General features: G+C 41.8%; 2 protein-coding genes across 2 annotated transcripts; both read left to right on the forward strand.

The window, feature by feature from the left end:
- The first annotated feature begins 28,434 nt into the window (after window positions 1-28,434).
- LOC112089204 lies at window positions 28,435-29,400 on the forward strand. Its single transcript, XM_024160186.1, has 2 exons — window positions 28,435-28,536; window positions 28,591-29,400. The coding sequence occupies exons 1-2, from the start codon at window positions 28,435-28,437 to the stop codon at window positions 29,398-29,400; spliced, it is 912 nt and encodes a 303-aa protein (XP_024015954.1).
- Window positions 29,401-30,658: 1,258 nt separating this feature from the next.
- Window positions 30,659-32,392, forward strand: LOC112089205. Its single transcript, XM_024160187.1, has 5 exons — window positions 30,659-30,810; window positions 31,006-31,291; window positions 31,530-31,666; window positions 31,765-32,050; window positions 32,093-32,392. Exons 1-5 carry the CDS (start codon window positions 30,659-30,661, stop codon window positions 32,390-32,392), a joined length of 1,161 nt encoding a protein of 386 aa, XP_024015955.1.
- Window positions 32,393-55,844: the final 23,452 nt, after the last annotated feature.

The following is a 55,844-nucleotide window of genomic DNA, read 5'->3' on the forward strand; positions in this document are numbered from 1 at the left end:
CCACGGTCTGGGACTTGACCGTGGCAAACAAATACTTGGCTGGGAAGGACTTTACAAGCATGCGGGTTTTGACACGGTCGGAATGCCACAGTCTGGGCACTTGACCGTGGCAACTTTTACACATATTCGGCGTTTGACACGACCACTTGCCACGGGTTTTGGACGAGGCTTGTTAGACCGTGGCATCAAAATGCAGCCAAGAACACGCGAGAAAGCTTTGACACGGTCAGGTTGCCACGGCCACACCAAGAACACACTTGACCGTGGCAAACCCATCTTCACCCACCAAGACCGGGTCAGTCTCCGGTTTGTTCCGGGTTGACCCGGTTCGCCCAAGACACCTATATATTGTTTTTAAACCTAATTTGGAGAACACCTTTTATCCACTTTTAGTTTCTTTTCCCTTTTTGTGAAAGACAACTTGATACACCTTGTTTTTAGAGTTTAATATCGATTTGAAGTTTCTTTTCATCTTGTTCTTTTATTTCTTATCATCAAATCACACTTCTGATCATGATTAACAACACATCTTGCAAAGGATCTAATGTGTTGATCATGATTAGTGAGTAATCCCATATTAAGGTCTTAGATATGTAGATTAGGGTGCTTAAGTGGTAGATTAGTGAGCTTAGGGATTAGATCATGCATATTCCATTCTCTACAACTTGTTCTCTATGCTAGATCCATACAAATCATATGTGGTCTAGATTCTGGGCATTTCATGCACCAAAAGTGTTTGATGAAATGCCTGAACCAAAGTTGTTAGAGGTTCAAGTGTTATTCATCATGGGAATGATTGTTTATATGCTTAAATGACAGATTAAACTGATTCTTAATGCTTGTTAACTCATGTTTCACTGATGATGACTGGGTTAAAAACTGTTTTAGCATAGGAGTTAATACCTTCATGAGAGGATTAACTTAATTAAAGATGTTTATGTTGAATGGTTTGCTTGATCATATGATTCAATAGCTCATTAGTTTATCATTGAAGGCACCCTAATCCACTATCATGTCTAAGACCTTTCTCATCATCATTCATACATTCTCATCATTTGTCATTGTTTAGTTCTTGTTTAATCATTTCATTAGTCTTTAATCCTGTTTAAGTTTGTAGTTGTCTCTAGATAATCAAAACCCACTCTTGTTTGCTTGAATTAAGAACCTGATCACATAGTTGATAACACCGTATTTTGACCACTTTTGTGGATCGATTTTAAATGCTTTTCAAATGCTTTTTATTTCTTTTAAGTGTTTTACTATTATTTTCTAGTATTTGTAGTTCCAAGACTCTTTTCAGGTAATAAAGGCAAAAGGTGTGCATTTTGAAGCAAAAGACCATTTTGGATAAATTCGGATCCTCAGAAATTTCACATCCGATGAAGACCTTCCCACAGTCAGATCATCCCCAAACTCGGACATAATATAGAAGAGACAACTAGCTTTCAAATGCAATTGGTTTGAAGACAATCCAATGGTTAGATCTCCAGATATCATTGATGCACTGAAGACATGTTCTGCAGTCTCGCGAAGGAAGCAAGCACAGAATGAAGATTCAACCTCAAAGACCAATCCCCGCGGGTCCAGGAGCCACGACCGCAGAGAACACACTCTCGACCGTGGTTACGAGTCTCTGGCCGCGGCAAAACCCCAATTCACCGCGGTCAGAAGCCTCGCGACCGGTGCCGACTAAAAGGCTGGCCCTTGACCCTGTTTCAAGCCCAATTCGTCTTTTCTTCATTGGAAACCCTAAGGACGACTGGAGAGAGTTCAAGACCTATAAATATGTGTCTAAGGAGACCTATTTTCGTGTGCCTCAGAAGAATCCCTTTTGGGAGCCACCAAATTTAGTTTTTTAGGGTTTTTATGTTCTTATGTTCTTAGTTCTTAGTTTAGGGAGATAGAGATTTCTCTTGAACCCTCTTTATGTTCTACCTTTATCTTAATTCGGTTTTTACTGTTATGCATCTTTCAATTTCGTTTTTATCTTCTTCATATTAGATTAGTTGTTTGAAGGATTTTAAGAGAAGTTTTCTCCGAGCTTAGATCTCGAAATCGAGATGCTTCTTCTTCATCTCCTTGTCTGTTTTTCTCTATTTCTTTCTTCTTATTAATCTATGCACGTCTTTTCTATTTACTTTATGCACGTTTTGGAATGATGAGGTATGAGTTTAAAGGCTCGATCGAAGGTAATCGACTATGTTCGATAAGGATCTTCGCGAGATAAACCAAAGCCGAATTCTAGAAATCTTTCTTCTAAACTTATACTTAAAGCATGGATCTAGCGTCGCGAACTAGAGACTGATCTAGGTCCTTGGTGTTGCGAAAGTATTCATCCGGGGCTGGATCTAGTTTGAAAAGAGCAGATCAACCATAGGAGTGGAAACCTACCTATGGGCGAGTTGTGAATGTTGACGAGTCTTAAACATAATGCATCTTTTCCCTTCCAGGGCCAGAGTGGAAACCTACTGGTCAGGGTTGCGAGAGATAGTTGTCTATGATCACGATAGTGGCGTATTCATACGTCCGTGACTCGAGTTCTAAGAATTTACTAGGATCAATATTAAGAGCTTTGTTCATCCTTTAGATTTATTATCGATTTATTCACTTCTAGTTTTCAAATCCCTTTTTAAAATACATATATAGAAATCGCACAACCTATCCAAAACACGCATTTTGTCTTAGACTTCGTTTACTAATTCTGGTTCTAAGGTTCTGCAGGTAAAGCGTGGATTCTCTGTGGATCGACACCCTAAGTACTACAACGCACTGCTGTGCACTTGCAGATATCTAGGGTTATAAATTTAAAACATGAAGCCGCAAAGTAAACCCTAGCAGCATCAATAGTTTAGTGTCTAACACCACATCTGGATTGATAAACCTCTTTGTGCTACTTTGACAAGGGGATTGATAGCCCCGAGACCCTAAAAAGTCTTGTCTATCAATGAAGTACATTGAGTGTCATGCTATGGATTTGCCATTTCCTCCGCAACTTTGTGATAAAAACATCAGAGCAATCAGGGAAAAAATAGCTGCAGAGATATTTGATGAAACATGCTTTAGAGGGAAAGATAATTTAGATGCTACCGCGCTGGATCTCTATGATAAAAAATGTTAGGGTATGTGTATTTAAAAACTAGTTTGTTTTTTATGGTAACTTTTGGTTTACTTGCATAAATAATCTGCAATGTGGCTGCAGGTCATGTTAGCAATTGGTAGATGATAGGTGTGAAATTTTTTTGGTCACCTATCATAATTAACATGCCAAATTTATTGTATTTTCGTTTCAGATGTACTATGTAAACAAATATATGTGGTTTTTGTATATTGTTAACATATGAAGTCTACGACTGAAGTCTACAAATGAAGTCTACGAATGTCAATTATAATATTCCATATGATATAAACAAGTCTACAAATGAAGTCTACTAATGTCAATCAAACATAGAATATATAAGTCGACACAAAAATAAGAACATGATTCAACACAGCCTTTCATTTTCAAATCCAGGTATTGTTTTACAGAATATGGCACTATCTAACTTGCAGAAGCATGGCCTGCAGAGTTGGTCGCCAAATGCATCGACAAGGTTTTCATCATCCATCCAGCGCATGTTTGGCAAATTCATACAATCACAATTCCTTGATTGTGCTTTCTCAAAAATCTGGAGCACCAGTTCGTGGAACACATCAGGGTTCTTAAAATTTCACGGAGACTTGTTGATGTGCTGCATAGTATTCCTTATCATTGTTGCCTCTGTCGGGGTTAGACCATGAATGGAGTTGAATACATCATAGCTGCCATCTATGTTTAAAGAGAACATAACCATGCAGTAAGTAGCCATGAGGCATCCTCCGTTTGCTGACACCCTGATTAAATCCAACCCTGCTTGGATGCATATGAAGATTAGAGAAACACCTCTCAGGAATTGCGATGTAGGATTTCTACACTCTAAACAGCGCCTAAAGAATGCATCAACCCTCCCATGTTGATCCCAGACCCATGGAATTTTCAAGGATATTAGATCAACATCTCTTGAAAACCTCTTCATTAGAAATCTCATTTAGAGTTTTGGAAAAAATCCTTGCTTTACAGAGAGCACTGTACGATTGAGATGTGAATTTTAGAAGGATATCCCACAGAATGTCGGAAGGGAGAGAGTTGAAGTTTATCAAGTTGAACATCTTCTTCGGTCTGGAATAAAACAAAACTTCATGGTCATCGAGAATTTATAAGCACAAATAACAGAGACAAACTGATACAACGGTCGGGCATATACACCGTTAAAGTCGTGAAAGCCGTTAAAGTATTTGAAGTCGTTTCAAAAATAACCATTTGAAACGTACCCCGTTAATAAAAAAACACAGAGACTTCTAGCATAGACATAATTAGTAGACTTCCAGCATAGACTTCCATACAACAAATGCAGCCTACTGCTTCTATTCCGGAGAATTCTTCTTATTGTCCTGGTGAATCTTCGATGTCTAAGTGAGACGCACAATAGTTTAGTAAATAATTCTTTGAATTGGATTGGACATTATTAGATGAGTAGCTGAATTCAACTTACACAATTTGGTAGGGTATGACTAGGTTGGTTGCATTATGAGCAGCTGTATTGTTTGTGCAGCTTCCTTGGGTTCTTGCTTTTCCTCCTATCAATTTTTAGCCATGATTGCCAGCGAGACTTCTTCCGTCTGCTTGGTTTGTGGCGAATGTCTAGCGGCAGACATTGTGATAGTTGGACTCCTTCGACCACTGATATTTGGGGATATATGTTGTGGGAGTATAAAGAAAGCAAGTAGTTTTTCGAGTAAATAGGATATACAAGAGAATCCACAGCTATCCCACCGTCTAATGCAGCTGCAATAGCATGTGAACAAGAGATTTTCTCGATATAAAACACACCACATTCACACATTCCATGTTCCAAATCAACAAGACAATTCCTGTTTCCTCATTTCACATAGTATCTCCAAGTGTCAATGTGTTCCACCTCCGTTGCATCCGCATAATGTCCATGAATCGCCAGCAAATACTTTACTCCCCGAGTATTATGTGTTTTGAGACTCAAAGCATCCTCTCTGCATTTAAAAAACCACCTACTGAGCTTCTCTCGTATAAACTCCAAGAGGAATGATATGGGATAACCACAGGCTTTCTTAAGTGCATAATTTATAGACTCTGCGATATTGGTAGTCTTAATATTGTATATGTCTCCAACAAAATTAACTCGGGACCAAAGCGAGACATTGGCTTCTTCCAAATAGTCAGCAAGATCAGACTTGATCTGCCGGAACTCTGCCATGTACCAGTTGTAGTCATAGAGGTTGTAAGCATAAGCAATACGTTTGACCAAGTATAGCAACTGTTTTCCCTTAAACTTTGTTACTATGTTATGCTGTAGATAATAGTAGCATATCCCTCGTTTTGCCCATGAGAAAACAGTTTGACAGGCATTATTAATAGTAGTATGCCTACCAGAAACTATCACCAAATGATAACCATCTGAGACACATTCACTCAGTTTAGAAAAAAACCATTCCCATGAAGCATCATCTTCACCATCAACAATTACAAAGGTCAAAGGAAATTTTTGCCAATATTTTTAAAAATCAAAATAATAGATTTATAATGGCATTTTTGTTCATAGCTTGAGTTGGAGGGATATAATTGTGACAAAATGGCAAAAGTTGGAGAGAGAAAAAATGTTATTTTGGTGTTTGACTTTTTTTTTGATGAGGTTAAAAGTGAAACTCTCCCGTAAATTTATTTCATTATTTGTATACTTTTAAAAGTAAATGCACTAGATAACCTTGTTCCTGTTCCTAATTTGCAAAATAGGAAGAAGCACTATTTTGTCTCAGTACACATTTCAATATGGCTCTTTTACCCCTATTTTCCCTCTCGCCCCTGTACACATTTGTTGTTGTCTCTTAAAAATGCCAAATTTATAGAAGAAGAGAAGAGATAGAGTGAGTGAGAGTGAGCTTCTTAGACAAAGGGTCAAAAGTGAAGACGAGTAAAGTCGGCATATCCTCCTTCCAATAAACCATCCCCATCCTCTGAAATCCTAGGCTTGACAATCGCTGCCTTCTCCAGAAACATCTCTCTCTACTTTTCTAGATTTCAAGGTTTGAATCCGCCGACTTTATAATCTGCATCCTCATCTACGAATCTTCCATTTCCTGTCTTCTCGTTGAATCTTGTGCGGGATTTATATCATCAGAGGTTTTTAAGATCTTTGCTGATTTCTTTCCTTTTGAATCGTTTGCACAGATACGATGAAACCGAATCGAATCTTCCTATAGATCTGTCCAGATTCATCACAAATCATGACAATGTTTCCAGAGGATGACTCGATACGAATCCGCGAGGTGTGGAACAAGAATCTTGAATCAGAGATGGCACTGATTCGAGAAGTCGTCGACGATTTCCCTTTCGTCGCCATGGAATCAGAGATGGCACTTGGTTTTCTTTCTGAAATAAAATATTTTTGTACGCAGATGTTTTAGTGTAATATATAAGTTGTTAATTAATTATTTAGTGTAATATATAAGCTGTTAACATGTTAAATTTATTTTTATCGCGTTAAACAAATTAATATCATACATTTAGATTAATCTAGATAGCTGCCAATGTTTTTGCTCTAAAATGTAGATAGCTGCCAATGTCTTAGCTCTAACTAAGTTTCAACGTATTTAAAATATATAACATATTAGCGAATAGAAATATTATGTTAGAGATGATAAAATAAATTGTTAGCGGATAAAAATAGTATATTAAAAATGATAAATAAATTATTAGCGAATACAAATTTATTGTTAGCAACGTAACATATCTTTTACTGATGTAAGCTTAGTGTTAGCAAGATAACATAACATTTATCATGCTAATAAAGTATGTAGTATGATAATAAGTTATGTAGTTGTATAACTTAAATGCTAACGAAAGAAAGATGATAAAAGAGAAACTCCATACGGGAAAGAGAGACTCGTAACAAAAGAACGAGGGGTTAAAGAATAATAATACCTTCAAAGTGTCAGACAAATGTCACACCAATTTACTGCTTTTCCCATTTACTTAATTTTGAACAGATAATAGATTTTCTAGCAAATTGTCTCTTTTAACTTGAGAATATTTGATTTACAGAGGGAAAATCAGTTTCTTTTTATTTGTTATTTATTTTTTTGGTTTTAGGGAAACGAGTTTCTTGGATCATGTGTTTTCTCTCCTAAGAGTTAGCCTACCTTGTACTGTATGTAGATGTTGGTTTAGGATAATAGTTTTTTTCTTTAATGTCACAAACTCTTGGATAAAGGTGGTTTTGGAGTAATAGATTAGTCTGTTTCATATTCATTCCAGTCCATGTTTGTTTCTTTTCAAATATGACATATCTAATAATGATTATTTTCTTCGAGATTGAATCATACAGTTGGTACGCCTGTGATTCTTCACTTACCTCAACCAGAATACACAAGATCATATAGGATGTCTAAATCTTTCATCAATATCGATAAACGAGTCATGTGGTTTAAACAATCATAACCAAGAACCATGCTCCTTTCTTGCCAACCTCTTCGAGCCACCAAGATCAGATCTTCACCTTAATCAAAATCAGCGTGCTTTGCTGCATTTTCAAAGCTGGGATGTGTCACCCGAAACATTCCAGGGTGGCTTTGTTGAGGTCAGGTATGTATCTTCCTCTTCCCCCTAAAAAAACTGTTGTTTCCTCTTGTATGGTGATACAAGATCCAGTATCACATACAACCGACGTAGACACAAAGAATCCAATTAAGTTGATGTGTTTTCCTTTTTTGCACATTAGAATGATGGTTGTTGACCTTTTAATTTGTATCCTGGCCTATATAGAGCCCTCTATACAATGAATAAGAAAGCAACGTTCAACAATTCCTTATTCTCGGAGAAAGACTAAGGTTAAAAATGAAGCTTAGCTAGATATATTTCGCGCTGACCAAAAAAAAAAAGCTAGATATATTTCGCTCACGTAAAACAATGGGGTTCATTACAAGACAATTATTCAGTGGCGGTGCAATTAGCAAAGCTAATGGAGGCAATACAAGAGAAGAAGACAAAGTTGGATCCAATGCAATCAACGCTCGAGGTGCTACAGTAGAAGATGAGAGCTCAATATGATGTGTTGGAGGCAACTGCCGCTGGTCAAGAGGATATGTACGAGCAGACCATGACCATGACAAAGAGAGAAGAGAATGTTGTATCTTCTTATTCCATCAATCAACGTTTATATACATACAAGACTCTAGGGTATACTAGATATGATTCTATCTAAAATGAATTTTAACATAACGGAATATATTATATGATATTTACATAAGACTTCCAAATAGTCCCCCTCAAGTTGGAACATGCAGATCACGTAAGCCCAACTTGCATCTGAGATAAGTAAATTGCTTCAAGCCCAATGCCTTAGTGAATGTCTGCCAGTTGCTCTGTAGTATGGATATGGGCACTAGCGAGTGAGCCATCGAGAATTTCATCTTGCACAAAGTAACAATTCGTTTCGAGGTGTTTTTGTCCTTTCATGAAAATATGGATTAGCCGCTATCTGTAGAGCCGATTTACTATCACAATGAAGACGCATAGGTTGTTTATGAGGGACTCCAAAGCATGAAAGAAGTTCACGGTTCCATTTCAATTCCCTCACAGTGAACCCCATCGCTCGATACTTTGCTTCCGTCGAAGAACATGGAATTGTTTCCTGCTTTTTCGTCTTCCATGCAACAGGTGAGTTCCCTAACATGACAATGAACCCTTTCAATGATCTACGAGTCATAGGACATGTAGCCTAGTTGGAGTTGCTATACGCTGTTATTTGTGAGTCAGAGTTCGAGTTTAAGAAAATTCCCTGACCTGGACAGCCTTTTAAGATATTTAACAACTCGTGTTGCTGCTTCCCAATGCTTAGTGCAAGGTTTCTGCATAAACTTAGCAAGCATATGGACAGCATAAGACAGTTCTGGGTGCGTTTACGTAAGATATACCAATCGACTGACCAACCGACGATACCTATCTGGATCATGAAAAAACTGTCCTTCGTCGATAGCTAGTTTTTGATTATGTTCCATTGGAGTAGAAACAGACTGCTGCCGAACAAACCACACTCTTTAACGAAATCTAATGCATACTTCCTCTGCGACAAGTAAAACCCCTCAGGAGACCTTGAAACCTCAATACCAAGAAAGTATTTCAATAGTCCCAAATCTTTTATATGAACACATTAGCTGAGATATCCTTTAAACTTCTTGATGGCCTCAGGATAATTAACCCCAATGAATAACTCATCAACATATATCAGTACATAGAGTCTCATCGAGCCACGCGCCAACACAAACAATGATTGATCAGGTATTTTTTGAACGAAACCGTACCCTTCCAGCGCAGTCGTTATCTTTGCGAACCAACATCTTGGTGCTTGTTGAAGACCATATAGCGATTTCCTGACGCTATGCACTTTTGTTTTATCATTGTATTGAAAGCCAGTTGGTAACTTCATATAAACCTCTTCATGTAAATCTCCATGCAAGAATGCATTATGCACATCCATTTGATGAACCTCTCATCCTTTAACCGCAGAAACCTTAAGAAACATGCTAACAGTGGTGATTTTTATGACCGAAGCAAAAGTATCATCATAATCCAATCCTTCAACTTGTCGATTTCCATAGGCAACTAACCGAGCTTTATACCGTTCGACCTCACCATTCGACTTGTACTTAATCGTGAAAACCCACCAGCACCCAATAGTTTTCTTATTCGGTGAGAGATCAGTAAAATCCCATGTTCTGTTTGCGTCCAAAGCTTTAACCTCCATAGAAGCTCGTTGAAAGAAGTAGGTTCATGACCATAATACCTGCAAGAAAAAATCTGTGCGAAGAAGAAAATCTGTCACAATTCATGTAATTTGAAATGGGATATGGGACCGTACCTGACTTTGATGACACTGATGGTGTCGGGTGAGAAGAGAGAGATACAGGGTCATTACGGCACTGTGTCGTATAGACAATAAAACCATCAAGATGAGTGGATTATGTACGTTCACGTGGACTCCATCGTAATGGAGCAACCGTCGTGTCTGGTATGTGTGTATGTTCCTCTATCACTAAAGCGATTTCTTCCACTACATCATCATGTGAAACCTCACTCCCCCTATCTTCATCTCTCCCCTGTCTTCGATCACTGGTTGATTTGTGTTTGCATTCAAATCAACAAGCTCATCATCACACAAGACTCCTTGTTCTTGTAAACGTATCAGAGGCACAGCCTGGTCCTTAGTCGGAGATGACTATGGGAAAACATTTTCTTCAAACACCACATCTCATACTCGCCACCCTTACTGTCCAAAAGTATAACCCATAATTGCACATCGTCGACTTCTTTCCCCAAATTTATCTTTGTCTTGCAATATGTTTGTGCAAAACATAAGCTTCTTTCCAAACACTCTAAGAGAATCATAGCTCGGTGCGACCCCATATAGTATGTCAGAAGGAGTTCTCCAATCTAGCAAACTGGTTGGAGTGCGATTAATAAGGTGACATGCCATTACAACACACTCTCCCCAAAAACATATTGGGACACTAATTTGGAACATCAACGATCTGGCCACATTGAGAATGTGTCTATGCTTCCTCTCGACACGTCCATTTTGTTGTGGCGTGTATACATAACTGGTTTGGTGAATGATCCCTTCTGCTGCAAAATATGACCTCATGCCCATAAGTTCTCCTCCATTATCGCTCCGGACCACTCACACCTTTTTGTTAAATTGTCGTTCTACCATCTTGAAAAAAGTCTTTAGATTCTCGCCCACTTTCTCTTTGCTTTCAACAAATAACCCCAAACCTCTCTCGAGTGATCGTCGACAATAGTTAGAAAATACGCAACACTACAAGTAGAGAGGGTGCGATAAGCTCCTCAAACATCACAATGCGTTAAATCAAAAAACTGCAATAGCTTTATTTGAACTTTCTTGAAAACAGTCCTGGGTTTGTTTTGCCCTTAGAAAAATCTCACGAGCAGTTTTCAACTCAATTTTCCAAAATCTACAAGTACTAGATAAGTGAGATAAAACACGACATAAAGGATGACCCATACGACGATGCCACAAGTTAGATGAACCCATCTTCACCACCTTATTGACTTGTGTACCAATCACTCCTTGAAAGACATACACTCCCACTCTCTCTCTTCACTCGCTCCAATCAGCGTCTTTGTGGTACGGTCCCGTAAAACACAAAGATCTTCAGTAAAAGTGATGGATCCTTTAACAGTTTTAAGAAGCTTAGCAACATATATCAAATAACACGTGAATTCTTTGGAGTATAACACTCCTTTCAGCCACAGATCTCCACCGAGACATAAGCCTCCTTGCTTTGTCGCCACAGCAGTATCACCATCTTGTAGATCGATGGCGCATGGGTGAATGTTTACAACATTCCTCAAGTAATCAAGATCACATGTCATATGGTGTGAGGCCCCTGTATCAATAGTCAACTCGCCACACTTTGTCTTACCATTCAATTTCTCATTGGTTTCTGTTTTCTTTGAGGAGAGAAAACTCATAAGAGCTGTCCATTGATTATCATTCGGCTGAGGAAGTGTTGCATTGTCGTAGTCTCCTTCATTCCTAGTCATGTTTTCTTGCATTGCTCCTGCATGCAGCACATGTGCTGCTTTTCCCCTCGCATAAGACCCTCGACCTCTGCCTGACTGTCCCACAACACCACCTCCACGACCAGTTCGACCCCGAGTTCCTCCGTCTCGTCCTTGTTCACCAAGGTTGGGTTTTTAAAAGAAAGCAATGGTGAAAACTTCTTGTACACCTTCAAGCTCTTGAAAATGAAAAGGTTCATGTTCTGTTGCCACACCCAGCCATCACCACTATCACAGAAAGGCACAATGTCTCCTTTATTGTCCTAAAAGATCAGCTCTACAACCCAGCCATTCACCCTCCAATTCCCAAATGCAAGAGAACCGCTAGTTCTAAGGGTAAAGAGCCAGTTGAAGAGGAGGACACAACTAGGACTGCTGGTTGTGAGAATGAGGAGCCAAGAGATTTTGAAAGAAGGATGGGAGCAGGGAGGTATCACTTTGATCCTTACTCTTTGGGTGAGCCTGACTATCACACAAGGAAGCTGTATTCCAGAGTTAACACCCTTCAGAAATGGTGCAAATGGCAAGAAAAACGATCAACAAGCTAGTTGACTGTGTTAGGCAGCTAAAAAAGAAGGTGAAGAAACTCACAGCTCCAGCCGCCTCACCCAAACAAGACGCAAGAGAAGATGTGGGAGAAAGCTCAGCTGCTCATGACCTTGTGCTACCACCAGGAAAAGAAGATTGGGTGAACCCGGCCACAGTGTTCCAACCAGACTCACCTGAGAGCAGCCCACCTAGATACTCAACTCCATCATGTTCCACCTCCAACCCATCCCACTACCTGGGATCAGACCTCAGTGATTGAGGTAAACACTCAAAACTCTGTATATATGCATGTAGTTCTTCTTTTCCATTTTGCATTTTACTTGTTTGACTTGTTTTTAACTCCTTTCTCATGCTTTTATAACACAAGGGACTGTGTTATTTAAGTGTGGGGGAGGAGTTTCATCCTTTACTAATCATGTTTTCTCTTTTCTTATTTTACACTTTGAGTCTTGAGTCACATTCTAGTTGCATATTCATGTAGTCTCATCTAAGTGAATATAAAAACCAAAAAAATGGAAAAATCTGAAAAATTTACACAAAAAATGATCATGTAGTTGCATTCTCATTTTTAGGATTGAGTCTAGATTGCATATGCATGTAGGTTGCATCTTGCAGGGAGTAATGATAGGTTTTCTAGAGAGTACATCACTTTGAGAACTTGAACTGAATATGCTTGTGAATCTTTTTCTGTGCTTGCAAAGTCTGAAATGATCTGAATCTGAGAAGCAAGTTTGAATTGAACTCAACTCTAATTAAGTGAAAACCCTGAACTTGACTTGAAATTATCATTTGGTGCATTGTTTGAACAATCTTGTGGATACCAATATACATATTTGAGCTAAAAATCCTGTTTTTACCATCCTCTTCCTTAGCTCAAATAGCTGAATCTGCATAATAGATCAGTTTTCCTCACCCTGAACCCATCCTTCTTTCAAGCCAATTGTTTGTGTGTGATTGAGAGGCCACCTTGGACCAAACTTAGCAGAAAGTGTTAGGTTTAGGGCGACAAGGGCAAGTCTCATTGAGTGCTAAGCTCCATCATCAAGGAGCTGAGAGATTCGGCAAGAACTAAGTGTGGGGGAATACATGTTGGTGAGTGGAAAAAGGAGAGATGACTGGAAATAAAAGGATAATGGTGAGAACTAGGGGATAGAAAAAGAAAAGAAATCAGTCTTGGAGCTTTGAGTCAAAGAAAGTGAGCTCTAGTGTTTTGAAAAGAAAGAGTCTAGCCTCTAAGTGAAAAGAAAAGAAGCCAAAGAGCTCAAATGTTTTAAAAAGAAAAAAAAAAAAAAGAGGTTAGAGGTTACAAAAGAAAGTGAAAAAGAGCTATGGAAAGTTTGAACCCCAAGACTTGTGTATGAAAAAGAAAACAGAGTCCCCTAATGAGAGAAGAATGAGTGTGAAAAGTAAGCAAGTGAGGAAACTTTTAGTAGAGTGTGGGGTGGGATGAGTCTTTGCCCTTGTATGCATAGGTTGCCTTTTACCTTTAGCATTCTGCGAAAGTGTGGTCATTTATAGAGAGATCCTTTTGCTGCATTGAACCCACTCAGGCATTGATGAGATCATTTTAGTCTCATAACCTCACCCTAGCCAAACTATGTTTGTTTAAACAGTGCATCATTTGATCCACTTGGTAAAAAGCTGAATGAATGTGAAAGAGTTGAGAGAGAGAAGAACTTGTGGAGATTCCTTGTTGAGTTGATATATATCTGAGTATGGCTTTGCATTGCATAATTGAGCATGAACTTGAATTCTCATTGTGATCACTTCTCTCAAAAAGGAAATGTGAACTCCCATGCATTCAACCTGTTTCTCTCATTTGTTCTTGTTTGCTTGAGGACAAGCAAAGGACAAGTGTGGGGGAGTTGATATGTTCATAATTTGCATCATTTAGGTTGCATAATTCATTCTAAATCATGTTTTATTCCATGCATTTTAGGTCCTTAGGGTTTGTTTTAGAACTTAGAAGATGCATTAGGTCCCAATGAGTCTTTGCATGTTTTGAGTGTTTATCAGGTGTATTTGGAGCTGAAAAGATGAATCCAGGAGGTGGAATGGTGATCAAAGCTTGAAAAGTGGTAAAATTGGGGTCTTGGAGGTTATCGGCCATTCTCGCGCACCAGGAAGGTTTTTACCGGCCATTTTCATGTACCGCGGGTAGACCTTATCGGCCAAAACGCGTACCGCGAGTGGATTGTATCGGCCAAAATCTCCGGGTGTAGACACGTTCCGAAATCGCCTGTCCGGGGAACCTTCCGGTCCGATTCAGTTGGCGGGTGCTTCATTAAAGTTGGAGAAGATTGGATCACGGTTCCATAGCAAGTAGAATCATGGAATTCGGACGAGTGAGCAGAGAGTTAAGCTCGTCGGAAGAAACCCCTGTCTCGCTGCTGTTTTGGACCAAGCCGATGAGCTCTGAAGAATGCGAAGGACGGTGACTTTCCAGGCCGATTCAGTTTCCGGGGCCTTCATAAGAATCAGAGACATTTGAGTCCTCTTTACAGAACATCCGAGAGCATTCAATTCGGAGCTATGACCAGGAAGATACGGTCTCCGGAACGGACACATGTATAGACGTCTCTCTCTGATCGTGTAAATGCACTGCAAAGATGAGCCCTCCAGGAAGCCTTCCACTTCCCAAGCACCGAAGCTTCCTTCACCAAATTTGGAGATATATGAGGAGTCCTCTGTCCTCTGCAACCGGAATAACTAAATTTGGACAAGTATCGCATGAGTTACACTCTCCGTAATGCGAAGTGGTCCAGACAGTCCTGAATGACTAAGTTAAACATGCCGCGATGGAATGGCACGGTCCACACTTGGCCGTGGCAACTTTTGCAAATCTTCGGTGATTGGCACGATCTTCATGCCACGGTCTACACTTGACCGTGGCAAACAGACAATTGGCTGGGAAGGACTTTACAAATTCGGGTTTTGACACGGTTTGAATGCCACGGTCTGGGACTTGACCGTGGCAAACAAATACTTGGCTGGGAAGGACTTTACAAGCATGTGGGTTTTGACACGGTCTGAATGCCACGGTCTGGGACTTGACCGTGGCAAACAAATACTTGGCTGGGAAGGACTTTACAAGCATGCGGGTTTTGACACGGTCGGAATGCCACAGTCTGGGCACTTGACCGTGGCAACTTTTACACATATTCGGCGTTTGACACGACCACTTGCCACGGGTTTTGGACGAGGCTTGTTAGACCGTGGCATCAAAATGCAGCCAAGAACACGCGAGAAAGCTTTGACACGGTCAGGTTGCCACGGCCACACCAAGAACACACTTGACCGTGGCAAACCCATCTTCACCCACCAAGACCGGGTCAGTCTCCGGTTTGTTCCGGGTTGACCCGGTTCGCCCAAGACACCTATATATTGTTTTTAAACCTAATTTGGAGAACACCTTTTATCCACTTTTAGTTTCTTTTCCCTTTTTGTGAAAGACAACTTGATACACCTTGTTTTTAGAGTTTAATATCGATTTGAAGTTTCTTTTCATCTTGTTCTTTTATTTCTTATCATCAAATCACACTTCTGATCATGATTAACAACACATCTTGCAAAGGATCTAGTGTGTTGATCATGATTAGTGAGTAATCCCATATTAAGGTCTTAGATATGTAGATTAGGGTGCTTAAGTGGTAGATTAGTGAGCTTAGGGATTAGATCATGCATATTCCATTCTCTACAACTTGTTCTCTATGCTAGATCCATACAAATCATATGTGGTCTAGATTCTGGGCATTTCATGCACCAAAAGTGTTTGATGAAATGCCTGAACCAAAGTTGTTAGAGGTTCAAGTGTTATTCATCATGGGAATAATTGTTTATATGCTTAAATGACAGATTAAACTGATTCTTAATGCTTGTTAACTCATGTTTCACTGATGATGACTGGGTTAAAAACTGTTTTAGCATAGGAGTTAATACCTTCATGAGAGGATTAACTTAATTAAAGATGTTTATGTTGAATGGTTTGCTTGATCATATGATTCAATAGCTCATTAGTTTATCATTGAAGGCACCCTAATCCACTATCATGTCTAAGACCTTTCTCATCATCATTCATACATTCTCATCATTTGTCATTGTTTAGTTCTTGTTTAATCATTTCATTAGTCTTTAATCCTGTTTAAGTTTGTAGTTGTCTCTAGATAATCAAAACCCACTCTTGTTTGCTTGAATTAAGAACCTGATCACATAGTTGATAACACCGTATTTTGACCACTTTTGTGGATCGATTTTAAATGCTTTTCAAATGCTTTTTATTTCTTTTAAGTGTTTTACTATTATTTTCTAGTATTTGTAGTTCCAAGACTCTTTTCAGGTAATAAAGGCAAAAGGTGTGCATTTTGAAGCAAAAGACCATTTTGGATAAATTCGGATCCTCAGAAATTTCACATCCGATGAAGACCTTCCCACAGTCAGATCATCCCCAAACTCGGACATAATATAGAAGAGACAACTAGCTTTCAAATGCAATTGGTTTGAAGACAATCCAATGGTTAGATCTCCAGATATCATTGATGCACTGAAGACATGTTCTGCAGTCTCGCGAAGGAAGCAAGCACAGAATGAAGATTCAACCTCAAAGACCAATCCCCGCGGGTCCAGGAGCCACGACCGCAGAGAACACACTCTCGACCGTGGTTACGAGTCTCTGGCCGCGGCAAAACCCCAATTCACCGCGGTCAGAAGCCTCGCGACCGGTGCCGACTAAAAGGCTGGCCCTTGACCCTGTTTCAAGCCCAATTCGTCTTTTCTTCATTGGAAACCCTAAGGACGACTGGAGAGAGTTCAAGACCTATAAATATGTGTCTAAGGAGACCTATTTTCGTGTTCCTCAGAAGAATCCCTTTTGGGAGCCACCAAATTTAGTTTTTTAGGGTTTTTATGTTCTTATGTTCTTAGTTCTTAGTTTAGGGAGATAGAGATTTCTCTTGAACCCTCTTTATGTTCTACCTTTATCTTAATTCGGTTTTTACTGTTATGCATCTTTCAATTTCGTTTTTATCTTCTTCATATTAGATTAGTTGTTTGAAGGATTTTAAGAGAAGTTTTCTCCGAGCTTAGATCTCGAAATCGAGATGCTTCTTCTTCATCTCCTTGTCTGTTTTTCTCTATTTCTTTCTTCTTATTAATCTATGCACGTCTTTTCTATTTACTTTATGCACGTTTTGGAATGATGAGGTATGAGTTTAAAGGCTCGATCGAAGGTAATCGACTATGTTCGATAAGGATCTTCGCGAGATAAACCAAAGCCGAATTCTAGAAATCTTTCTTCTAAACTTATACTTAAAGCATGGATCTAGCGTCGCGAACTAGAGACTGATCTAGGTCCTTGGTGTTGCGAAAGTATTCATCCGGGGCTGGATCTAGTTTGAAAAGAGCAGATCAACCATAGGAGTGGAAACCTACCTATGGGCGAGTTGTGAATGTTGACGAGTCTTAAACATAATGCATCTTTTCCCTTCCAGGGCCAGAGTGGAAACCTACTGGTCAGGGTTGCGAGAGATAGTTGTCTATGATCACGATAGTGGCGTATTCATACGTCCGTGACTCGAGTTCTAAGAATTTACTAGGATCAATATTAAGAGCTTTGTTCATCCTTTAGATTTATTATCGATTTATTCACTTCTAGTTTTCAAATCCCTTTTTAAAATACATATATAGAAATCGCACAACCTATCCAAAACACGCATTTCGTCTTAGACTTCGTTTACTAATTCTGGTTCTAAGGTTCTGCAGGTAAAGCGTGGATTCTCTGTGGATCGACACCCTAAGTACTACAACGCACTGCTGTGCACTTGCAGATATCTAGGGTTATAAATTTAAAACATGAAGCCGCGAAGTCAACCCTAGCAGCATCAATAGTTTAGTGTCTAACACCACATCTGGATTGATAAACCTCTTTGTGCTACTTTGACAAGGGGATTGATAGCCCCGAGACCCTAAAAAGTCTTGTCTATCAATGAAGTACATTGAGTGTCATGCTATGGATTTGCCATTTCCTCCGCAACTTTGTGATAAAAACATCAGAGCAATCAGGGAAAAAATAGCTGCAGAGATATTTGATGAAACATGCTTTAGAGGGAAAGATAATTTAGATGCTACCGCGCTGGATCTCTATGATAAAAAATGTTAGGGTATGTGTATTTAAAAACTAGTTTGTTTTTTATGGTAACTTTTGGTTTACTTGCATAAATAATCTGCAATGTGGCTGCAGGTCATGTTAGCAATTGGTAGATGATAGGTGTGAAATTTTTTTGGTCACCTATCATAATTAACATGCCAAATTTATTGTATTTTCGTTTCAGATGTACTATGTAAACAAATATATGTGGTTTTTGTATATTGTTAACATATGAAGTCTACGACTGAAGTCTACAAATGAAGTCTACGAATGTCAATTATAATATTCCATATGATATAAACAAGTCTACAAATGAAGTCTACTAATGTCAATCAAACATAGAATATATAAGTCGACACAAAAATAAGAACATGATTCAACACAGCCTTTCATTTTCAAATCCAGGTATTGTTTTACAGAATATGGCACTATCTAACTTGCAGAAGCATGGCCTGCAGAGTTGGTCGCCAAATGCATCGACAAGGTTTTCATCATCCATCCAGCGCATGTTTGGCAAATTCATACAATCACAATTCCTTGATTGTGCTTTCTCAAAAATCTGGAGCACCAGTTCGTGGAACACGTCAGGGTTCTTAAAATTTCACGGAGACTTGTTGATGTGCTGCATAGTATTCCTTATCATTGTTGCCTCTGTCGGGGTTAGACCATGAATGGAGTTGAATACATCATAGCTGCCATCTATGTTTAAAGAGAACATAACCATGCAGTAAGTAGCCATGAGGCATCCTCCGTTTGCTGACACCCTGATTAAATCCAACCCTGCTTGGATGCATATGAAGATTAGAGAAACACCTCTCAGGAATTGCGATGTAGGATTTCTACACTCTAAACAGCGCCTAAAGAATGCATCAACCCTCCCATGTTGATCCCAGACCCATGGAATTTTCAAGGATATTAGATCAACATCTCTTGAAAACCTCTTCATTAGAAATCTCATTTAGAGTTTTGGAAAAAATCCTTGCTTTACAGAGAGCACTGTACGATTGAGATGTGATTTTTAGAAGGATATCCCACAGAATGTCGGAAGGGAGAGAGTTGAAGTTTATCAAGTTGAACATCTTCTTCGGTCTGGAATAAAACAAAACTTCATGGTCATCGAGAATTTATAAGCACAAATAACAGAGACAAACTGATACAACGGTCGGGCATATACACCGTTAAAGTCGTGAAAGCCGTTAAAGTATTTGAAGTCGTTTCAAAAATAACCATTTGAAACGTAACCCGTTAATCAAAAAACACAGAGACTTCTAGCATAGACATAATTAGTAGACTTCCAGCGTAGACTTCCATACAACAAATGCAGCCTACTGCTTCTATTCCGGAGAATTCTTCTTATTGTCCTGGTGAATCTTCGATGTCTAAGTGAGACGCACAATAGTTTAGTAAATAATTCTTTGAATTGGATTGGACATTATTAGATGAGTAGCTGAATTCAACTTACACAATTTGGTAGGGTATGACTAGGTTGGTTGCATTATGAGCAGCTGTATTGTTTGTGCAGCTTCCTTGGGTTCTTGCTTTTCCTCCTATCAATATTTAGCCATGATTGCCAGCGAGACTTCTTCCGTCTGCTTGGTTTGTGGCGAATGTCTAGCGGCAGACATTGTGATAGTTGGACTCCTTCGACCACTGATATTTGGGGATATATGTTGTGGGAGTATAAAGAAAGCAAGTAGTTTTTCGAGTAAATAGGATATACAAGAGAATCCACAGCTATCCCACCGTCTAATGCAGCTGCAATAGCATGTGAACAAGAGATTTTCTCGATATAAAACACACCACATTCACACATTCCATGTTCCAAATCAACAAGACAATTCCTGTTTCCTCATTTCACATAGTATCTCCAAGTGTCAATGTGTTCCACCTCCGTTGCATCCGCATAATGTCCATGAATCGCCAGCAAATACTTTACTCCCCGAGTATTATGTGTTTTGAGACTCAAAGCATCCTCTCTGCATTTAAAAAACCACCTACTGAGCTTCTCTCGTATAAACTCCAAGAGGAATGATATGGGATAACCACAGGCTTTCTTAAGTGCATAATTTATAGACTCTGCGATATTGGTAGTCTTAATATTGTATATGTCTCCAACAAAATTAACTCGGGACCAAAGCGAGACATTGGCTTCTTCCAAATAGTCAGCAAGATCAGACTTGATCTGCCGGAACTCTGCCATGTACCAGTTGTAGTCATAGAGGTTGTAAGCATAAGCAATACGTTTGACCAAGTATAGCAACTGTTTTCCCTTAAACTTTGTTACTATGTTATGCTGTAGATAATAGTAGCATATCCCTCGTTTTGCCCATGAGAAAACAGTTTGACAGGCATTATTAATAGTAGTATGCCTACCAGAAACTATCACCAAATGATAACCATCTGAGACACATTCACTCAGTTTAGAAAAAAACCATTCCCATGAAGCATCATCTTCACCATCAACAATTACAAAGGTCAAAGGAAATTTTTGCCAATATTTTTAAAAATCAAAATAATAGATTTATAATGGCATTTTTGTTCATAGCTTGAGTTGGAGGGATATAATTGTGACAAAATGGCAACAGTTGGAGAGAGAAAAAATGTTATTTTGGTGTTTGACTTTTTTTTTGATGAGGTTAAAAGTGAAACTCTCCCGTAAATTTATTTCATTATTTGTATACTTTTAAAAGTAAATGCACTAGATAACCTTGTTCCTGTTCCTAATTTGCAAAATAGGAAGAAGCACTATTTTGTCTCAGTACACATTTCAATATGGCTCTTTTACCCCTATTTTCCCTCTCGCCCCTGTACACATTTGTTGTTGTCTCTTAAAAAGGCCAAATTTATAGAAGAAGAGAAGAGATAGAGTGAGTGAGAGTGAGCTTCTTAGACAAAGGGTCAAAAGTGAAGATGAGTAAAGTCGGCATATCCTCCTTCCAATAAACCATCCCCATCCTCTGAAATCCTAGGCTTGACAATCGCTGCCTTCTCCAGAAACATCTCTCTCTACTTTTCTAGATTTCAAGGTTTGAATCCACCGACTTTATAATCTGCATCCTCATCTACGAATCTTCCATTTCCTGTCTTCTCGTTGAATCTTGTGCGGGATTTATATCATCAGAGGTTTTTAAGATCTTTGCTGATTTCTTTCCTTTTGAATCGTTTGCACAGATACGATGAAACCGAATCGAATCTTCCTATAGATCTGTCCAGATTCATCACAAATCATGACAATGTTTCCAGAGGATGACTCGATACGAATCCGCGAGGTGTGGAACAAGAATCTTGAATCAGAGATGGCACTGATTCGAGAAGTCGTCGACGATTTCCCTTTCGTCGCCATGGAATCAGAGATGGCACTTGGTTTTCTTTCTGAAATAAAATATTTTTGTACGCAGATGTTTTAGTGTAATATATAAGTTGTTAATTAATTATTTAGTGTAATATATAAACTGTTAACATGTTAAATTTATTTTTATCGCGTTAAACAAATTAATATCATACATTTAGATTAATCTAGATAGCTGCCAATGTTTTTGCTCTAAAATGTAGATAGCTGCCAATGTCTTAGCTCTAACTAAGTTTCAACGTATTTAAAATATATAACATATTAGCGAATAGAAATATTATGTTAGAGATGATAAAATAAATTGTTAGCGGATAAAAATAGTATATTAAAAACGATAAATAAATTATTAGCGAATACAAATTTATTGTTAGCAACGTAACATATCTTTTACTGATGTAAGCTTAGTGTTAGCAAGATAACATAACATTTATCATGCTAATAAAGTATGTAGTATGATAATAAGTTATGTAGTTGTATAACTTAAATGCTAACGAAAGAAAGATGATAAAAGAGAAACTCCATACGGGAAAGAGAGACTCGTAACAAAAGAACGAGGGGTTAAAGAATAATAATACCTTCAAAGTGTCAGACAAATGTCACACCAATTTACTGCTTTTCCCATTTACTTAATTTTGAACAGATAATAGATTTTCTAGCAAATTGTCTCTTTTAACTTGAGAATATTTGATTTACAGAGGGAAAATCAGTTTCTTTTTATTTGTTATTTATTTTTTTGGTTTTAGGGAAACGAGTTTCTTGGATCATGTGTTTTCTCTCCTAAGAGTTAGCCTACCTTGTACTGTATGTAGATGTTGGTTTAGGATAATAGTTTTTTTCTTTAATGTCACAAACTCTTGGATAAAGGTGGTTTTGGAGTAATAGATTAGTCTGTTTCATATTCATTCCAGTCCATGTTTGTTTCTTTTCAAATATGACATATCTAATAATGATTATTTTCTTCGAGATTGAATCATATAGTTGGTACGCCTGTGATTCTTCACTTACCTCAACCAGAATACACAAGATCATATAGGATGTCTAAATCTTTCATCAATATCGATAAACGAGTCATGTGGTTTAAACAATCATAACCAAGAACCATGCTCCTTTCTTGCCAACCTCTTCGAGCCACCAAGATCAGATCTTCACCTTAATCAAAATCAGCGTGCTTTGCTGCATTTTCAAAGCTGGGATGTGTCACCCGAAACATTCCAGGGTGGCTTTGTTGAGGTCAGGTATGTATCTTCCTCTTCCCCCTAAAAAAACTGTTGTTTCCTCTTGTATGGTGATACAAGATCCAGTATCACATACAACCGACGTAGACACAAAGAATCCAATTAAGTTGATGTGTTTTCCTTTTTTGCACATTAGAATGATGGTTGTTGACCTTTTAATTTGTATCCTGGCCTATATAGAGCCCTCTATACAATGAATAAGAAAGCAACGTTCAACAATTCCTTATTCTCGGAGAAAGACTAAGGTTAAAAATGAAGCTTAGCTAGATATATTTCGCGCTGACCAAAAAAAAAAAGCTAGATATATTTCGCTCACGTAAAACAATGGGGTTCATTACAAGACAATTATTCAGTGGCGGTGCAATTAGCAAAGCTAATGGAGGCAATACAAGAGAAGAAGACAAAGTTGGATCCAATGCAATCAACGCTCGAGGTGCTACAGTAGAAGATGAGAGCTCAATATGATGTGTTGGAGGCAACTGCCGCTGGTCAAGAGGATATGTACGAGCAGACCATGACCATGACAAAGAGAGAAGAGAATGTTGTATCTTCTTATTCCATCAATCAACGTTTATATACATACAAGACTCTAGGGTATACTAGATATGATTCTATCTAAAATGAATTTTAACATAACGGAATATATTATATGATATTTACATAAGACTTCCAAATAGTCCCCCTCAAGTTGGAACATGCAGATCACGTAAGCCCAACTTGCATCTGAGATAAGTAAATTGCTTCAAGCCCAATGCCTTAGTGAATGTCTGCCAGTTGCTCTGTAGTATGGATATGGGCACTAGCGAGTGAGCCATCGAGAATTTCATCTTGCACAAAGTAACAATTCGTTTCGAGGTGTTTTTGTCCTTTCATGAAAATATGGATTAGCCGCTATCTGTAGAGCCGATTTACTATCACAATGAAGACGCATATGTTGTTTATGAGGGACTCCAAAGCATGAAAGAAGTTCACGGTTCCATTTCAATTCCCTCACAGTGAACCCCATCGCTCGATACTTTGCTTCCGTCGAAGAACATGGAATTGTTTCCTGCTTTTTCGTCTTCCATGCAACAGGTGAGTTCCCTAACATGACAATGAACCCTGTCAATGATCTACGAGTCATAGGACATGTAGCCTAGTTGGAGTTGCTATACGCTGTTATTTGTGAGTCAGAGTTCGAGTTTAAGAAAATTCCCTGACCTGGACAGCCTTTTAAGATATTTAACAACTCGTGTTGCTGCTTCCCAATGCTTAGTGCAAGGTTTCTGCATAAACTTAGCAAGCATATGGACAGCATAAGACAGTTCTGGGTGCGTTTACGTAAGATATACCAATCGACCGACCAACCGACGATACCTATCTGGATCATGAAAAAACTGTCCTTCGTCGATAGCTAGTTTTTGATTATGTTCCATTGGAGTAGAAACAGACTGCTGCCGAACAAACCACACTCTTTAACGAAATCTAATGCATACTTCCTCTGCGACAAGTAAAACCCCTCAGGAGACCTTGAAACCTCAATACCAAGAAAGTATTTCAATAGTCCCAAATCTTTTATATGAACACATTAGCTGATATATCCTTTAAACTTCTTGATGGCCTCAGGATAATTAACCCCAATGAATAACTCATCAACATATATCAGTACATAGAGTCTCATCGAGCCACGCGCCAACACAAACAATGATTGATCAGGTATTTTTTGAACGAAACCGTACCCTTCCAGCGCAGTCGTTATCTTTGCGAACCAACATCTTGGTGCTTGTTGAAGACCATATAGCGATTTCCTGACGCTATGCACTTTTGTTTTATCATTGTATTGAAAGCCAGTTGGTAACTTCATATAAACCTCTTCATGTAAATCTCCATGCAAGAATGCATTATGCACATCCATTTGATGAACCTCTCATCCTTTAACCGCAGAAACCTTAAGAAACATGCTAACAGTGGTGATTTTTATGACCGAAGCAAAAGTATCATCATAATCCAATCCTTCAACTTGTCGATTGCCATAGGCAACTAACCGAGCTTTATACCGTTCGACCTCACCATTCGACTTGTACTTAATCGTGAAAACCCACCAGCACCCAATAGTTTTCTTATTCGGTGAGAGATCAGTAAAATCCCATGTTCTGTTTGCGTCCAAAGCTTTAACCTCCATAGAAGCTCGTTGAAAGAAGTAGGTTCATGACCATAATACCTGCAAGAAAAAATCTGTGCGAAGAAGAAAATCTGTCACAATTCATGTAATTTGAAATGGGATATGGGACCGTACCTGACTTTGATGACACTGATGGTGTCGGGTGAGAAGAGAGAGATACAGGGTCATTACGGCACTGTGTCGTATAGACAATAAAACCATCAAGATGAGTGGATTATGTACGTTCACGTGGACTCCATCGTAATGGAGCAACCGTCGTGTCTGGTATGTGTGTATGTTCCTCTATCACTAAAGCAATTTCTTCCACTACATCATCATGTGAAACCTCACTCCCCCTATCTTCATCTCTCCCCTGTCTTCGATCACTGGTTGATTTGTGTTTGCATTCAAATCAACAAGCTCATCATCACACAAGACTCCTTGTTCTTGTAAACGTATCAGAGGCACAGCCTGGTCCTTAGTCGGAGATGACTATGGGAAAACATTTTCTTCAAACACCACATCTCATACTCGCCACCCTTACTGTCCAAAAGTATAACCCATAATTGCACATCGTCGACTTCTTTCCCCAAATTTATCTTTGTCTTGCAATATGTTTGTGCAAAACATAAGCTTCTTTCCAAACACTCTAAGAGAATCATAGCTCGGTGCGACCCCATATAGTATGTCAGAAGGTGTTCTCCAATCTAGCAAACTGGTTGGAGTGCGATTAATAAGGTGACATGCCATTACAACACACTCTCCCCAAAAACATATTGGGACACTAATTTGGAACATCAACGATCTGGCCACATTGAGAATGTGTCTATGCTTCCTCTCGACACGTCCATTTTGTTGTGGCGTGTATACATAACTGGTTTGGTGAATGATCCCTTCTGCTGCAAAATATGACCTCATGCCCATAAGTTCTCCTCCATTATCGCTCCGGACCACTCACACCTTTTTGTTAAATTGTCGTTCTACCATCTTGAAAAAAGTCTTTAGATTCTCGCCCACTTTCTCTTTGCTTTCAACAAATAACCCCAAACCTCTCTCGAGTGATCGTCGACAATAGTTAGAAAATACGCAACACTACAAGTAGAGAGGGTGCGATAAGCTCCTCAAACATCACAATGCGTTAAATAAAAAAACTGCAATAGCTTTATTTGAACTTTCTTGAAAACAGTCCTGGGTTTGTTTTGCCCTTAGAAAAATCTCACGAGCAGTTTTCAACTCAATTTTCCAAAATCTACAAGTACTAGATAAGTGAGATAAAACACGACATAAAGGATGACCCATACGACGATGCCACAAGTTAGATGAACCCATCTTAACCACCTTATTGACTTGTGTACCAATCACTCCTTGAAAGACATACACTCCCACTCTCTCTCTTCACTCGCTCCAATCAGCGTCTTTGTGGTACGGTCCCGTAAAACACAAAGATCTTCAGTAAAAGTGATGGATCCTTTAACAGTTTTAAGAAGCTTAGCAACATATATCAAATAACACGTGAATTCTTTGGAGTATAACACTCCTTTCAGCCACAGATCTCCACCGAGACATAAGCCTCCTTGCTTTGTCGCCACAGCAGTATCACCATCTTGTAGATCGATGGCGCATGGGTGAATGTTTACAACATTCCTCAAGTAATCAAGATCACATGTCATATGGTGTGAGGCCCCTGTATCAATAGTCAACTCGCCACACTTTGTCTTACCATTCAATTTCTCATCGGTTTCTGTTTTCTTTGAGGAGAGAAAACTCATAAGAGCTGTCCATTGATTATCATTCGGCTGAGGAAGTGTTGCATTGTCGTAGTCTCCTTCATTCCTAGTCATGTTTTCTTGCATTGCTCCTGCATGCAGCACTTGTGCTGCTTTTCCCCTCGCATAAGACCCTCGACCTCTGCCTGACTGTCCCACAACACCACCTCCACGACCAGTTCGACCCCGAGTTCCTCCGTCTCGTCCTTGTTCACCAAAATCATGCCCTCTTTTACCCCACCAATCCTCAGTCAACTGAAAGCAATCTGCCTGTGCATGTCCATACTTCCCACAATGAGTACATGTAACGTCTTTCTCACGGTAGTGAGCCTGAGAGGAATTTCCTCTGTTCCCAGCCGTGACAGCAAAGCCAACAGTATCGGTAGCAGTTGTTGGGGTCCGTTTCCACCCCAACAAGTTTACCCACCTCTAAAAAAGACTAAGTGTTTGAGATATTATGTCTAGCTATGCCCGATCCGAGCTGGGCCCCTTTTTTGATGGGCTGAACCCTGTTTAGGAGCAAGTTAGGCCGAGCCGTGAGAAGGAGCAAGTGGGCCGAGCCCTACTAAGGTGTGAGTTAGGCCGAGCTTCGTGAAAGGGATAGTGTGCCGAGCTTAAAAGGAAATGTAGGCGAGCTGCATCGCAAGACGTGTGGGCCAAGCTGATGCGAAGGCTAGCAGGCCTAGCCGCAGAGGATGAAGCCCATGCAAAAACCCTAGGTGAAACGTTAAGGCGGCCGACGCGCAAGGAGATAAGGAAATATTTCGAGAATCTCTCCCGAGATTCTCGGTTACGTGGTTTACAGAACTTGTATAAATAGTCAATCTATGTTATTCGCAATGTAACTTTTGCAACCCTAAACACTTTCACAGCAGTAAAAATCCCCTTTTGATCTTTTGTTATGTCGAGAAAACCCTAGAGATTTCCGATCCCTTAAAAGTTACTTAACAAATTTTGGTTGTGCGAGTTTTGTCTCATACAATTTTGCGCCGTCTGTGGGGAATCAAAATCTTCTTACTCGAAAATATCCTAAGATCCGAAGAGTATGGCAAGCAACACCTCTGACGACGTGAACAACAACAATACCAAAAACAATACCAACAACAGCGGCACGGAAAAGGATGCTCCCCTATCAAGTACGACAACAACAACCACCCAATCCCATGACGAGATGCGGAACATGTGGGTACTCAGAAAAGACATCAAGGAGCTGTAGAGCAAGCTGGATAAGGTACTAGTGGGTACTCAGAAGGTAATGCATTTTGTTGGAAAATTTGATGACCAAGCTACTTGATTTGAGAATGTGAATGAGGGATTAACACAAGAAGAGCTGCATTACATAGGGAATCAAAACAAGTTTCAGAGGTATAACAACTATAACAACCCAAACTTTTCATACAGAAATCCAAATGTAGCTAATCCAGGAGATCAGTTATATCCCTCTCAACAAGCTCAGCAAAGCTATGTTCCCAAGAATCAGTTTGAAGGGAATTTTCAGAGCAAGCAGCAATATATTGAATAACCTCTGCAGAATCAAGGAGGTGACTTCACTAGTCAGCCGCCTATGAAAAAGTTTCCACCAAGGTTTGGACAGCAGCATCACGGTCAGCAGATGGGTTCAGACTTAAGTGGGGTTCTACAGCAGATACTTCAGGGTCAGCAAAGGGTTGAGAACAGTTTTACTAATCTGAGTTCCAAGTATGAAGCTATGTAACATCAGCTGAAAGGTATTCAAAAGAATCAAGCCTCTTCCTCATCTAGAACAGAAGGAACACTTCCTGTGAAACCTGAGCCAAACCCAAAGGAGTATGACCATGCCATTACACTCAGAAGTGGTAAAGAGCTACCAGAGAGAGAACAAAGACCTGTGCTCATTGAGGACAATGTTCAACTTGGTGGGGAGGTGCCTCAAGGGAGTCTAGATGATGAAGCTGTAAAGAATGATAAAGGCAAAGGTGTGGCAAAGGATATGGTGCATGAGAAACCATATGTGCCACCAGCACCTTGTCAGCCCAAAATTCCATTTCCAGGAAGGTTCAAGAAGCAACTCTTAGATAAGGCTAGAGAACTACAAGGAATAGTAGTCTTAACCCATGAGTGTAGTGCAATTATTCAGAGAAGGAAAATCCCTAGGAAGCTATCTGATCCAGGGAGCTTTACATTGCCTTGCACTATTGGTCCTATTGAGTTTGCCAGCTGCCTATGTGATCTTGGAGCATCAGTGAGCTTAATGCCTTTCTCAATTGCAAAGAAGTTGGTGTTCACAGTTTACAAGCCAGCAAGGATATCTTTGGTAATTGCTGATAGATCAGTTAAGTTCCCCATTGGACTCCTTGAAGATCTACCTGTTAATATAGGAGACTTTGAAGTCCCAACTGACTTCATTGTCTTGGAGATGGATGAAGAGCCTGTAGATCCTCTCATTTTGGGGAGACCTTTCCTTGCTACAGCAGGAGCTATAATTGATGTGAGAGGAGGAAAGATAGATCTCCATCTAGGGTCCTATAGATTTATGTCAATGAAGCCATGAAGAAACCTACCATTGAGGGCCAGGTATTCTATATAGAAGCCATAAAGAAGCTTGCTGATGAGCTTCTTGAAGAGTTTAACACTGAAGATCATCTTCAAATTGCCTTGACTAAAGAACATGGTGAGTATGGGTACTAGGAGGATGAGACCCTTGGATTTATGAAGCTTAATGATTCTCACAAACCAGTAGGGTCAAAAACTCAGCTTTTGGAGCTGGAAACAAGCGGCCAAATGGATCAGAGTATCACTGGGTTCAGAATAAGTCATGGACTAGTTCAAGAGTGCATGGCTATGGGTTTGGAAGCTGAGGAAGAGGCTAGACCGGCTGAGGACACCAGCAACAATGAAGCTCAGGCTGATCAAGAGAGCTTCATGGGAGACTGGGATGAACACAAAGCTCCATCTGTTGAGCTTAAGCCACTCCCAAAAGGGCTCATGTATGCATTTCTTGGCACTAATTAATCTTATCCTATGATCATCAATGACAGCCTATTAGTTTATGAAGATAATGCTTTGCTCAACGAACTAAGAAAGTATATGAGAGATATAGGCTATTCCCTAGATGACATTAGAGGGATCTCACTGACTTATGCACCCATATGATACATCTGGAAGAGGAATCAATGACCTCTATAGAGCATCAAAGGAGATTAAACCCCAATCTCAGAGATGTTGTTAAGAAAGAGATCCTCAAACTCCTTGAGGCAGGAATAATTTATCCTATTTCTGACTCAATATCGGTTTCTCCAGTACACATTGTTCCTAAAAAGGGTGGCATAACAGTGGTCAGGAATGAGAAGGATGAGCTCATATCCACTAGGACTGTAACAGGGCATATAAATGTGCATTGATTATAGGAAGTTGAATGCTGCATTAAGAAAAGATCATTTTCCACTTCCTGTCAGTGATCAAATGCTTGAGAGACTTGCCGATCATCCTTATTACTGTTTTCTAGATGAATACTCAGGGTTTTTCCAAATTCCAATAGACCCTAAAGACTAAGAGAAGACAACATTCACCTGCCCTTATGGCACCTATGCTAACAGAAGAATGCCTTTTGGTCTGTGTAATGCGCATGCCACCTTTCGAAGGTGTATGATGTCGATTTCCTCTGACCTGATAGAAGAGAAAGTTGAGGTGTTATGGATGATTTTAGCGTCTATGGACCCTCCTTCTCTTCTTGTTTATCTAATCTGTCTTTGGCGCTAAGGAGAAGTGATGAGACAAGCTTGGTGCTGAATTGAGAGAAGTGCCATTTCATGGTGCAAGAAGGCATTATATTGGGGCACAAGGTATCTGAAGCTGGAATAGAGGTTGAGAAGGACAAGGAGGATGTCATGGTTAACTTGGTGGCTCCAAATTCAGTGAAAGGAGTCATAAGCTTTTTGGGACATGCTGGGTTCTACAGAAGGTTCATCAAGGAATTTTTCAAAGATAGCAATACCCTTGACATGGCTTCTATGCAAAGATGTGGAGTTCCTTTTTGATCAAGAGTGAATTGAAGCTTTTGAGAAGATCAAGCAAGCTCTGATAAGTGCTCCCATTGTTCAAGCACCAGATTGGAGCTTGCCCTTTGAGATCATGACTGATGCATCAGACTTTGCAGTTGGTGCTGTGCTGGGACAAAAGAAAGACAAGAAGCTTCATGTCAGCTACCAACTGAGAAGGAAATGTTGGCTATTTTCTATGCTTTTGACAAGTTTATGTACTATTTGGTGGGGTCTAAAGTGGTGGTCTACACAGATTATGCAGCTTTGAGATATCTAATGACAAAGAAGGATGCAAAACCAAGGCTGTTGAGATGGGTATTGCTACTACAGGAATTTGATATGGAAATCAAAGACAAGAAAGGCATTGAAAATGGAGTAGCTGATCACTTGTCTAGACTAAGAGTATGTCCCTCTTAATGATTCTCTCCCTGAAGAGCAATTGATGATGTTGAGGGCTTTGAATGAGCTGGAAGAGATCAATTCCATCAAAGAAAGGGGTTTTCCATGGTTTGTTGACGTTGTGAGCTATCTCTCATGTGGAGTGGAGCCCCCAGAAATGAGCAACTATCAGAGAAAGAAGTTCTTCAAGGATATCAAGAGGTTCTTTTAGGATGAGCCATACTTGTATGTGCTTAACAAGGATCCAAGGATCTTGTTGGAGTGCCATGGATCTGCTTATGCTGGGCACAATGCTGATTTCAAAACTGTGGCAAAGATCTTACAATCAGGGTTTTGGTGGCCCAACATGTTCATAGATGCACAAGAATTTGTCATCAGGTGTGATGTCTGCCAAAGAGCTGGGAACATCTCCAAGAGGAATGAAAAACCTCAGAATCCAATCTTGGAGGTGGAGATCTTTGATTGTTGGGGTATAGACTTCATGGGCCTTTAATATCTTCTCATGGGAACCAATACATTCTGGTGGCGGTGGATTATGTCTCCAAATGGGTTGAAGCTGTGGCAAGTCCAACCAATGACGCTAAAGTGGTGGTGAAGCTGTTTAAAACCATCATTTTCCCAAGATTTGGAGTGCCTAGGGTTGTTATAAGTGATGGTGGAAGCTACTTTGTGAATAAGAGCTTGGAGGGACTTCTTAAGAAGTATGGAGTCAAGCATAAGGTAGCAAGTCCTTCTCACCCTTTGACAAGTGGGCAGGTGGAGGTTTCAAACAGACAAATTAGATGATGCATTGTGAGCTTATAGGACAGCTTTCAAAACTCCTATTGGTACGTCACCCTTCAATCTCCTTTATGGGATAGCTGCCACTTGCTTGTGGAACTAGGGTACAAGGCAATGTGGGCTGTCAAGCTCCTTAACTTTGACATAAAAACTGCCCAGGAGAAAAGGCTTTTACAGCTTCATGAGCTTGAAGAGATAAGGCTTGATGCCTATGAAAGCTCAAGGATCTATAAGGAGAGGACCAAGACCTTTCATTATCAGAAGATAATGAAGAGGGACTTCAAAGAGGGGGATCAAGTGCTTTTTTTTCAACTTAAGGCTTAAGATTTTCCCAGAAAAACTAAGATCAAGATGGTCAGGCCCTTTCAAGATCCTAAAAGTGAGAAGCTATGGAGCCATTGAACATGAAGGAAAAGATGGGAATGGATTTTTGGTGAATGGGCAAGGGTTCAAGCCTTATTTGGCTAGTGAAATCAAAGAGAGAGCTTCTTCAGTCTCTCTTGGTGAACCCCTCTCATCTTGAAGGGTATGAAAAGTCAAATTTAGATACTTAAAACAAAGTGCTCTTGGGAGGCACCCCATGCTTATCCTTGTATATAGTTCTTTCTTGCTTTATTTTGCTGTTTTTAGGATGTTTTGATGTTTTGTTTAAGTATGGACAGGTTTAGGAGTGGTCTGTGTGAGCCAAAACTCGCACAACCAAAGATTTGTAAAGAAACTAAGGGATCGGAAACTTCTAGGGTTTATCGCCAAAGACAGTAAGATCAAAAGAGAGCTTTTCTTGCTGTGAAAGTGTTTCGTTCTTATTGCTTAGGGTTGCCAAAGTTCGCGGAATGAATTACATACATCATATATTTATACTGACTTTCTAAACCGCCTAGCCGAAAATCTCGGGCGAGATTTTCGGAATATATCCTTATCGCCTCGTGCGGCTGACTGCCTTTGCATCTCGCCTAGGGTTTTCCGTGGGCTTCACCTCTCAAAGCTCCGGTTCGGCCCATCATGCTTCTTTACGGCTCGGCCCATATTGCCTTCGTTACGGCTCGGCCCGCCTAATTTCTCCACGGCTCGGCCCGCTTGACATGATTCGCTCCACCTCACCGCGGCACGGCTCGGCCCAAGTGTTTAAGACAGGGGCTCGGTCCATTTTATGTTATACGGCTCGGCCCATCTCCTTCTTCTCGGCTCTCCCACTTGGCGATCGCGGCTCTCCCGCCTTTCTTGGTGGAAACGGCTCTCCTTCTTGCCTTGGTGAGAACGGCTCTCCCATTTGATGGCCACGGCTCTCCCATTTTCTATACTTAGTTATATTGGGATGGTTTTATCTGTGTGGGGTGGAAACCGACCCCAACAGTTAGCCCCCCAGCTCGTCAATCTCGGAGTCGAGAATGACGAGGTACATTACTCCTGACCACGAGATAAACCATCGAGCCGAGCTGCTACGACACGAGCCCAGATTCATGTTTTGGGAGTGTAAGTGCCGAGGTGTTTCCAAGGAGTGCCGAAGATGCCGAGGCGAATCGGGGACGAAGCGATTTGGTGACAGTTATGCCGAGCCGAATATATGGCTAGGCGTTTCGAGTGAAAGTTCATGCCGAGCCGTGTTGTTAACGACGAGGTGTTTCAAGAACAAGGGTCAGTGCCGAGCCGTTTAACGACGAGGTGTTTCAAGAACATGGGTTTGTAACGAGCCGTTTAACGACGAGGTGTTTCAAGAACAAGGGTTTGTAACGAGGCGTTTAACGACGAGGCGTTTCGAGAGAGATCTAATGCCGAGCCGTTTTGTTTAACGACGAGGCGTTTTTTGAGAGATAGATAATGCCGAGCCGTTTTGTTTAACGACGGGGCGTTTCGAGAGAGATCTAATGCCGAGCCGTTTTGTTTAACGACGAGGCGTTTTGAGAGAGATAGTTAATGCCGAGCCTTTTCGTCAGACGATGAGGCGATGCAAGTGAGAGAGAGTCTTTACCAAGTCGTTTCGTTATCCTGGGTACCCTGACTGTTGGTCTTCTAAGAGGAAGTACCGGATCTTTCGGCACGTGCCAATGACGCAAACCGGTATGACCAATTCGCCGCGGATCCCACGCGCTGTTGAACGGCTTCCCGAGGTTCACACGGAATTCACGCGCTTCGATTTTCTATAAATAGGTGAGCTCCTTCACTTCTCCTCATTATTTCCCGACTCACTCGTTTTCACTAAAGGTAGCTCTCCCTTCTCTCTTCTTTCTCTCTCTAGTTTATTTATTTTCCGGCTAGGGTTTCCGAGGTCTCCGCCATTCCAGATCTTTTTCCGGTAGAGGCTCGTCGAGTCAAGTTGTAATTCATTGTAAAAGTTGTAAAGTATGTCGAACCGTTCCGACGAGTCGTTAGATCCGCTTTTCCACTACGAGCCGAGCCGTATAGACGCCGAGGCGAGGGGTGCGATGGATTCTTCCGAGGCGTCTGCTTTGCCGAGCCGTTCTCACCATTCATCTGACGAGGCGTCAAATGATGAAAACCCATCAGATGTCGGCTCTCCGAATGGCGAGCCGTCGGTTTCGACGAGCCGTCCCCAGGATCCCGCTCCTAACGAAGGCATTAACCGAGCCGCGCTCAAGGCCGAGGAGGAGGCATTTCCCTTTGATCTTTTCGAGGCGAAGCTTGAGTTAGAACGCCTCATGGCGTCCCAAGGTGCTTCCACATCTGGGCGAGCACCGAGAGTTAAGAGGCAAAAACCCGACCCGCCTGGGTCTACACTCTGCTCCCTTGAGTCGCTCGAAGCGTTGAGGCATCGCTTCGGAATATCCGAGGCGGTGGAGTTCGTTGTCCCAGAGAAAAGCGACCGCGCCGACAACCCTCCAGAGAATCATTTCACTCTGTACGAGGCGTTCTTCGAGCTTTGCTTCCTCTGGTTCCCAATCCCCGGAGTGATCCTCGAATACCTTTGGAAACACGGGATCTCGATCGGGCAGATTATGCCGAGGGGACTGCGGCATATGATCGGCATTTTAGTCCGAAGCTTCGAATGCGGTCTTGACATTGAGCTGAACCACCTGCTTAACTTGCTGGAAATCAGGAAGGCTCCGAAAGGAAACAGGTTCTATATTTCTAACAAGGCGAAACGACGGATTATCGGCGGTTTTCCCAGCAAGGACCAGTTCTTGACTGAACGCTTCTTCTACGTTTTAGTGAACGAGGCGTCGGTCGGCGAGGATTACGTTTGCCGAACCAAGACCGCTTGGGGACCACTTGGTAGCCAACCCGAAGCTTTGCCTCGGCTCGGAGATTTTGTTCAAACTTTCTTCCTTTTCTGACACTTATCTTTTTTTGCTTTGTTTTGCAGTTCGGTGCTATCTTCCCCCGATTCCCGACGATCTGTTCACCGTTCGAGACTCTCTTTCGGCGCGGAAGGTTAATTGGAGAAAAAATTTCACCCTCGAGAGAGTAGAGAAGGCGCGAGCCATTCTTGCAGGAGTTCCCGTCAGCTCTTCGTCCTCCAGTTCCTCCAGAGATACCCGCGAAAAGATGGTGATCTTAACCCTCCGAGAAAGGAAGAGACGCGAACAGGAAGAAGCCGCTAGACGAGCTGCCGAGGCGGCCTAGGCGCAGGCCGAGGTGGTTCCGGCGCAAGCCGAGGTCACCCCTCAAACCGACCCGCCGAACCGGGATGAAACGACCCGAGCTGCGGAGGGTAATACGACCGAGGTGGTCGAAAGAGATGTGGCGCCCGAGGTGGAACAGGGCGAAATTGTTCCCGAGGCATCTGGGGGCGATTCGGCGGTTCGGGACAAAGAGCCTTCGAACTCCGCTATTCTAGCCCTCCCGAAGTCGACGAGGCCCCCGACTTCCGTCGTGCAGAAACACGACCCGAGACAAAAACGTTCGGCTGCTGATAAAGGGAAGGGGTCGCTGTTGAGAGGGACGAGCCGTCCAAGAAGAGACGGAAGCCGACGCCCGGAGAGTCCGCCGCGCGTAAGTTGGTCGTCGATGACCCCGACGCCTCCGCCATAATGTTCTCGCGTGTAAATAATGCGAACACGCGTCTTCCTCCTCCGGAGAAGTTGAGGAGGCCGAGGTCCTACAGCGCAATGGCGCAGCGCGGGACCAAGGTACATTCCATTTTGCTTTCCTTTGCTTTCGTGAATTTTCGCTAAGTATTTGACACGAGTTTATTTTCTGCAGTTTATCGCGGCCATTAACGACCTAATGGCCGAGTACGAGGCGGACCTATCTAAGGTCGAACGTCGCTTGGCCGAGGCCAAAATTGAGTCCACAGCGTCGAAAACAAAGCTGGAAGAGGCTCAGACTGAAGCCGCGGCGGTAAAGGGGAAACTGGACGAGGCGACGGCCAGGGCGTCCAGGCTGGAAGAGGAGAAGATCGTTCTGCGTGCAAACGTAGATAGAGTCTCCGCCTCGGTCATTCGCCTTGAGGAGGCGAGGAGAGCCAAAAGTGCCGAGGTGGCGATGCTGAAGAGGCGTATCGAGGCCAAGGATGCCTTGTTTGATGCTAAGGTCAAGAGGGCGAAAAAGGAGGCGAGGCAAGAGCTTACAGCGAAGTTTCAAGAACGCCTCGCCAAGGTGGAGGAGGGTCTGGTTCGGCTTGAAAAAGCCAAAAATGACGAGAATGATCTGGGACAGATCAAAGGCAATCTGGCGATGATTGCCGACCTGAAGAAACCAGATGCCCCGACGCTCGACGACGAGGAAGCAAAGCTGAAAAGCTGGGAAAGCGAGTATGCCGACGAAGGGGCGTACGAGCGCATTGCTTCCGAGATTCGGGGCGAGCTGTACTATTCTCCCGTTTCGCCGGACTCAGTTGACACAACCCTCGGTAACGAGCCGATCGAAGAAACAGCGGCTAATTTAGGCGTTGTCGACCCGAACGGCTCGAATGCGGGCACGCCGATTCCCTCGAACCTTCTCGCCGATCGTGAGACGCAATCCGCGGCATGAGTTTTGGCTCACAAATTTTTCTTGCTTGTTTTTGTACTTAGATTTTTACCCGCTCCTTGTTGAACTTTTATGTGTTTTGTGCCTGGACGGCTTTATCCACCCGACTCTTTATTTTTGCTTAATGGATATATTTTCCTTAGCCGTTTTTCGGATTTACTTGTCCGTTAATTCGTAGAAGTGTTTACGTAAACTTGTCGAGGACGAGGGCTGTTATGTCGATATTTGCCTTAACTGTATTTTCGAAATTGACCGGAACGCGGGCTAAGGGATGAGTTGTTTTAAGGACCTCGTTTAGGTTCAAGGCAAATTTTGATAGTAAAAGAGTGTTACGCGATAATGTTCAAGGCAAGTTTTTGTTGGTAATGTCGAGCCGTGCTTACGGCGAGGCATTTTTGCCTTGAATATTGCCGAGCCGTGTAAACGACGAGGCGTTTCTGTTTCGAATGGTGTCAAATTGTGAAAACGGCGAGGCGTTTTGCTTTGAGTGATGCCAAGCCGTAAAAACGACGAGGCGTTTTGCTTTTGTTAGCCGAGGTTGAAGTGTTATCGAACCTGTCTAAGGACCGGTGTTCTCGAGTATGTTTATCCGGGTTTAAGAGTTTACTTCGGTTTTAGAGAAAGCGATGTAGTCTCGACTTATATTCCCGTGTGCGATAGTAAACCGTGGCGACCAGATACGTTTTTGGTATGATACTTGTATAGCGCGCTTAATTTTTATCCGTAGAGGATGTAATTTGCACCCTCGTCCTAGGAAAGGTGGTAAAAGTCCGTTTAGAGAACCTTGTATTTGTTGTCTCGTTGTGGCCAGCAACGAGACGAGGCGTTCGGAGGCTTAGTTTGCCGAACTGAAACTGAGGACCGATTAAGGTCCGAGGTAATCGGGTCATGATATTATGCCGATGTGGTATGATTACTTGCCGAAGCGATGAGTGATAAAATTTTAAAAATCCGAGCTTGTTACAATGTGAAGCTAGCCGAAGCGATAATAATTGAACTAGGAATCAAGGGCAAAAGTGAAATAGGTAGATGATTAAAAACAAACTGAGAATATGCCGAAGTGGTGACGTTCCTAAATGGGTAAGTCAAAATAATAGAGTTAAAGGAGGTATGTGTACACGTACCCACTCCCCCCCCTTTTTAGGAGGGGGGACAGCTGAACCCGTCCGAAAATGGGCTGCCTACGTACCCTTTGCAGGGATCAAGCCGTCCCGTAGTTCATGCTGGTCGTGCTGAATCCTTAGTGATAGTATTTCTTCAGATGCATTGCGTTCCATGATCTTGGAATCGCCTCGTCGGCTAGTGTCGCGAGTTCGTAGACTCCCGGACGAACCACTTTGGTGATCTTGTAAGGACCTTCCCAATTTGCTCCGAGCTTTCCTGCGTTCTTCTCGGCAGTATTTTGGAAGACCTTTCGGAGGACGAGCTCTCCCTCTTTGAATCTTCGGCTACAAACGTTTTTGTTGTAGTACCGCGCCGTTGCTTGTTGGTAGTTCTGAATTCGAACTAGGGCTTGGTCGCGCTTTTCGTTGATTAGGTCGAGCTCATCTAGCATCATTAAGTGGTTTAAGCCTTCTTGTCCTGGTAGAAGTCTTCGTCGAATACCTGGGAAGTCCACCTCGGGGGGAATTACGCACTCCGATCCGTAGACCAGAGCGAATGGAGTTTCTCCAGTGGCTCGGCGCGGAGTTGTCCGATGAGACCAAAGGACTCCTTCGAGTTCGTCTGCCCACCGTCCTTTCTTCTCGTCGAGCCTCTTTTTCAGACCATCGAGGATCGTCTTGTTGGCTGCTTCGGCTTGTCCATTCCATTGAGGGTATCTTGGCGTGGATTTGCTGAGGCGGATTTTCCACTTCTCGCAGAAAGCTTCGAAGCGTGTTGAAAGAAACTGGGATCCGTTGTCGGTGACGATCTCGTAAGGGACCCCGTGTCGGCAGATTATGTTTTTCCAGACGAAGTGTTCGACCTGAACATCTTTTATACTTGCGTAAGAATCGGCCTCCACCCACTTGGAAAAGTAATCCGTGAGGACGAGCAGAAAACGCTTCTGTTTCGAGCGATGTAGAGGTCCGACGATGTCCATCGACCATCTCATGAATGGATAGGGCGACGAAATTGACGAGAGCAGCTCGGTAGGTTGGTGAATTGTTGGAGCGTGCCGCTGACATTTCTCGCATTTCGTCGTGAATTTCTCGCAGTCTTTGACCATCGTAGGCCAGAAGTAGCCGTGCCGTTTTATCTTGATAGCGAGCGACCTTCCGCTGGAGTGGTTACCGCACGCGCTGCTATGCACCTCGTGCATGATCTTTCGTGCTTCCGGTCCTTCGACGCATGTCATGAGAGGCCCCGAAAATCTCCATTTAAACACCTCGCCATCGACGAGGACATAACGTGCTGCCTGAGCTTTAAGCTTGCGGGCTTCCCATTTGTCGGTTGGCGCCTCTCCATCGGCGATGTACGTTCGGATGGCCCCGAGCCATTCTTTGTCGCAGCCGTATTCCGGCTCGGCCGACGAGGCGTCTTCCTCCATCGGAATGGCTCCGTCGTCTTCTGGTTCTTGTTCAGGGGGATTTATCAGCCGAACTCCTTCTACTTCTTCGATGCTAGGGCGTTCGATGAATTCGACTGGGATCGTTCGTCGGAGGTCCGGGTCCGAGGTTGAAGCGAGTGCTGCTAAGGCGTCGGCCGAGGTGTTTTCTCCTCGGGGAATGCGAGTGAGTTCGAACTCATCAAACTTTTGCACCAACTCCCGGACCACTTTGAGGTAAGCGCCCATACGTCCGTCCTTCGCCTCGTATTCTCCGTTGAACTGACATGCTACGAGCTGCGAGTCGCAGAAGGTTCTTATTTTTCGAACTCCGATTCCTTATGCTAGCCGTATGCCGGCGATCAGTGCCTCGTATTCCGCTTCGTTGTTCGAGGCGTGGAAGTTCAGGCGAAAAGACTGCCCAAGTATTTCTCCGGTAGGAGAGGTAAGGCGGATTCCTATTCCCGAGCCATGTTTAGATGACGAGCCGTCGACGTGCAATGTCCATACTTCGTCTAGGGTTGGCTCGTTTGTTGCTTCGGCCGGGAGTTCAATGAGGAAATCAGCGAGCACTTGTGATTTTGCAGACGACCTATTCCGATACTCGATGTCGTATTCGCTCAGCTCTATGGCCCACTTGGCGAGCCGACCGGATTGGCTTGGGCTGTGCAGGATCGAACGCAGCGGAAGGGTGGCGAGCACAACAATCGAATGCGACTGAAAGTATGGGCGCAGCTTGCGAGCCGAGACTACGACGGCTAGGGCGACCTTCTCGATTTGTGGGTAGCGGGTCTTGGCGTCGGTCAGTGTTTGGCTGATGTAGAAAATGGGTTTCTGCTCGGATCGTTCTTCTCTGATTAATACCCCACTTACAGCTGTAGCAGACACCGCGATGTAGAGGAAGAGCGGCTCTCCTTCGACCGGTTTTGCTAAGATTGGCGGGCTCGCCAGATAAGTCTTCAGTTCTTGGAAAGCCGTCTCACATCGTTCGTCCCAGTCAAATTTCTTGTTTCCTCTGAGGGTGTCGTAGAAAGGCAGGCATTTGTCCGTGGAACGGGAGATAAATCGATTTAGCGCAGCGACTCTCCCTGTTAACCTTTGTACTTCGCGCTTCGTCCTTGGAGAGGGCATTTCAACTAACGCCTTAATCTGCTTGGGGTTTGCTTCTATGCCTCGGTGGGTTACCAGATAGCCGAGGAATTCTCCCGAGGTGACTGCGAACCTGCACTTCGCCGGATTTAGCTTCATGTTGTGCTTGTTCAACTGTTCGAAACATTCTTGTAGGTGCGCGACGTGGTCTCCCTCCTCGAGTGACTTAACTAACATGTCGTCGATGTATACCTCCATAGTTTTCCCGAGCTGAGCTGCAAACATTTTATTGACTAGCCGTTGATACGTTGCTCCTGCGTTTTTGAGCCCGAACGACATGACTTTGTTAAAATATATCCCGCGATCGGTTATGAATGCCGTTTTTTCTCGATCATCAGGATGCATCAGGATCTGGTTATAGCCGGAGAACGCGTCCATAAACGTTAACAGTTTGTTCCCCGCATTGGCCTCGACGAGCCGGTCGATATGTGGCAGGGGAAAGCTGTCTTTTGGGCACGCCTTGTTGAGGTCGGTGAAATCCCCACAGACGGCGCCAAATTGTGTGAGCCAAAACTCGCACAACCAAAGATTTGTAAAGAAACTAAGGGATCGGAAACTTCTAGGGTTTATCGCCAAAGACAGTAAGATCAAAAGAGAGCTTTTCTTGCTGTGAAAGTGTTTCGTTCTTATTGCTTAGGGTTGCCAAAGTTCGCGGAATGAATTACATACATCATATATTTATACTGACTTTCTAAACCGCCTAGCCGAAAATCTCGGGCGAGATTTTCGGAATATTTCCTTATCGCCTCGTGCGGCTGACCGCCTTTGCATCTCGCCTAGGGTTTTCCGTGGGCTTCACCTCTCAAAGCTCCGGTTCGGCCCATCATGCTTCTTTACGGCTCGGCCCATATTGCCTTCGTTACGGCTCGGCCCGCCTAATTTCTCCACGGCTCGGCCCGCTTGACATGATTCGCTCCACCTCACCGCGGCACGGCTCGGCCCAAGTGTTTAAGACAGGGGCTCGGTCCATTTTATGTTATACGGCTCGGCCCATCTCCTTCTTCTCGGCTCTCCCACTTGGCGATCGCGGCTCTCCCGCCTTTCTTGGTGGAAACGGCTCTCCTTCTTGCCTTGGTGAGAACGGCTCTCCCATTTGATGGCCACGGCTCTCCCATTTTCTATACTTAGTTATATTGGGATTGTTTTATCTGTGTGGGGTGGAAACCGACCCCAACATGGTCTAAGTGCAGTTTTAAGAGGAAATGAGCAAGGAAAAGGGCGAAGGATCGGTTCATGTTTCAGGTCATATTGACAAGCAACAAGTCGATATTTTGGTCGATATTAGTAGGTTCAAAAGCCGAAAAAATATCGATCATAATATCAACATGTCTGGCCTCGGTGAGGTGCAAAAAGAGATGAAATCTCACAAGGCACCGAGATCATAATGTTCGATATTTTGGTAGATAAATTGATTCAAAAAGCCGAAAGAATATCGACATCAAGCAAGTCGATATGAACATGGTGCAGCTCATTGTCCAGCGGTCCAAAGGGTGGCTTGGTCAAAGTCAAAGACTCCAGCTGACTCCAGCTGTCTTGCACAAGGGAAAATGCAACCCTGGACCACACAAAATCGGGTTTTCCCATCTCTTTCCCTTCACTTTTGCCAGAAAACTCTTTCACCACCATTGATGCTCTCTCAAAACAAAAATTCATTTCTATTGCTGTGAATCAATTTTTCTTGGTGTTTGCTGTGTCTCATCCCCATTTCTTGCATCATTTAACCCAACTACAAGGTACATTTCGAAGAAACTGCTTCTTAATTCCAAATTTTTACATCGCCAATCTTCTTGAGCTTTGATATACTCATAATTTGCACCATTTAGAATTCATATATAGGCCCACATCATATTTTATATCATGCATTTTAAGTCCTTATGTTGCATATTAAGGTTTAGAGACTTGCATTAGTTCCAAATGAGTCTTTGCATGGGTTGGAGTCATAAACAGGTGCTTTGAGGCTGTTTGGAGCTTGAGAGATGTGACCAGGAGTTGAAATGGTGTTTAGAGCCTTCAAAAATGGTGGAAATGGCTTATTGATATCACCGTATTTTGACCACTTTTATGGATCGTTTTGAAATACTTTTTCTATGTTTTTAATTGCTTTCAAGTACTTTTATTACGTTTTTCTAGTATTTGTAGTTCCAAGACTCTTTTCAGGTAACTTAGGGAAAAGCTTAACAAAATGGATGGAAGACCAGATTTCAGCTCAGAGTCTAACTATCAGAAGTTCACCCCCGATTGAAGGCCTTCTCACCGTCTGATCCAGCTCAAATTTAGAGATCTCAAAGATGGAAGTATCAGCTTTCCAGCACACTTTACAGATTGGCAATCCAACGGTTCAATCAAAAGATACGCGAAGAGCAAGATGTCCCGTAAACCAGGCGGCAAGCGTATCCACCCGCGGCCAACATGCCATTCCCCGCGGTCACAACCATCCCGACCGCGGCCAGCCACCCATTCCCCGCGGTCACGTACATTCCGACCGCGGCCAGCTAACTCCGAGTTCGAAGGCCCATTTCTGTAGCCCGTATCATTTTCTCAGCCTCAATTCTGGAACCCTAGAAACCAGAGAGTATTGGAGACTATAAATACATATCATTTAGGTTGTTTTTAAGAAGAGAAGAGGAGAGACGAGATACTTTACAGAAATTTTACTTTAAGCTTTGTTTTTAGGTTTTAGGGTGAGAGAGATCTATCTCTTGAACCCTTGTTCTTTGTTTTTCAATGTCGACTTTTGCTCTACTTTTTAATACTATGTTTTTGATTTCGTTCATCATGTCTGAGTAGTTTTATTGTTGGGACTAAGGGATTTTCAATGGGGATATATATGTTCGATGAGGATTCCATGAGCTATTGAGCCAAATCTTAGAACTTTTTCTTTTGAATTTGTTTGTACTGCATGAGAGTAGCGTCATGAACTACAATCTGATCCAGATGCTTGGTGACACGAAAGTGTTCATCCGGTGTCAGATCTAGTTTGGGAGAGCAAAGCAAACATAGGAGTGGAAACCTACCTATGGGCGATTTGTGAATGCTGACGAGTCTTAAACATAATGCATCTCTTCTTTTCCAGGGCCATAGTGGAAACCTACTGATCAGGGTTGAGAGAGATAGTTGTTTATGATCACGACAGTGGTGTATTCATAAGTCTGTGACTCAAGTTCGAAAATTTTAAGCTAAGATCTTATCAAATTTACTCTCTAGCAATGTTTTGAATCGTTCATACCCCTGAGAAAACTTCCATGAACCCCAACGCTTTCTTTCTTATTGATTTACACCGATTTTCATTCAAGCTTTAGTCTAGTATCTTTACTCTTTCAATCGATTTTCATATAAGCAATTAGGTTTAGCCGTTTTTCTCGTTTTTACTCGTTTTCGTTAAGTTTATTTATTAGGTCATTTTTATTCCCGTATTTTCTCTTTAAGATTCGTTTTTACGTTTTAAGCACACCACCAAAACCCTCACAAAACTCGCCTGGTGCTAGACTTCCTTACTTTATATTTCTTTCGAAGGCTTTTGCAGGAAAGATCCTCCTTCCCCGTGGATTCGATCCCTAAGTACTACAATCGATCAGCTGTGCACTTGCGGTTATTGATTTCATTTAGGGTAAAACTTGACAACCCTCGACACACACCACATCAAGTTTTTGGCGCCGTTGCCGATAATGTACACGTTTTCTTTTCCGCAAAACTCTAAGAAAGGTTGGTAAATCGACTCTAGAACCCCTTTTTCAGCATATTTCCATTTTTCGGTTATTTTGTTTCCATTCCCGAAGCAATGGATCCTATAAATCGAAATCCCTACTATGAGGGAGGTTTTTACAACACTCCTCAACCCACCAGATGCAGAGAAGAACACCAAGCCCGAGATCTTAGCTACATGGATCGATACAGCCAGCCAAATCATCCATACCACCGGCGCAGAGAGCCTGATCGACGCTGGGAAGATCCTTATGGTCCTCCTCTGATGCATGTCAACTGCATGAGGGAACAAGTTTTACCCTTAACAAAAACAAATGAAAGCCGCAAGTGCACAGCTAATCAGTTGTAGTATTTAGGGATCGAATCCACAGAGATTATTGTGCCTGGTATTCTTCTACGATTTCTAACTTTATGTCTAGACTAGATTGGTTTTATAGGTTGATTTTTTGTCACGGATTAAACTAGAACTAAAGAAAGCAAATAAATATATTCTAGAAAACAAGTAGAAAAATCGAATGGAAAGCAAATAAAGCAAGCAAAATATCGAACTAAAGCAATTGAAATGCAGATCTAAATAAGCAAGTAAAATCGATTGGTTTGTAAACTATGGCTAAAAACGCTGAGCTTTCGGGAACTCTACATGGATCGTAATCAGTTTTAACACTAGGGATGATAGATTGGGATTGACAGATATCGATATATAGGGTTCTAGAGCTAGAGTACAGCGGTATGACTACGTCACTGTCGTGATCATAACAAGCTGTTTCTCGCAACCCTGACCAGTAGGTTTCCACTCTGGCCCTGGAAGGGAGAGAACGCAAGAGCTGCACAATACTCGTCAATACTCACGATCTTGCCACAGGTAGGTTTCCACTCCTACGGAAAAATCGCCTGTTTCATTCTAGGTCTGATACTTAATGAAAACTTTCGCAACACTAACTATCTAGATCAGATACTAGGTGATCAATCAAGCATACATGCAATAAGAACGAGAATAAACAGAGAACAAAATTAAAATCCCAGATCTATAAACCTAGATGTCTTAATCGATTATGAGAGCCCCTTTCGGGAACCCTAAGCCCAACTCGGGATCTACTCAGACATAGCTGAGGTCGACATCATCATTGGTTTTAATAAAAGTAATCAAAAACAGTAAAGAAAAGAGATGAAAGAAAGCTTCTCTATTGAAGAACTCAGACTTGAACAATCTTCTACAAAAATCGCATAAAAACGGCTAAGGGAAAAGGGCTTCTGTAAAGTATGAAGGTGATGTCCAAAAAACGACCTAAATGACAAGTATTTATAGTTTTCAATACTCCATGGTCTCTAGGGTTCCAGAATTGAGGCTGAGAAATGACTTTGGGCATCAGAAATATGGGCTTTAATTCGGAGTTGGCCGGCCGTGGTCGGGAGTTACGTGACCGTGGGAAATAGGTGGTTGGCCGCGGTCGGGAGGCTTGTTACCGCGGGGAATGGATGGGTGGCCGCGGTCGCGTGATTCGCTGGCCGTCTTCGAGTGGCTCCGGGGCTAATGGAATATCTTGAGATCCAACCGTTGGAATGTATCAAAACCAAGTGCATTTGAAAGCTGGTTGATTCCTCTATAAGTTTTCCAATTTTGAGGGTGATCAGACGGTGAGAAGGTCTTCATCTCACCATGAGAGTTCTGACGGTTTGCATTTATCCAAAAGAGTCTTTTTGTTCTAATTTGTGCCTCTTGACCCCAAATTACCTGAAAAGTCTTTAAAACCCCGAAAACATAGAAATCCTTTGAAAACCTTTGAAAATGGAGTAAAAACATTGTAAAAGACATTGAAGTGATCCATAAAAATGGTCAAAATCCGGTGTTATCAACTCCCCCAGACTTAGTTTTTTGTTTGTCCTCAAACAAAACAAAGGCTAAATTACGGCGAGAGGTTTGAAAACGCAGGAACTAAACAAAATCCCAAAGACCAAACTTCTAGACCAATATCAATCAGTATGCATCAATCGGGAATAGCCTAGAAAATTCTCACTAGCAATGCGGGCATATCTAGTCCGTTAATCCGTCATGCGGAAATCTATTTCACTAAGATCTAACTTCCAGTCAACTAGCTCTTAACATTCATTAAAAATCTCGGTGGTTCTCATCAAAGAAAATATAAGGAAGGCAATCTAGGCTAGGTGTAGAAAGGGTTATTCTAGGGGTAAGGCTTAAAGTGTTTATGGGTTACCTGAAGATCTGGAGGATGCAGGACATTATGCAAAACCGCAAGAGAGAGTGAATCTGTTGGTATCCACAGTTTTCAGTCACTTTCTTCTTGCCATAGATTCCTTGTCTTCTTCCTCAGGTTTTCTCCTAACTCCCACAGACTTAGATTTTTGTAAATCTTTCAAAACCATAGCTCCTTAAACGAATAGTGGTTGCTTATTTAAACGAATAGTGGTTGCATAAAAAACAGCTAAAGGAAAAGGGTTTCTGTAAAGTATGAAGGGTTCTCTCTAAAAACGACATAAATGACAAGTATTTATAGTCTTCAATACTCCATGGTCTCTAGGGTTCCGGAATTGAGGCTGAGAATGACTTTGGGCTTCAGAAATATGGGCTTTAATTCGGATCTTGATGGCCGTGGTCGGGAGTGACGTGACCGCGGGGATTTAGGGGTTGGCCGCGGTCGGGAGGCTTCTGACCGCGGGAATAGGCTGTTGGCCGCGGTCGCGTGACTTGCTGGCCGTCTTCGACTGGCTCCGGGGCTAATGGAATATCTTGAGATCCAACCGTTGGAATGTCTAAAAACCAAGTGCATTTGAAAGCTGGTTGATTCTTCTATAAGTTGTCCAATTTTGAGGGTGATCAGACGGTGAGAAGGTCTTCGTCTCTACATGAGAGTTCTGACGGTCTGCATTTATCCAAAAGAGTCTTTTTGTTCCAATTTGTGCCTCTTTGTCCTAAATTATCTGAAAAGTCTTTTAAAATTCGGAAACATAGAAATCCTTTGAAAACCTTTGAAAATGGAGTAAAAACACCTGTAAAAGATATTAAAGTGATCCATAAAAACGGTCAAAATCCGATGTTATCAACTTCCCCAGACTTAGTCTTTTGTTTTTCCACAAACAAAACAAAGGCTAAATCTCGGTGAGAGGTTTGAAAATGCAGGAACTAAACAAAATCTCAGAGACCAAACTTCTAGACCAATATCAATTCGTATGCATCAATCGGGAATAGCCTAGAAAAATCTCATTAGCAATACATGCATAACTAGTCCGTTAATCGGTCATGCGGAAATCTATGCACTAAGATCTAACTTCCAGTCAACTAGCTCTTAACATTCATTAAAAATCTCGGTGGTTCTCATCAAAGAAATTCTAGGTAAGGCAATCTAGGCTAGGTGTCAAAAAGGGTTATTCTAGGGGTAAGGCTTAAAGTGTTTACAGGTTACCTGAAGATCTGGACGATGCAGGATATTTTGTGAAACCGCAAGAGAGAGTGAAGCTGTTGGTATCCACAGTTTTCAGTCACTTTCTTCTTGCCATAGATTCCTGGTCTTCTTCCTCAGGTTCAAAACATTGCTAGAGAGTAAATTGGTAAGATCTTAGCTTAAACTTTTCGAACTGGAGTCACAGACGTATGAATACGCCACTGTCGTGATCATAGACAACTATCTCTCTCAACCCTGACCAGTAGGTTTCCACTCTGGCCCTGGAAGAGAAGAGATGCATTATCTTTAAGACTCGTCCTAATTCACAAATCGCCCATAGGTAGGTTTCCACTCCTATGTTTGTTTTGCTCTCCCAAACTAGATCTGATATCTGATGAACACTTTCGTGTCACCAAGCATCTGGATCAGATTGTAGTTCATGACGCTACTCTCATGCAGTAAAAACAAATTCAGAAGAAAAAGTTCTAAGATTCGGCTCAAAAGCTCATGGAATCCTCATCGAACATATAAATCCCCATCGAAAATCCCTTAATCCCAACAATAAAACTACTCAGACATAATGAACGAAATCAAAGACATAGTATTAAGAAGTAGAATAGAAACCGAAATTGAAAAAGAAAGAACAAGGGTTCAAGAGAACAAATCTCTCTCTCCCTAAAAACTAAAGCAAAACAAGTATTCTAAAACAATAAGAAAGATAGAATATGTCGATTAGGGTTCCTAAGACATGTATTTATAGTGCTCAAGACCTCACTGGACGTCACTTAGGGTTTCTCCAAATGAAGGAATCATTGTGGGCTTCAGAAATGGGCTTCTGGGATCAGAGGTTGATGGCCGCGGTCGGGAGTGCTCTGACCGCGGGAAATTGGTTGTTGGCCGCGGGTGGAAGTGCTTGCCGGCTGGTTTACGGGACATCTTGCTCTTCGCGTATCTTTTGATTGAACCGTTGGATTGCCAAGCTGTAAAGTGCACTGGAAAGCTGATATTTCCATCTTTAAGGTCTCCAAATTTGAGCTGGATCAGACGGTGAGAAGGCCTTTAATCAGGGGTGAACTTCTGACGGTTTGACTCTGAGCTGAAATCTGGTTTTCTATCCATTTTGTTAAGCTTTTCCCTAAGTTACCTGAAAAGAGTCTTGGAACTACAAATACTAGAAAAACATAATAAAAGTACTTAAAAGCAATTAAAAACATAGAAAAAATATTTCAAAACGATCCAAAAGTGGTCAAAATACGGTGTTATCAACTCCCCCAGACTTAAACCTTTGTTTGTCCTCAAACAAAGCAAAAGCTTAAACTGGTTAAGTGAAAACAAAAATAGGGAATGCACAAATCTCATAGACATGAACTTCTTTGAGGTATGAGTCTTCAACACCACTTGTGACAGGAGAACGTCTTAGATGCTTGTATGATGAGGTGAATAAGGTCTCTCTCACTTCATGATATTGAACCATGTTGCAAGATACAAGGACAGATGGTTCTTTATGATCTGAAGTGGTGGAGATGGTTAAGCATCCAAGGTGAGGACATTTTGCTTGGGGAGGTGTCGCCATGGCTTGAACTGTTGGAGAATTGGTAAAAAGAGCATTGGCCGCTGGTAGAAGTGTCGCGACCGCGGTGAAAGGTGGTGTGGCCGCTGGTAGCGCACACGCAACCGCGGGGAAAGGTGGTTTGGCCGCTGGTAGCGCACACGCGACCGCGGTGGTGAATATCCGAGAAAAGGTATCCAGATCCTCTTGCTTCTTGTCTCCAATTCTTTTTCCTTGTGGGGAGTCTTTGGAAAAGAGTCTTGAGAGCCATTTAAGCTTCACTCTTGCTTCCATTAAGTCTCCATCACCTCTCATAAGAGCATTAGTTAAAGGTATACATAAGGAAGTACCTTTGTTCGTCAAGCTTGTAAATCCAGCGTTTTCTTTGGGTGTTTTTCTCTCTAGAACGTATCCAACATCCTTTGTAGCTCCTCCAGGGTCGAATATTGGATCATCCACGCTGCCTATGATTATACAATGAGAGTTCCTTGTAGGAATCGCCGGATGTAAGGTTTTCTTGTTGATTTTCGTGAAACTCATACGTCGATTCAGGTAGCTGATGACTGTTTCAACAGATGCTAGGAATAAAGTACCGAATATCAAGGGTTTTGTTCCATCCTTTCTCACCTCCAAATCATGGAAATCAGTAGAAACAAGACAAACTTCCCCTTGAAAAGGCAATTCGGGTCTGAAACCAAGTGAAGCTGCACCAGAAAGATCTCCATGGTGAATATAAATCTTAGAAGGATGAAAAATCGAAATACATGTATTCTCTGCAATGGTCTTTGGTATGAGATTCACATCTGGTCCAGATTTACAAAGAGAATCAAATTTCACTTCCTTGATTGAGAATGGGGCATCAAACTTTTCGGAATCCTTCGTCTTAGAAAGCGACTCCAATTGTGGTTTTGATGTCACCATTAGTTTCTTATCTTCCATGTGGTCTGTCTTACATTCAAGGTGGTAAGGAGCTGAAGGAGAAAAAGGCTTTGGTTCATCAAGAGGAAGGGACTTATGATCTTGTTTGTCGTCTCCAAAACACTTGAGTGAATCGGTAGAGACGAGATCGTCACTAGGGATGGAAAGAGGTTCTCCTTTTTCTTGATGGCTGGCTTCCACGACGTGATGATCCAAAGGAATTTCATTTGATGGCCTCTTTCTAACAAACTTGATGGATGATTCTCCATCTACTTCACAAGATACCCAATACCCATCATCCATAGATTCATTGAGCTCCTGAAGCATATCATCAATCTCGGTGTGGGAGACAGACGACATATCTTCATCAAAGAGAGGATCATGGATATCTACGTGGGCATTGTAAGTTGTTATGGTCTCCCAGCAGAATCCTTTTTCCTCTAAACCTTCGCGAATTGATTTGTAGTGGCTGCGATGTCCTCTTTTGTGTTGGTTCGGAATTGAATTCTGATCCATTGAGGAGAGATCACGAGTGTATTGTGCTTCTCAGCGTTGAGTGGCTCGAGGAGTGTTGTAAAAACCTCCCTCATAGTAGTAATTTCGTTTCATATGATCCATATCTTCTGAAATGGAAACAAAATAACCAAAAAATGGAAAGTTGCAGAAAAGGGGGTTCTAGAGTCGATTTACTAACCTTTCTCGGGGTTTTGCAGAAAAGAAAACGCGTGCCTTCCCCGGCAACGGCGCCAAAAACTTGATCGTGTGCTGTGGGTGTGTCGAGGGTTGTCAAGTTTTACCCTAATTGAAATCAATAGCCGCAAGTGCACAGCTGATCTATTGTAGTACTTATGGATCGAATCCACAGGGAAGGAGGATCTTTTCCTGCAAAAAGCCTTTGAAATAAGTTAAAGTAAGGAAGTCTAGAACAAAAATGGTTTTGTGGGGGTTTGGTGGTGTGTTTAAAATGTAAAAACAAATATTAAAAGAGAATACGGGAATTAAATGACGTAATAACTAAACTTAATGAAAATGATTAAAAATGATAAAAACGGATATTCTAATGCTTAAATGAAAATGAACTAAAAAGGAAAGACAATATTAAACTAAAGCTTCAAAGAAAAACGGTGTAAATCAATAAGGAAAGAAGGCGTTAGGCTTCAGGGAAGTTTTCTCAGGGGTACGAACGATTCAAAACATTGCTAGAGAGTAAATTGGTAAGATCTTAGCTTAAACTTTTCGAACTGGAGTCAGAGACGTATGAATACGCCAGTGTCGTGATCATAGACAACTATCTCTCTCAACCCTGACCAGTAGGTTTCCACTCTGGCCCTGGAAGAGAAGAGATGCATTATGTTTAAGACTCGTCCTAATTCACAAATCGCCCATAGGTAGCTTTCCACTCCTATGTTTGTTTTGCTCTCCCAAACTAGATCTGATTCCTGATGAACACTTTCGTGTCACCAAGCATCTGGATCAGATTGTAGTTCATGACGCTACTCTCATGCAGTAAAAACGAATTCAGAAGAAAAAGTTCTAAGATTCAGCTCAAAAGCTCATGGAATCCTCATCGAACATATAAATCCCCATCGAAAATCCCTTAATCCCAACAATAAAACTACTCAGACATAATGAACGAAATCAAAGACATAGTATTAAGAAGTAGAATAGAAACCGAAATTGAAAAAGAAAGAAAAAAGGTTCAAGAGAACAACTCTCTCTCTCCCTAAAAACTAAAGCAAAACAAGTATTCTAAAACAATAAGAAAGATAGAATATGTCGATTAGGGTTCCTAAGACATGTATTTATAATGCTCAAGACCTCTCTGGACGTCACTTAGGGTTTCTCCAAATGAAGGAATCATTGTGGGCTTAAGAAATGGGCTTCTGGGCTCGGAGGTTGATGGCCGCGGTCGGGAGTGCTCTGACCGCGGGGAATGGGTGGTTTGCCGCGGTCAGGATGCTCCTGACCGCGGGAAATTGGTTGTTGGCCGCGGGTGGAAGTGCTTGCCGGCTGGTTTACGGGACATCTTGCTTTTCGCGTATCTTTTGATTGAACCGTTGGATTGCGAAGCTGTAAAGTGCACTGGAAAGCTGATATTTCCATCTTTAAGGTCTCCAAATTTGAGCTGGATCAGACGGTGAGAAGGCATTCAATCAGGGGTGAACTTCTGACGGTTTGACTCTGAGCTGAAATCTGGTTTTCTATCCATTTTGTTAAGCTTTTCCCTAAGTTAGCTTAAAAGAGTCTTGGAACTACAAATACTAGAAAAACATAATAAAGTACTTAAAATCAATTAAAAACATAGAAAAAGTATTTCAAAACAATCCATAAAAGTGGTCAAAATACAGTGTTATCACATCACGCTTTGCCTTGGTCACTATGTATTGGCCGATGGTGAATGGTAGACGAGGCACAGATGGCAGAAACTCATCGGGTTCCGGAGTCCATCGCGGACGTCCTCCGTTACAGAATCTCGGGACTGATGCTGAAGGTAAACAGACTCGGTGCTCCTTGGTGCAGTGCAATACTTGTAACCAAACCTGTCTGGATTGAAAGTGGCACGAGATATAGTGTGATCGCGAGAGAGATGAAGTAGGTCATACCAAACGTTGAGAAGTGGATCATCAGATGAGAAGTCGAATCCTACAGCCTGTAGTATCACTGTAATAGTGCTCCCGTAAGCTGGAGTAGCGTCCTCGCAACCATGTAAATTATGCTTCACCTTCACCATGTTCTGTGCTATGATCCAGGCAAAGCAGGCAAGTCGTGGGTCGTCCATAAATGGCATCTGAAGTGTAATGAGCTCGGTCTTCAAAACACATCCCATGTTGGCTCTAGAGAAAATTGTGTGTGCTAAGAGTTTGTGCACAACTCTCACTGCAGGATGAGTAAAAAGTGCTGACTTGGATCTCCCGCTATCATAAACGCCATGACCCATCTCTCTCCACAAGTTAAAATCGGGTTCTTCTTCAAGGTGAATGCCATCAGTGTATGGAAGCTTAAGAGCTTCACAAAGTGCAGAAATGGTGAGCGAGTAAGTCTGTCCGCGGATAGAGAATGACAAGATGCCATCAGATACTCTTGGGTTCCTCCTCTTCGTGTGGTGGAGTGTAATAGTTGCTAAGAACTCGCGGACTAGCTCAGGATAAGTTTGATGTTCAGTTTCTTGAAACGTCTTGCATAGTCCACTCTCGGGTTTATCTCTTTGCCAATGTATTGGATCTGTGGTGGCTCGGGAGTTGCTCATGTTTCTCTTGAGTGCTGGAGCAGTCTCATCACATAGTTTCTTCTTCTCGGTCTGGCTTGGTTCTGCATATACTCTCCAAGAGTAACATCATCGGGAATGTCCTCAGAGCTGTCACCAGTGCGACGGCTTCATCGGGATCTGGTTTGTTCCATTTTCCTACAAGACGAGATGATTCTTGGGAAAATAGTGAATATGGATGCTGATTTTAACACGTTAACGATCAGTTATACCAATCCTAGTATCAAGAGATTAGTTAAAACCACAAGCAAGCATAATTGACATTGAATCTAAGAAATCGAGTAGTGCCTGACTAGATTCGGATTTTTGATGTTCTTAACATAGAAATCTTCTAAAAATCGATTTTAATGAGCAATTTCCATGTCAAATCTATAGGTTACCTAATACTAATCACTAATCACACAAGGCTTAATCAAATTCACCAATTTTGCTGTTCCAAATTCGATTTTTATAAAGTATGTAGAATCCAAATTTCAAAAATCTCAATTCCTCTTAAGCTAGGTGTTAAAATCGATTTTCAGATAACCTAGAAGGATAATCTATTGTTCTTAAGCTATTTCCACTATTAATAAACCAAGATTTGAGCTTTTTAAGAACCCTAAATTCTAAAATCAATTAAAAATGGCGAGTTTGAACTTCAAACCTTGCTGGAAAGAGTGAGGTTTGGGCCAAGAATCTCTTAAAAAGCTTAAGAATTGAAAAAGGTGTTCTATCTCCTAAATCTCCAAGTCTTTTGGAAGAGAAGAGAAAAATGAGTTTTGATCCAAAAAGTGCATTTCCTTTCTTTAAAAAGCATTTTTGTAGTGAAAACGGGAAATTTACGGGAATCCAAAAGTTACGGGAACTTACCTATCTTGTCTTGTATGCAACGGGGAATTTAAAACTTACGGAAAATCTCAACGGACTTTACCGGGAATGCTCCGGGAATCACCGGGTAACTTTTGAAAAGTGGTGGAAATCCACATTCTCATCTCAACGACCAACGGCCGCGGTCAGGAGACGCGCGACCGCGGTGGTTATAGGTTCGGCTGCGGTCACATTCACGGTGCCGCGGTCGATGATGCCTTGGCCGCGGGTCGGTTGGTCGCGACCGCGGCCCTTTTTCCTGCGGCCTTCGTCCAACTTTCAGGTCTTTGTCGGGCCGAGCAGCTAAAAACCTATCATTCTTTCTTGGTTTTTCTAATTTTCTGATTTTTTTGTGTTTTTGTTTTATAAAATATTTGAAAATTAAAAGAAAAAGAAAACATAAATTGTAAAAAGGAAAAGAAGACTAAAATAAAGAGTACCTAAATAGGTTGCTCCCATTAAGCGCTTTTATTTTAAGTCGTTTAGCTCGACGTAGGCATGAAGAATCAGGCTGATTTGAATGGCACTCCACTTGATGTGCCTTTATCACTTCCGGTTGGTCGTTGGAGGTTTTACTTCTTCTCCTTGAGGAACCTTCTTCTTTCCTTTACTCTTCTTTCGGACTTTAACATTTCTTAAAACCCTTTTTGTGTTTTCGATCAGCTCCTGGATTTGGTCCTCACTAGTTTCTGTTGCATCCGGTGGAATGATGATCTTGATCTTTGCAAAAGCTTTCGGCTTCTCCTTTTCTTTCTCTTTTGGCCGGTTTCCTTTGCTTGGAAAATCATCTAGGATAGTCGGATAAAACCTTCTGCAATCTACATTGAGGAAAACAGCATGCCGGTTTGCGTGATCGATTACTGCTCCTACGGTAGCTAGGAATGGTCTCCCAAAAATCAGTGGCGTCTCCTTGTCTTTATCCATCTCCAAGACTTGGAAATCTGCTGGAACTATCTTGTCTCCCACTAGAACTTGTAGATCATGAATCGCCCCTTCAGTATCCTTTCGAGATGAATCTCCAAAGATAACCTTGACCGTCGATGTCCTTAAGGTTTTTATGCCCAATTTTTCGGCAAATGTCTTTGACATGATGTTGACATTGGCTCCAGAATCGCACAGATAGTCTGTGAACTTGATTCCTGAAATGAAACATTGGAAAACAAAACGTCCCGGATCGTCGGCTTTTGTAAGCCTTTGAAACGGTGATCGTTGAGGTACCTTGAATGGTGGCTGCTTGGTATCGACATCCTTGTAAAGTGGAACAAAGATTGAGGTTTCTTCATTCTTTCTATCGGTTCTGGCTTCTTCTTCTGGCAGTGTGGTTATGGCATTGCAAAACCTCTTAGGATTATCCTTAACTCTTCCTAGAAGAACTCCACTTTGCCTCTTCATAGAGTCGGCTGTTTAGGCAACTTGTACGTCTAACTTTTTGACGTGCGAAGATAAAGCTTCAAACTTCCCGTTCAGGTCATTGTACATGCAGTCAACCTTCA

The sequence above is a fragment of the Eutrema salsugineum genome, unplaced genomic scaffold, assembly GCF_000478725.1.
Source record: "Eutrema salsugineum unplaced genomic scaffold, Eutsalg1_0 scaffold_12, whole genome shotgun sequence".
NCBI classification, from domain to species: domain Eukaryota; kingdom Viridiplantae; phylum Streptophyta; class Magnoliopsida; order Brassicales; family Brassicaceae; genus Eutrema; species Eutrema salsugineum.

Bases quoted from the DNA above. Each gene is read 5' to 3' on its own strand.
- LOC112089205 (XM_024160187.1), top strand. From the start codon at position 30,659: ATGGTGCAAGAAGGCATTATATTGGGGCACAAGGTATCTGAAGCTGGA. The intron at 31,667-31,764 runs GTGTGATGTCTG...GTTGGGGTATAG, and splicing joins GCACAAGAATTTGTCATCAG to ACTTCATGGGCCTTTAATAT. The intron at 32,051-32,092 runs GTTTCAAACAGA...GTGAGCTTATAG, and splicing joins TGACAAGTGGGCAGGTGGAG to GACAGCTTTCAAAACTCCTA.
- LOC112089204 (XM_024160186.1), top strand. From the start codon at position 28,435: ATGAAAAAGTTTCCACCAAGGTTTGGACAGCAGCATCACGGTCAGCAG. The intron at 28,537-28,590 runs GTTGAGAACAGT...ATGTAACATCAG, and splicing joins TACTTCAGGGTCAGCAAAGG to CTGAAAGGTATTCAAAAGAA.